We start from the raw sequence: 69611 nt of genomic DNA on the forward strand, positions 1-69611 counted from the left end.
GTTTGTTTGTTTGTTTTATTTTGAGACAGGATTTCACTAAGTTGCTCAGGGCCTTGCTAAGTTGCTGAGGCGGGCCTTGAACTTGTGATTCTCCTGTCTCAGCCTCCTGATCTGCTGGGATCACAGGTGTGCACATGGCACCAGGCTAGTGCCATTCAATTTATAGATATGTCCATGAGGTAGAGGCAGGAACTGACAGGAGAGGGACACAAGGGAACTTCCCATGTTAATGACATTTCATATCCTTTGGGGTTTGGGGCATGCACTTGTCAGAACTCAGCCAATGATACATTGAAGAGCTGTGCATTTCACAACATAAAAGTGTTAACTCCAGGAAGAAAAAAAAGGAACATAAGCCAATATTGAATTCTAAAGTGCTTGGAGTGAAATATACTGCTTGCAACTTTGAAAAGTTTAAAAAAATATTTTTAAAAAGTGGCATTAATGGCTGGGTAGAAGGATGGCTCAATGGGCGTATCTCTGATAGAGATAGCAAAAGACTAACAAGTGTGGATCAGCAGGTGGGTATAGGAGTGTTCAGTGTATAATTCTTTCAACTTTCTGTTTGAATTTTTCTTAATAAAATGCTGGGGAAAACAAACAGCATATCATTTGAAAAATAATATTGCACTTTTTAAATCCTGGGTGAGGCATGCTGTATCAGGTCTGGATGGACCCACACACTCTACCCTTCCCACGTGTGTGCCTAGATGTCACCATGCTCTCTCCTAGGTCCCTACCCTGCCCTGCAATCCTGCAGTTCTCACCCCTCTCTGCTCCCCTGTATGCAGAACATCAGGCAGGATGGGGCTGATCTCCCCCTGCCCCCTTAAATGCCTCAGTAGCACTAGCAGAACCATTTTATTGGCAATAGCTCCTGCAGCTAAGGCCACCCTCTGCCAAACTGAGGTCCAGTGGGGTGGGGGGGCTTTTCCAGGGGCCCATCACCCCTCCAGGACACAAGAGAGCAGCCAGGTTTCTGGTCTCTCAAACCCATGTGTATATATATAATTAGCTGGTGGGAAATAGATCAGGGAGCAAATCTCATCTCTGCCTAATTAGGGGCTAGGCAGCTGGGGCCAGGCTGGCCCAGGGGAGCTGCTGTGGAGGCCCGGGCAGCCCCAGAAGCGGGGGCAGCAGCTGCAGGCCCTCGCAGGGGGAAAAGCAGACTCGAGGCTCACACTCCAACTGGGGCTAGAACAATAGAGGGGCTGTTTCCGCAGATCCCAAAGCCCGCAGAGGGTGGGAGGGGAAGCCCCCAGCCTGCTCCCTCTGCAGATCCCTGAATGGCAGACCAGGGGCCCCAGAACCCTAAAGGAGGGGGAGCCCTCCCTGGACCAGGCAGCACCTGTTGGAGTAATCCAGGCTGCCTGACGCCGTTGCCCTTCCCCAATCCCTCCCTGCTCCCTTGCCAACAGATCGATGCCCTTCTCGGCTATCTCCTGGCCCACTTCCGGTGGGCAGTTCTGGTCTCAGGGTAGAAGACCCTGAGTACACTGACTTTATAGTACAGGATGCGCTGGCCACTCTGCAGTCTGTTCTCTTCCTCAGACCAGGGCAGGGACCATTGTCTGTTTCATCCGCTGCCAGGCACCCAGGAGGTGCTCAGTAATAACACGAGCACAAGGAAACCCCGCCGGGACGAGGCAGAGAGGGGCAGCGTGCCGGGGAGTCAGGGACCTAGGAGGCCACTATGACCGCGGCCTGACCCCAGGCCGTCCTGCAGGCCTGCTGTGTGACGGCCCACAAGTCACCACCCCTCCTGAGTTCAACCTCTTGCTCTAAGACGACACACACCTGACTCTCCAAGGTCACCCTGAGAATTCAGTGAGAGAATGAGCCCAGCACCTAAACACCGTCAGGAGCAAGGGGCCACCCAGTCCTAGCATCTGAGCCTCGAGTCCTTCATCTGCAAAATGCAGCGAGCCCACCCACCTTCTTCGTAGCAAGGGGCGATGTCTGAGAGCTCGCAGGGCTGCCCAGGTGGGCTAGCCTTCCACACCTCAAGGGGTACCGCTTTTGTAGGGCTGGCCCGGATTGTCTCCCTGGACCCATCTCTTTTTGCATGGGGACCCAGGAGGCCTAGTTCCTGCACTGTCCACTTTGTGGGCACCTGTGGCAGGTCACAGTCCTCCTCTTGCCTCAGTCCTTCTCTTCCCGATGACCCCTTCCTTCCCCCAACTGCACAGCACGACCTAGGTAATGGGGGCTGGTTGTGGCCATAGGCAGACAGACAGCTGGGCTGATCTGGAGATCTGTCAACAGCCCAACGGAAATCTCCTCTTTATGCTTAAAATAAAACCTACATCAAACCTGTCACCAGAGCCCCCATTAGTGCTTCCTGTTTCTGAGTGCTGCAGCGAGGCAGCTTGTGTGAGAGGAAACACTGCCCAGCCCGCTCCACTCCCACCCTGGGGGGCTGGCCAGGCCATCCCTGGCGTGGCTCTTTGTGTGCCTGGCCCTAGCCACTCCATCAGGCAAGGGTGGTTTCCTAGCAGGTAGCTAACCGGAAAGACCAGGAGGAGCCAGGACCTCACCGCCCAGTGCCAGCCCCCTCCTGCCCGGTGCCCAGGTACTAGGATATGGCATGAAGGGCCCAGAACATAACACAGTCCCAACTCAAGGAGGGCTGTCCCACCTGTTCTCCCTCTGAGCCCAGGAGGAGGACTGGCTTACCCAACATCACCCAGAGTTAGAGGCAAGGCCACCCATTCTGCTGTCCACCTCCAAGAACTCCCTCTTCCTATTCATGCTCTGTGGCCCCTGTGACCCTGAGTTCAGTGCTTGCCCTCCCTGGGATTCTTGCCCCCTTGGGAACCAGGTAGGATGGGGAAGGGGGAGCATTCAAGGCTGGGGAGAATGCAGGTGTGACTGCCAGACCTTCTACTGCCTGCCCGCTTCCTGGCACAGGGGAAGCCCATAGTCCTATCCCACTCTGTCCCCACTCACTGGCTGCATCTGTCCCCTACTCTGTGAAGGAGGCGTTCTGAGGACCCTCTCTGGGGCAAGTCTCAAGCCAGCCACTGACCTCCTCCACTCCAAGGCTTCCCTCCCCCCCACCCAACCCCCTGGGAACACAGAAGAGTCTGAAGGCCCAGCCTTGAGAAACAAGCATTTATTAACCAGAGGGAGCGAAGTCAGAGCAGTGCAGACTGCCAACCAGCCCCTGTGGTCCACCCACCTAGGCCAGCTGCTGCACAGCAGGAAGAGCAGCAGATAGGCCCCTTCCTCCCCACCCCATGCCCCAGGGTGCGTTCCCAGGAAGCTAGGGCCCACTGGGTAAGGAAGAGGAAGTCAACAGGGACAGAAGCCAAGGAAGGAAGGAGGAAACAGAGTCACTGGGTAGGCAGACTTGGCAGACCCCTTGGCCCCCCACTCCCAATGGGGAGGGCTAAATGGCCAGATGCCAGCCCCAGCAGAGAAACCAAGCAGGGGTTTGCCCATGTCAGAACCCTTGTATGAGGGGAGGAGGGGCCAGGGTCAAGAGCAACCCTCTCCAGGATCAGTCCTTGCCAGAGGATGTCATTCTAAGCAGAAGCTTCTGCCTCTACACCAAGTTCACACAAGAGCTGCCTCTGGTCTGCCCAGAGACCCAGGCAGTGCATGCAGAAGAGGTCAAGGGCCTCTCCAAGATATGTCCTGTGGTGAATTCCGAGTCCAGGAGAGGGCTAGCCCTCAGCTGCTGGGGTCTCCCGTGCCTGCCGCAACCCATACAGCCACTTGATCACGCGGGCATTGCGCTCCACCACGGACACGCCATAGGGGACCCGCTCCTGGGCCCACTCCTCCACAGTAGCAGAGCTGCGGTGGGAACAGCCCCCCTCAGAGCTGCCTGGCCCAGCACTGGGCCCCGCCAGGGACACGATGTCCGAGCTGGCCCGTGCCAGGTGGGCCACTCCCAACCCCCGTGCTTCCTCTGGATCCAGACCACAGAAGTTAAAAAAGCGCTCAAGGTCGGCGGCTGCCCTGGAGAAGCGTTCACTCAGGTCTGACTTGGAGCGCTGCAAACCCGGTGGCCGACCTGGGCTGGAGGTGGCGGCAGTGCCTGGTGATGGGCAAGGTCGGGCAGGTGAGGCAGGCAAGGGGAGAACGTCCACTCGTCGGACCGCAGCTGTGCTGGGTGACGGGCGTGGAGGAGTGGCTGGGGGGTGCTGGTAGGCTCCCTCTGCCCGTCCGGGGGTACGGTTGGCCTCGGCAGGCAACACAGGACTATCACACAAATTGATGAGGCTGCTAAGGATGTCCAGGTCCAGCTGAGGCCGGCGGCCGGGACCCGGCAGGACTCGGCGGCTAGGCGTGAGCACTGTGCGGCGAGTCCCCGGGCTGAAGAGAGGCTGTTTGGACAGCAGAGGCTGCACAGGTTCCTGGCGGGTGTTGGCTACATGCAGGCTCTTGACGTACTTGGCCTTGTCGGCCTCCAGGCGCTCCACAGCACTGGGTTTCCGTGCTCCACCCTCCGCTGGTCTCCGCAGGAGGTACCCGGGAACCTTGGTCCGCAGGCGAAAAGGTAAGGTTGGGGTGGCGGGGGCCCCGGGGCTCAGCGTGTCCACTGGCATGGCTACTACATCCCCGGAGGGCGCGCGTCTGAACAGATCAGAGAAATGAGGAGACAGAGTTCCCGGCACAAAGTTGGCAGCTGGACGCCGGCAACGGCTGCAGTGAAGGAAAGAAAAGGGGCAGAGCACGCTCAGACAAAGGCTCACCCCAGGCTGCGGGAGCACAAGACGCCGGCCTTATTATAAGCTGAAGGCCACGCCCCACCTCACCGGGAGCCAATCATCAGGCAGCAAGCTACAGCTGAAGGCCTGTTGTCCCGCCCATATCACCTCCCTCCCACCCCGGGCCCGGACCAGTCCAAGCAAAGAGAAAAAAGGCGTTAGAGAAGAAAAATAGGGCAAGGCACACTTTCAAGGGAGCAAAGCGGGCTCCAGCTCTGCGATGGGACCAGCCAGCTCAGCCTGGCGTCCTCTCAACAGCCCCATTCTGCGGATGGAGAAACTGAAGTTCAGGGACACAATTAACTTGCTTAAGCTAACCCAGGCTCTGCCCTTGCCTCCAAGCAGGGAGGTGCTGGAGACAGAGGAATTGGGATTAAGTGACCAAGAGAAAGGGCTCTAGTCCCTCACTGCACCTGGACTGCCCACAAGAGCCTGGTACTACCTCTTCCCCTCACCCTCCCGGGCAGGAAGCTGCTTTGTGCCATCCACCTGTCTAGACATGCCAGGCCCCAGGCGCAGGAGCTGAGCGTGTAGGGGAGGAGCAGAAAATCCCCACCCCTACCCCAGAGGAGTACAGACACCAGTCAGCCTCCAGTGTGGGACTCCGAGGCTGATATGATCCTGTCAACCCTGAGTTATGCTGCTCCGAGATCACACAGCCCTGCACGAGGTATCCAGCAGACCCCTGGATCTGCCAGCAGGCATTGGGTGGACACTCTCAGGCTAGAGGACCCACACCTGAGTGCACAAGCATCTACATGGCCATCCATACACACACCAGGGCCTGTACCCCAGGTATCAAGCCAACGCTGTCCCTGTTGCCAAGGAAGACCCAGGGCCACAAGGTTCACCATTCTCCTCTGCCCTTCAAGGGCCCTTGGAGATGGAGCAGAAGAAAACCCAAACACTAAGTCCCAAAACTTCTCATCTATAAGACGAAGGGGAGGTGTCTAAGTCTGCAAGAGGACTTGCAGTTCAGGCTACTAGACCCGTGCTGTCCAATTCAGTAGCCACTAGCCCCATGGGTCTATTCGACCTTAACTAAAAATTTTAATTAAATAAAAACTTAAAATTCATTTCAAGTTCTCAGCAGCTGCACGTGGCCAGTGGTCCCTGTGCCAGGCGGCACAAAAGAGACCCTGCTGTGTGTCAGACATTGGATACCACCCTCTCCTGTACGATTTCCAACAAGCCTGTGGCTGCCACCCTTTCTTGCAGTTGGAGGAACTGAAACAGAGAACTGATTGCCCTAGGTTCCAGTAGACGAAGGGACAGAGTCACAGGAAGCCTGCCCTGACTGCTACACTGCTGACTTCAACACTGCACCATTTGTCCCCAAAGCACTCCCAACACCCCCCCACACACAATTTATTTTCTCCTTCTTAAGTACCATATAATTCACTTTCTTATCCTATGATTGTTTTACTTTTTGTTGCCCCACCTCCTAAAACATCAGCTCCCTCCGGGCAGGGGGTTCTGTGTTTTGTTCACTGCATCTCACATTCGTGATACTGCTCGCAACACATGCAGGGACTTACTGAATCAAAACGTACACGGGAGGGGCCGGGGCTGCGGCTCAGTGGTCGCGCGCTCTCGTAGCATGTGTGAGGCACTGGGTTCCATCCTCAGCACCGCAGAAAATAAATAAATAAATAAAGATATCAAGTTCATCCGCAACTAAAAAACAATTTTTTTTAACTGTACATGGGAGCCAGGTGTGAGAAGGCAGATGGAGATGAACTAAAGAGGGCCACCCCAAGCTGCAGCAGGCAGCAAGTCCAAGGTGGTAACTAGTGTTCCAGGAGTCTGGCAATCCAGAAGTGCACACAAATTCTACTTTCTTAACTGTGCATATTCAGTAATAATACATTTTAAAATAGTGCTCATGCTCATTCTGGATACACAAAATGTGGCTGCAAACATCTGCTCCTGCTCAGCCCAGTCTCCAGCTCGGGACCTAAGCAGCAGTGCGGAGCTGAGACTACAACCTTAGCCTGCACTGCTCCAGAGGAGGGATGCAGAAGTGGGAAGGGGACAGAGCCCTAGGAGAGGGCAGGCAGGGTCTGACAGGAGGCCCTCCTACTTGTTGAGGTAGCCAGACTCTGCCCCACCCCCCAACCCCCATCCCAGCCGCCACCACCCAAACCAGTCAAACCCGTCGGTGGCAGGCGGTTCCCTCCCAGGCACCAGCGGGGGGACAGAGAAGGAGGTCGATGAGCAAGACCAGGTCAGAAGCCCTTCTGGAGCCGGGCTCTGACACCCACTCTCTCTGACAGAACCTGCTGACCCCAGGGTCCCCTCCAGCTGGGCTAGTCACCACGCCCAGCTAAGAGCACTGGTCCAGGGTCCCGGTTCACCCGCCCACCTACCCACCAAGCGCCTTGCGCAAGTCGCTGTTCCTCTTAACAGACCAGGTTTCCTTATCTGTGAAATGCAGGTAAAAATAGACCTCCCTGCGGTCAGGTCACCGTGAGCAGGGAGATCCGACAGGTCGAGAATTTGCAGCACCTGGGAAAGGGTGGCGCTCCGAACCAGGCTCGCTGTCCTATGTATTATGACTGAGGACCGGACACTGTCCCCTCAGAAGCCTGCTCCACAAGAGTGTCTAAGCACAACTGCGAATAGAGGAGGCACAGAACAGGGGCTAACCAGTGGGCAGACCTGCACAGTCCCATGTCACAGGGGGACAAATGCTCCACAGTGACCCCTGCGAGGGGAAGCCTGGGTCTCAGTCACCAGGTAGAACTCTACGTCCTCTCCGTGGCCTTCTCTCACCACCCAAGGCCCCACCCACGGATTTTTAAATGCTGCCCACAAATGTCCCCAAATGCGCTGGCCCCAGAGCCCTTCTTATCCTTGGGGCACTCAGTCCACCCGGCCAACTCTCCCCAACCCAGTCCCACGTCATCCTCTGAAGGTCGTAGAATGGGTGGGGGAATTGGGATTCCCAGTTTGGTTTCTGCCCCCGCCCCCACCCGGCCTCCTCCTCTGGGAAATCTTGAAGGTCTCTAGTGGAGACCATGCTGTGTGACACCCAAGGCCGGCTGCCCCTCTCTGAGCTGGGTTGACCTGTATATCAACGAGGGGGCTGAAGACCCAATTCCTACGACCCCGTTAAGTCTGAAAGGGGAGCACCTGCCCACCTGGTCCCCACCATCCAGGGGAGGGAGGAGCACTGGGTTGCCCCCACCCGGGCCAGAGGACCCTGGTCCCACCCCCGCCAGCTCCTACCTGGCTGCGCCAGCGCTGCTGCCTTGAGCTCCTCGCCCGGCCCACCTGAGGCTCAGGTTACCCGCCTTTGCGCAACTTCCGGCGGCTGCAGCCGGTGAACCCGCCAGCCCGGGTATTACCCAGAAAGGGGTAAGCTGGGCAGGGGCTGGAACCAAGCCCCAGAGCACTGACAGCTGGCTGGGTGCCCGACCCAGTACAGTCCGCTCCAGGCTCGCCCAGGGAACTCTTCCGGATCAGGGACAGCCCACAGCACACGGGCGGCAAAAAGCCCCCGTGACACTGTCAGGGAAGCGCACCCATCTTAGCCCTCTCCCGTGGTCTCGGCCACCGCCAGTTACCTGTCACTGTGCCAGGGCTGGGAAAGTGCCTTTCCTGGTATTAATTAACCCACTTTATGCTCCCAGGAACGCGATGAGCTCAGCTCTACTGTCATCCCCATTTGACGGATGGAAAGCTGAGGCTGGGACTGGCCGAATCACCCGCCCAAAGTCACCCAGGCACACCAACCTGGGCACCTTCCCTTTAGATCAACTCCTTTTCACCTGCATGCCTCTGGGCAGGTTTTGGCCCTCTACTCTATGAATGAGGAGACTCCGACATGGAGGGACAGACCAGTGTGAGCTCCAAGGGCCCCGGGATGCCCACAGAAGCTCTGTGGGCATTACTGTCAAAACAGTAAACGTGGGCAAGGGCCGCCATGACAGTGACCTCAGCTAGAACTCGGTGTCAGGCTCTGCAGCTACTCAGCCCTCTGGGCCTCCAGGAGGGAGGCCCTCTGTAACCACACTTCCAGAAGAGGCTGGAGCACTGCCAGCAGGACCCTGAGAGGGTGATGGCTGTCTCCTCTGCCAGCCTGATCCCACTGTGTCGCTCAGGTGGGCACACTGGACCTGAGGCCCAGGAAAAGAGGTGTCCACCAGGCCTCCGATGTGGGAAGGCCAAAGGGGGTCTGGTCCCATTTCTGTGCCTGGTGGAGGCTGAGCCAGAACTTGGTGGGGGCACGAGGAGGCAGAAAGTGACCCTGGTCAGCTTTGCTCCAGTTCCCAATGTCAGGGGACTGGGTACAAGACCATCACCCCCAACAATGGCCCACAGGCTCCCTGCTTGGTGCTCCACTGAGGATCAGTAGGTGACAGGGAGAGAAATCTCTTCAGGCACTAGTAGGAAATACAGAGCAGCAGACAATCCCCACAACACAGGGAAGAACTAATCTCTCCTCAACACTGGCTTTGCTCCAGGCACTGTTCTAGGCTCCTTATGCATGTTCATTATTTCATTCTCACGCTGACTCTATGAGGCAGGTACCACCATTGTGGCCCCTGTGCAGATGAGAAAACTGAGGCACAGAGAAGTGAGGCCACACAGCAGGCAAACAGCAGAGCCAGAATTTGAACCCAGGCTTGGACTGGGGGGCCAAGAGGAAGAAGAAGACAGAGTTTACAGGCTTGGGCTTTGGCCACTCATCGGATGTATCCCCCAGGGAACTCCTAAAGAAACTACAGCCTCTTTGTCTGGGTCCCAGAAGGATGACCACCTTCAGAAGTACACCCAGGCTATCTTTCTGGGCCTCAATTTCCTTAGCTGTAAAGTGGGGTAAAAAATGGCAATGTTTTCCCAACAAACCAGATCTCATTACTGCTGTGCTTAAACCTTTCTGTGGTTAAGGAGTGGAGCCCGCCGGCCCTCCAGGACCAAGACTTTGCTCAATGCTACCATCTTATCTCCAGCCTCTTTCCCACATGGGCCACAAAGTCCTTCCTGCTGGTCCTGAATGTGCCAAGGTCTTTCCTGCCTCAGGGCCTTTGCACCAGTTGCTGTCTGCCTCCAATCTCTTACTTCATCATCTTCAGATCTCACTTCAAATGCCCCCTCCTCTCTGAGGCCTCCATGACCACCTAAGAAGCTTCCACCAGTGCACTAACCCCTCTTCTTCCCTTCCCAGTATTCACCCCACCCTCTTTATGGATGTTCATTTATCTGTCACCCCCACTGGGCTCCACCATACCCTTCCATATTTTCTCCCTCTTGGGACCAAACACAAGAGGAAACATCATTGGCCAAGGGGCTGAGCTGGGAGCTGGGCCACCATTCAAGAACAGAACACTAAATGCACACAGCTTTTTTGTATGTCAGTTACACCTCAATTAGAAAACAAAGATAGGAACAAAGAAAAAGGCTAAACATATCTGTCAGGAACAACACAGAAGTTCTGTTGTGTCCTTAGTGGGGCCTGTCAGGAGCATTTGACAGCACTTTGTCCTCAGTGATAGCTGATTAATTGGGTAAGAAAATGCCTGACAAATTTTGCCTCTGCCCAGTTATGATTTTCCCTTTACAATTAATAATTACCTGTGGGAGGGAATAAAAAGACCAGGTCCCTGGGCACCAAGCCTCCCCTGCCCCCAACTTGCCGCCGGCCTTCCCAGACCTGCCCCTCCTCCTCTGGCCCCAAGTCTCCTCCACTGCAGCAGGACTCTGGGCCCTGCTCGTCAAGCCCCGTTCTTCCTTCAAAGACACCAACCTCATCCAGAACTCGGCTCAGGCTGGCTCTGCTGCCTGCAGGGCCACTCTATCCCAGTGTGGCACCACCACGCCCACCTCCTGTCGGAAGTAGCATGGACTCCAGACCAACCTGCTAGGGTTCAAGTCCCAGCTCCACCAGTAACTAACTGAGACCCTGGTAAGTTCCTCAACTTCCACACTGTGACAGCATCCATAGCAGCGCCTCCCACCCAGCAAGAGGCCTGCGTGGGGCAATCGTCACCAAAGTGTGAGCTGGGCTAACTGTTCAATCCCGCAGATCCCCAAGTGCTCAGAATTCTGGGCTGCTGGAGGCCTCACCCAGGAGCCTCACCCAGGAGCCTCACCCAGGAGCCTCTAGCAGCCCAGAATTCTGAGCACAGCTGTCCCAGGCCACAGATCAGAGTAGCACAGGTAACAGGTAAGAGCAGAGCGGTTTGACTGACATCTCTCCAAGGACATAAAAACAGTCAGTAGGTAAAAGACCAGATGCTCAAATCATTCATCATTAGGGAAGCACAAATCAAAAACATGAGGCACCCCCTCACAGCCATTATCAAAAATATACTAACAGAAAATAACCAGGGCTGACGAGGATGTGGAGACATTAGAACCTTGGGCACTGGTGCTGGGAATGTAAAATGGTACAGCTGCTGGGAAAACCAGTAATGGCAGTTCCTCGGAAAAAAAAAAAAAAAATTAAACAGCCATGCGCAGTGGTTGCACCCCTGTAATCCCAGAGGCTCAGGAGGCTGAGGCAGGAAGATCGAGTTCAAAGCCAGCCTCAGCAACTTACCGAGGCCCTAAGCAACTTAGTGAGACCCTGTCTCAAAATAAAATATAAAAAGGGCTGGGGACGTGGCTCAGTGGTTAAGCGCCCCTGGGTTCAATCCCTGGTACCAAAAAAAAATTAAACATAAAATTACCATAGGTATCATCCAGCAATTCTGCCTCTGAATGTATACCCAAAGAATCAAAAGCAGGGACGTAAAGGAACATCTTTACACACTTGCATGTAGTAGCATTATGCAATCACTGAAAGGTGGAAGAGACCCAAGCATCCATCAATGAATGAATGGAGAGGCAAAATGTGGTGAGATATCTCTCTCTCTCTCTCTCTCTATATATATATATATATACATATATATATATATAGTTTTTCACCCTCAAAAGTGGGGGAAATGGAAGTTAATGTTTATTGGGCATGGAATTTCTGGAGTGGATGGGATTGATTATTTCACCACATGAGTGTCACTGAATGGCACACTGAAAAGCAGTTAAGGTGGCCAATGTTATACACAAGCAAAGGGGAGAGCGAGAGCGTGGAATCTGGAGTTCCCAGACTTCCAAGGTTCGAATGCCACCTCTAGGTGACCTTATGCACATTTTAAACCCCTCTGCAAGTCAGAAATGGCATCAGCAGTAAATCCATGAAGAGCTGCGGGAACGGAATGAGCTCATACTTGCAGAGTCCCGGGCACCTAGTAAGCGCTCAGGAGGCATTAGTGATTTTCCGTCAGGGGCTGGGAGGTGTGGCTTCTGGTGTTTGTCATTTTTATGACATTCTACACCGTCTGCTCCCCCTTCCTTCCACCTGCTTCTCTCCTTCTGGCCCAGACGTGATGGAGACAGGGAGGCCTTTGCCTGCCCCAGAGGAGGATCAGGAAGGCTCCAGGCAGTAGACAGGGGCCAGCCAGTAGGGCAGCCCAGCTCGATTTCAGCCCAGCTGTCCAGGTCAGAGATACCCGCTGGGTATCCTCCAGGGCCATGCCAGGTCCCAGGCTATTTCTGGAGTCTTCCTGCAGCTCCTGTCCTGGCCTGCCCAGCAGTCGACTTGGCCCAGGGCAGCCTTGCACAAGCCTGGGGAAGGGAGAGATGAGCAGGCTGTGGGAGGAGGTGGGCGTGGAAGCCTGGGGCATTGAGCTCCTGCCTGGGCCACCCAGGTGCCCACCTCCACAACTCAATATCCTGGGCCTCGGTTTGTACCTGAGGCTGCAAAACGGGGAAAGGGGGCTTGAACAGGGTCTGAATGAGGGAGAAACCACATGCTAGACCTCAGGGAGGGACCTGGCACACAGGAGAGAGGGTGGGGGTGAGCCAAAGCCAGGGCCAAGCCCACTTCCTGTCCTAGATTGCCCTCTGCCTAGGCCTGACCTCACCATCATGGCGTTTATCTCAGCTCAGAGATGTGAAGAAACTTGCCAAAGTCACATAGCAAGTCAGTGATGGATCACAGACAGGGCAGTGATCTCATGATTTTATTTATACTTAATCACTAAATATAAATATTTAATGATTTTTTCAATGCACATGGCTCAAAATTCAAAAACTTTAAAGGGAATAAAGTTTAAAAAAAAAAACCTCCCTCGCACCTCTGTCTCCAGCCCTCCTCTTCACAGGTGCCTCAAGGACAGACCGTTGTGCACCCTTCCAGAGAAACGTGAGGCACACACGAGCAAGCAGGGACGTATACTCTTTCTCTTCTTCTAGACAGCATCACGCTGTGGGTATTGTTTTCACTTTGCTCTTTTACTCAATATATATGACGTTCTTGATGCCACATCAGTACATAAAGAGCGTCCAATTATTTCCCATCAGCCCCTCCTGAGGGCAGCTTAGCATCTGTCCTGTTCATCTATTGCAAACCACATGCACCTACAGCATTTTGTCCAGCAGTGAGGCAGTTGAATCAGGGGATGCACTTATAATTGTGACAGAGACGGGGGAAGGACTGCGCTCCATGGAAGCTGTCTGCATTGACCTCCCACCAGCTGAACACACAGCAAATGGTCAGCAGATGCTAGTTAATCGAGTTACCTTGATTACCAAGGCTCAGGGCTCCCTAGGTTTGTGCTGGGAGGGAGTCCCTAACTTGCTCCATCCTAGCCCCAGCCCTGCATCACATTCTAGTTGGGGAAGACAATAAACTGGCTAACAGAAAAAGTAAATAGGGCATAGGGTGGAGCAGATGTCACTGAGAAAAGCAAAACACGCAAGGAGGCTAGATCATATGAAGTCAATAAATATTTGCTGAAAGAATGAATGAATGGCTTGTTTTCTTTCTGAGTTCCTCCCCCCAAAGCCACGAGGAGGGTACAGCAGAGAAGCTAAGAAGTCCCTTCCGAAGAGATTCATTCAAGACACTCAGATCCTGTGTCTATGGGCCAATGCCTCTAAGATGAAAGCCAGACAGACTGGGAGCCAAGCCCTGCGTTGCCAAGTCTGTGACAGCCCCCACCTACAAAAGCAGACCCACAATAGCAACCTGTGGGTAGGGACATACCCAGGAGGCTGAGCAGGATCCAACCTACATTAAACACGCCACCGTGGGAGGATCCAAGCCTCATCCCCAACTCCAAAGTCTCTCGTGACCAGTGGCTTTGGTTACCAGGCTGTCCCTACTGGCCTTCCACCAACCTGGGACAGACATAAGGGTCTCAAATGAACGCCGAGTCCCGCCCCTGGGGAAGGGAAAACGGAGTTCAGAAGCGGAATCCCGAGGACCGTGCGGGTGGGGCGGGGCTCGGGCGCCGTGCCCCGCCCCCAGGGGCTGCGAAACCACCGCCAGCGGCGTGGGGTCTCTCAAGGCGACTCCAGATGGCCAAGGCCAGTGGCTGTGAGGTGAAGCGGAAGCCGTGGGGTCTGGGTCGACCCTCGGCGGCCCGTCCGTGAACCAGGACGCGGGCACGGCGCGCACGGCAGGCCGGTGAGCGGGACCCCGGACCCGGGCTCGCACCCCGCAGCCCCCGCGCGCTCACCTGGAGCCCGCGCTAGGCGTGTGCGGCTCCCCCGGCGCCGACTGGACGGGCTGACAGCTCGGACTCGCGCCGGAGCGGAGGCCCGGCCCCTGGTGGGAGCCGGGGGACTGCCCCGCCGGAGCCCTCCGCACCGAGCCGAGCAGGTGGCCCGGCCGTCCCGCGGCCCCGCCCGAGCGGAGGAAGGGGAAGTGAGCGCGCCCCCCGTCGCCGGAATGGTTCGCCCCGGACTTCCTGATTGGTTCCTCGCTTCCGTTCGAACGCCGCGCCGCCCCGGTTGCCAGGCAACCGCTTAGCTTCGGCCGCGTGAAGCCGGCGCCGCGACCCGGCAGCCCGCCCGGCTCCGCCCATCTGGCTCCAGCCTCTTCCCGCCGCGGCTTCTGCTGCAGCGCCGGGTTCTCTCCCTTTCTTCTCATTCCGCCCCTTCCAGCTGGTACTTCCTTTACGTCCCCAGCTGGAAGAGGTACTAGTCAGGGACCCGGGACTAGTTCCCAGTCCCAACTTTGCATCTAGCTTGCTAAGTGACCTCAAGCAAGCCCTTTCCCCTCTCCTTTTCTTTGCTGCACGTTGATAAGCAAGTTTTAAGGTGTGTGTCCAACTGTCCCGAAACTGCAAAGAAACGACCAAAGACATGACCAAAACTGAATATTGCCCAGCGTTGTTCGTCATACAAAATTATGGAAACAACTTCAGTGTCCACCAAAAGGGGATTGATTATATGTAAGTATGACCTGTGGAAGGGCTGAGTGAATTGAGCTTTTTACATGGACGATAGCTTTACGTGACTTAACTATTGTCACTGCTCGTGATATAACCCTCTGAGATAATACCTTTAATTATTCCCACTTTCCAATGAGGCACATTATGCAGCCATTAAAAATTATGTAGTTAAGCAACATTTAAAGATATGGTGAGATGGAAAGGAAGTATTACATTTTAATTTTTTTCAAAGCTCTGTGTACAGCATAAATACCTATTAAATACATAATGACAATATCCGTGAACATATGGAGAATCATCCATGATAGGAGGACTTCTTTAAGAAAAGAAATACAAAATTATAAGTGCGAATTTAAGTTAACATGAAGATTTGGTTAAAGAGAAAAGAAACTCCAACAAATGACAAATTTCAAGAACATCATAAAAACCTAGAAAAATAACATGTTTATTAGTTCTGTGTCTGACATACCCATGAAACACTTTCCATGGACCAGCTTCCAGCTCCATGCATACATTTCAAGCCTGGGACTAGGGCACTGTAAGATCATGCATATGCTCTGAGATTCGACCTCTGACCTTGCGCCTTTGTCCCAGAACCAGGTTGAATCAGCGCAGTGTGTTCGGTGCAGGTTTTCCTGAAGCCATCCCTATAACAAATCAGTTAGTAATAATGTGAATAGTCACAAAAATGACTGGCGAGGGCCTGCCCCAGAGCTGAGGCAGCCACAGAGGTCCTCTCACCCATTCTTGCCATCTTGCTAGAAAGATTTCAGATGTGTCACTGAGAGTAGCAGGCATAAGTTAATCAGAAGGGATGGGAATGCGAAGGCAAAGCCAGCTCAACCACCTAGCAAGGCTCTAGGCAGCTTAGCGAGACCCTGTCTAGAGATCAGATATAAAAAGTGCTGGGGATGTGGCTTAGGGGTTAAGCACCCCTGTGTTCAATCCCAGGTACCAAAAAAAAAAAAAAAAAAAATGGGACTCTCTCAAGGGAAGGAGTGGATCCTCTCAGAGAGAAGGACAGTGGGCCCTTCCTGTCCTCCAATTTTATTGGGGATCCCATGGAAGTTTCCTGAGAGTCCCACCCAGGTCCACTTTTTGACTTTTGATTGACAACAGGATGACATCAGATTTCAAGTTCCCAGTCTACATGGCAAAGATGCAGGACAACGCTAGGTCACTTTGGCCCATGCCGACTGGGTCTAATTGGAACTTATCTAACCAATTTTATGGCTAGGAGGAATCATCCTCATCTCCTGGAATCCTAGAACCTGGTCTGTGTAAGAGTCACAAAAGTCGCCCCTTCAGGGTAACTTGTATGTTTGCTTATTGGCATTGTAGTCTTGCATTACTCCAGCAGATAACAGGTGGTTTGCTGAGGAATGTGACATATCCTCTTGACTTAAGCCAGGCAGGGCTACAGGTAAATTGCCGTTTAAAAGAAAGCAAGTCGACCCAGTTTACAGAATTTTTCCCTTAACTTCACGTTCCCACCACTACATGCATCTATTCCCTGTCAGAAGCCTTACAACTCAACTGTCAAAATCCTCTAAACTAGCTGTCCCAAATGCTGACACCTACCTGGACATCATCTGATCTGAAGGACATTGGAGAGGAAGTAGGCGGTGTTTTAACAGAGTGAGGTCAAAACATCTTACTTCACCTGGTAAACACAGTGCTAGGGGCCGCGCAGATCTCCCTGTTGCTAAACGGGAATAGCAACAATGGTGTTGATCAGATTCTTCTCTGAGGAGGATAATTTAAATCAGGGCTGGGGAGATGGTTGAGATGTCTGGATAAAGGCCCTGCTGACACTTGCCCAAATGATGTCCCTTCCTGGGCAAACAACAAACAACACAAAACAACAACCCCAAGGTTCACCTCCAGATTAAGAAAGTGAGGCAGACAGAAGACAGAGGGACAGAGGATAGAGGACCCCAGAAGAGGTCACAGGAAGTGACATCCTTTGGGCAGGCTCTGATTCGAGAACTCTGGGCATCTTCGTGTGTGGATGGCATGTGAGAGATGTCCCCTCTCCGAGGCGTGTTACAAACACCTGCTGTCAATTCAGTCACTCAAGACATCCCCGTGGGAAAGAGAGTCCAGATAATAAGAAGGTGAACAAGCTGTCATTAAGTGAACCTGGATGAGAGAATGCTGGGCAGTCCTGGTGGCTTTATCCTGACCCAGCACATAAGCAGCAACAACTGTCGCTCTGTTGACAGACCTGTGGTTCAGGGTGTGGGTTCTGCCTCCTCCAGGACCTGACCCGTGTGCTGTTTACTCCATTCAGCTCGAAACCAAGATGAAATCAGCCTCAGATGTCCGCTCCCCACCTCCCGTGCATCCCGTGCACCTCATGGTTCTGTTCTGTTTCAATTTGTTTTTAATGGAAAGGGTGTAAGTGTTGACTTGCACCTGAATTTTTCCGGAAGGACCCAGCAGAAACTGATCCCAATGGTGGCAACTTGAGCTGATAGCGGGGAGGTATAAAAGCTTTTAAAACCTAAGTTTTATATCTTTGGGATTTTTGTGCCTTGAAAACAGAAAATGTATTTTTAAAAGCATAAGTCACATTTCAGATAATCTCTGAGAAAAGAAATAAGGCAGCTGAGTCAAAGAAAATTCATCCCAGACATGTCCCTCTGGATACTGTGGGTGGAAACGTGATGGAGATGTCCCTTCTGGAAGAGGTTAGTCGTATTTCCAAACAGGATGAAACAAATTTAAATGCTGTATCCAGAGATCGGGACTTTGATCCAGCAGCTCTGCTTTCAGAAATTGATCCGAAGCAATGAAAGGAGACTCAGAAAGATTTAACAAAAAAAAAAATATTTACTACACATTTCTGTTGAAAGGAAGAAGAAAAGGAGGAGGTGGCAGAGGAGAAAGAAGGAGAGATGGGAGGAGGGGGGATGTGGAGGAGGAGGGCAGGTGGGGAGGATAATCCCAAGCTAACCACTTGACCATGTGGTGGCACATGGGATTCTCCCAGGGGCTCCTGTGCAGTTTCATCTGAAGGCTGGGCAAGGGAGGTTCATGTGTGGCTGACCAGTGGGTGCAGACTCATCCCTGGGTGCGGGTGCAGCCAGGATGTGCAGACTCTGTGTGAGCGGTGGGGGCGGGGCCAGGGACTCCTCCCACTCTTCCCAACTCCACAGCCTGGTCCTCATGATCTCACCGAATCCTAATCACCTCCTAAAGGTTCCATCTCCAATCACCACCCCATTGGGGCGTAGCTTCAGTGTATGAATTGGTGGGGACACACGCTGAATCCCTAGCATAGGGCTATACAAAGCACCTGTGGGCTTCCTGCCCAGATCTTCTCCAGAGATCCCTCATGCTCACCTGCTGAGGCCAGCTGAGCACAGAATAATGGGGGGCTCCCAGCAAACAGTCTTCCTGGGGGAGGGGGGTTGGAGACAGGCCTGCAGCTGAGGGAGGAGCAGTCAGGCCTCAGCATCAGAGAGGAACTGGCCCAGTGGGGCCTCATCAGCTCTCCAAATCCTGGGACTTCCACCACCCAGGAGCAAGAATGAGGTTTGAATCGGAAATTCCCCCAATTTTTGATCCGGCGCTCCTCGAATGCTTAGAATCTGCAGTCTAAAGCCCTGGGACCCTGCACCTTGCGCTCTCAGAGTCAACAGAAAGCAGAATCCAGCGTGGCCCTTACGGTCATCCATCATCTGATGCTCACGCAGAAGGCAGAATGGAAGGAGACAGCTGAGATCAGATTCAGTGTTTCCAGAAGCAGAGGACGAAGACTCAGGTAAACCCTCTCCCAGAACTTTCTGGGAGGGTGGAAGACTTTGTATCTATCAACACAGTACCCCAAGCTTTGTGTGGCTCTTGAGACCTTGCAAGGTGGCTAGTACAGATGAAGAACTGAATTTACATCTTATTTCATTTTGTTGGCTTAACTGTAAGCAAGTCACACAAGGCTACTGCATAGGGGAGATTAGGACTTCAGAGTCTAGGTTTTCTCTTCTTCAATTCTCCCATATTTCAGGTTTCCTGAGAGAGAAGAGGTGGATCTGTGCTCCTCTGTGAGTTGCTCTCCTACACTGGCTAATTTTAATAAAGAGAGACGGCCTCAGATTTGGGGCTAAGCTGGAATTTTTATTTCTTTTTAAAATTGTGTCTTTTAAAAGTGACTTGTACCTGCAATAAAATTCTCTAATTTTTTAGCTACACTAGGGTAAACTGAGCACAGTGGCACATGCCTATAATCCCAGCAACTCAGGAGGCTGAGGCAGGAGGATGGCAAGTTCAAGGCCAGCCTCAGCAACTTGGGGAGGCCCTAAGCAATTTAGGGAGACCCTGTCTCCAAATAAAAAATAAAAAGGGCTGGGGAATGTGGCTCAGTGGTTAAAAACAAACAAACAAAAAAATACACTAGGGTGGTTTTTTGTTTTTGTTTTTGTTTTTTTTTTGGTACCAGGGATTAAACCCAGGGGCACTTAACCACTTAACCACATCCCCACTCCTTTTGATATTTTATTCAGAGACAGGGTCTCACTGAGTCGCTTAAGGCCTCGCTACATTGCTGAGGCTGGCTTTGAACTTGCAATCCTGTCTCAGCCTCCCCAGCCACTGGGATTACATGCCCGCACCGCTGGACTCGGCACTAGGGTGATTTTTGACTCATGTATAATCTCTAACCACTATTATAACAAAAACCAATTTCCGTGATCCCCAAAACTTCTCTTGCACCGCTCGACAGTTCCCTCTTTTCTACCCCAGAGGTCACTGATCTGTGTTCTTTCTCTAGAGTTTTGCATTTTCTAGACTCTCACATATGCGGACTCACACGGGCTGGACGCTTTTGTGTCTGACCCCTTTCAATCTGATGCTAGACTGGAATTTAATAAGGTTTCGTTTCCATTCCATTCTGTATTTTATTTGTGGCAGATGATACTGACTTTCCATTTACAGAGCTGGTATAAAACTTTTTTAATTACATTTTTTGAGGAAAGGAGAGTAAATTCACTTAAAGAACCTTAAGCCCCCAACAGAACAGGGTCACGACTGTGGCAACAATTACCTGCGTGGACAGAAGGCGCGCGCCTATGGGAAAGGCACATTTGATAGGTGGGAAAACCGGGGTTCAGAAAGGGGTGGGGGGCTGGGGTGGGGCTCAGTGCAGGCTCAGCCCTGGGCCACTGCCAGCACGGAAGGAAGGGAGGGAGGAAGGAAGGCGAGAGAGAGGAAAAGAAAAGAAAGAATGGGAGGAAAGGGGAGGGAAGGGGAGGCGGCCGCCGGGAGCAGGTGGCGGAGCAGGGCGGCAGATGGCCGCGAATGGCAGGAGAGGCCGGGGCCGCGCCGGGGTGGGCGGGGCTCTCCCCTCCCCCATTCTCCTTCCAGCCCTGCGAGAGAAGTCAAAGGTCAAAGGTCGGGCCTGGCAGATGGCATCTTGCGGAGGAAGGGGGTCTGGGCGTGGGGGCCTCGGATGAAAGAAAACGACCTGTCCGCACCGCCCCTCCCCAGCCCCAGATGGCAGGGCGGGCCCGAGGGGCATGGGGCGGCCCCGAGTCGGGTCACGGCCCGGGTCTCTGCCGAAGGGTGACACCCGCCGAGACCCTCACCCCATGGCGCTGGCGCAGCCCTCTCCGGCTGGCTTTCAACTTGAACCCTCGGTTCGCATGCAAATCAGATGCAAATGAGCCCGCCTGCGCGGAAAGGCCACCCTCGGGTCCACCCTAGTTCCCCGCCCAGGGCAGGGTGCGGGGACTGCCTGGCTCCTGGCCTGGCTCTGTGTGCTGGAGGCTGCAGCTCCGTCCCCCTGCGCCCTCCGCGGTGCAGTGACTCCCTGTCAATCCATCCGCCCTCTTCACTGGGAACTTTCCACGGGCCTCTGGGTCAGGACAGCCCTCGGGTCCTGTCCCCGCCCTGCCTCGGCCTGCCCACACCCCTGCCGGGTCAGCACGCTCGCTCCGTTACAGCAGGGTCCCAGTCACCCCATCTGTGTCCTGCTGTCTGGTGGCCTTCCACATCCCACAGTAAGCTCCGCAGGGCAGGAGCCTGGCCTGGCGCTCCCATACCTAGAAAACTGCCCGCACACAGTAGGTGCTCAAGGGAAGGAAGGAAGGAAGGAAGGAAGGAAGGAAGGAAGGAAGGAAGGAAGGAAGGAAGGAAGGAAGGAACCAAATGGAGGCGGGCCCACTGAATGGGCGTGCATAATTATTTGTTTGTTCAACAGATGTGCAGTGGTCCTACTATGTGCCGGGCACCAATGGGAGGAGGTAACACGTGGGCTGAGGCTGAAGAGTGGGCAGAAAGGACCCAGCCAGAGCAGAGGGGGTCGGAGGAGGTTTGGAGCTGGCGATGGGTGGAGGGGGACACAGGATCCTCAGGGCTCCCTTGGGAGTGGCATAGGTGGGTGGGGGGCCTTTCCTGGCATTGTCGTTTTCCCCTTTTACAGATAAAATCAGAGCGGGACAGGCACAGGTCCAGACCCTGCCGAAGCTCTTCCCAGGGCCTCCACGCGGTTTCCCCCAGCTCCCGTCCTCCCCCAGAGCCTTCAGGAGACCCGACCTGGAGAAAGCTACTCCTTTCTGCAGCCTTTTCAAACCCCAGGACATCAGCGAGAGAGCGTCCTTCTCTGCTGCTCCGCCTCACATGAGTCGCCCTGGCCCCATGTCCTTCATGACAAAGCAGGTCGGGCCTCTGCTCACAGCTTCTGGTCTGACCTGGGAGCTGAGTCGGCACAAACACTGTGTCCATTTCCAGGGCCACCTTCTATTTGTGACAGAGATACGCGCTCTTCCTTTAGAGTATCAAGTTTCCTGTTACACTAAATCCATTGTCAACCGAAAGACACATTTTAGGGGCAAGGGGAAATCAGTGGCCGACTAATTATCAGATATCAGAGAAGGGAGCTATTGGCATGTGAAACTGAGGTCCCATGTTATTCAAGGAAATGGCCTCATTTTTTATAGATAGTTTTGTGTCCCCTCTATCAGGGCCACCCGGGGTCCCCAGCTTGGGGGACAGGGTGGAGGCATCCCAACCTATTGCTCAATCCAAAACCTCTTTCACTCTCAACTCGTCCTTCCCCCTTGCCCTACATCCAGTCAGTTGCCCCTCCCGGATGTCATTCATTCAGCCAACAAACACTTACTGAGCCCCTTCTGTATGCTCCGCATGGACTACCAGGCCTCAGCTGTGAACAAAACAAACACAGTCCCTACAGTTGTGGAGCCAGCACGAATGGGCAGAGAGACCCCAAATAAGATTTATAAATGAACGTATAACAACAAGCACAACCCCAATGGCACAGGGCAGAGGTCCAGAGTGGCCTGAGCTGGGAAGGACTGAGGCATGAGGTGATTTTAATGAAGGAGTCACTCCTGGGAGAGAGACTGAGCAGAGCCTGAATAAAGTGAGGAAAGACCAGTGTGGTTGCCTAGGGAAGAAAGAAATAGCAAGTGCAAAGGCCCTGAGGCAGAGAACCAGTTTGCCACATGGAGGTTGAAGAGAAACAGCTGGGGGCCCTGGGGCAGGGGTTACTGAGCAGCTGGGGAGGGATCTGAGCACAGAAAGGTCAGGTTGACAGCATCTTTTTGACTGAGAATGGGATGAAGGGGAGAAGAACAGAAGTAAGATAGCAAATGGAGAGGCTCCAGCAGTAGTCCAGGCACACGTGGAAGAGGTGAACCCTTGATTCCCAGGACCGGGGCAGGAAGGCAGCACTCTGGGCCCCACAGGAATTTGATGCATAGTTATGGGGGATGACGTTCTCCTCTGTATCCTCAGTGTATGGAATTAGTTAATTTCAACAAATAATTATCGAAAGGAAAAGTTTTTAAAGAGGAGGATGCGCCTTCCCAGAACTTTTTTTCCCAAGCCCATCAGACAACGCCATCTTGTGGCGATTTCCTGGAACTGCAGGCCTTCTGGTTCAGGGCCTTGGCTGAGATCTTGGGCCGCAAAAAATCACAACTGCACCCTACCCTCACCCGCTGTGCCCACGAGCATAGGAAGGTCTGCCTGGGGTCGAGGTCTGGTCTCCATCTCCACACCACCGCCGCTGCTCCTCCAGACCTTTTGCTGCCTCCTCCACCGCTGCCTGAGGCTCCCCAACGCCATACCAGGTCTCCACACTCCAAACGCAGCAGACGACCTTGTGCCAGCCCCACTCTGCCCCCCGCAGATGATGGCGACATTTCCTGGGCTGGAATTTGAACCATCCTTCACTCCTGGATTCCAGCCGTAGGGCAGACAGCAGAGGATGCTCCGTCTGCAAGCATCCATTTGCCACACACACCTGGAATCTGCTCCTCTCCCCACCCACTTCCTCCAGCTTGGTTAAAGGACATGCTTCCCGACCTGGGATCTGTATCAAACCTGGCCACCCTCCCATGCTACAGGATGGCCTGTTTGCACAGGAAAGGAGGCCCGAGTTTGGTTAGAGCAGAGCAAAGGGGGCTGTCCCCTCCCTTAACCTGCAAGTAAGACCTTTATTTTATTTTATTTTATTTTTTACATTATTATTTTTTCACCACATAATTGCAGCTTTTATGTAAGACCTTCATTGATGCAATTCAAAATAACATTTTATATTTCTTTTGTTTCTTTTTCTCCATTGTTTTTCTTTTTTAAGTAATTTTTAATTTTAAGTTACACACCTAACAGGTGTACGGACTCCTAGATAATTTAAAATATCTCTGTTAAGGCTAATGTTCCTTTTGATCACTCTCTATTTCCCAATTCCTGTCCCCTATCCCAACACACACACACAAACACCCCTAAAAAATATGTAGTCTGCATTCGTGGGGATTGTTTTTTGCACAAATGGAATCGTACTGCACATATTTATCCTTAAATTTCGCCCACTCTGTTCTGGGCTCTCGCGCTCAAGTTTAAAACTTTTTCCCCTTTCAGTGAGGACTTGTTGAAATTAGCGCTGTTCAATGCTTGGATATGAAATCAGGTGGGCTTTGATGGGGGGCTGCGTGGCGCTGCAGCTCCCTACACCCGTCTTTCTCACCATCTTTTCCCGTACCCCCCCCCCCATTTCCCTATTTTTCACCTCCCTCCTTTCCCTGAACCTGGCTGAGGCCCCACACACCCGCTAGGGAAAGGCTCTGATCCCCGAGTCCTCTTTAGGTTCCTCCTGGGGCCGGGGAGCAGCTTGCGTTCGGGGCTCTAGCGCCCCCTGGTGGCTGCCCTGAGCAACGCCGGGGCGCCGTCCGCGGAACTCTGCTCCAGCTTCCATCCCCGGGCAACGTGCAGGCCATCGGGATCTGCCGGGAGGACAGCGCGGCACCCACGGGGTGGGATGCACACGTGGGGCGGCGCCAGGAGCGGCCCCTCGGGAGCGCAACCGCGGATCTCACTGCAGTTCATCGCTGGCTGCTGATTCCGCGGTGTTCTGCGCACGGGCAAAGGACAGACCGGCAGAACGCGTATCGCAGTATTGTTCGGGCTGGCAAAGGGTAGGCGCCCAGCAAGGGGAGTGGCTAGATTCATCCCGGTGCATCTGGACCATCAAACACCCCTGGGCTGTAGGAACGAGTCCCGCCGGCCACCAGGCCACTTCTGACCAGCTGCGGGCCTCCCAGAGCCAGCACCAGAGACAGCCTCCTGCTCCTGGTTCTCCTGACCCCTGCCAGAGACTTTCTGTCCCTCACGGTGGCTGTTCTGACTCCCCCACTAAGTAATTAACTTGCTTTGTGTTTCGTGTTCATCTCCTTCCCTAGGGCTGACTTTTAACCCGTGTTTGTTGAATGACTTCCAATGAATGAATGGAGGCAATGAAGGAAGGTCTCAATGTGCGGGACTTAGAGAGATCTCTGGGACACTAGGTGGAAAAAGCGAGATTCAGAACGACCTGTAGGTAGTGCTGCCCCAACCCGATGTAGATAAGGTGGGTGGGAGGTTTCTCTGTTAACTTAAAAATTACTCCAAGGGGGTAGCACCGAGCATGCCGGTAATCCCAGAGACTGGGGAGGCTGAGGTAGAAGGATCCCAAGTTTGAGGCCAGTCAAAAAAATTTTAAAAGGGCTGGGTATGAAGCCTAATGGTAAAGCGCCTCTGGGTTCAGTCCCCAGTACCACACAAAACCGAAATAAACCTCCTCCAAGGGTGGAGGGGTAGCTCAATGGTAGAGCACTTACTTGCAGGCACCAGGTCCTGGTCTAATCCCCAGCACCTCAGGGGGCAGGAGAGCTGGGTGGGCTGGGGAGGCGTTCAGCTGGCAGAGCGCTGGCCTCACATGCACTAAGTTCTGGGTTCAACCCCCAGCATCAAATATAATTAAATAAATGGGTTTAAAATGATAAAAAAGAAACTTCTCCAAAAATAGTCTAGCTGGGCACGGTGACACACCCCTGTAATCTCAGCGACTCCTGAGGCTGAGGCAGGAGGATCAAGAGTTCAAAGTCAGCCTCAGCGAGGCACTGAGCAACTGAGACCCTGTCCCTAAATAAAATACAAAATAGGGCTGGGGAGGTGGCTCAGTGGTCCGGTGCCCCTGAGTTCAATCCCTGGTACCCAAAAGTCTATTAAATAAACAACAAAAGTTACAAAATTTCTGGAGAGTACAGGAAGGGGGAGAATATGTTGATTGGGATTCTTTCATGTATGCAACACCTATTAAGCTGCCAAGGTATACTGGGTATTAGAGATGGTAGAAAAGATTTCTTTGGGGGATGTGGCATATGAGACTGGCTTTGAAATTTGGATCAGATCCTGCTAGAAAGAGATGAGGCAGAAAGGACATTTTAGTAGAAGAATAAGCAGAAGATCTGGTGACTGCAAGGCACCATGAATACTCAGACGACGGTAAGGGACTCTGAACGTGAGTAGCAAAGGTGATGTATGAGGAAGAGTGACACAGTCATCAAGGTTTATTGGTCCTGGTTGAGAAAGGACTTAAATGTGAGGTTTCAGCATTTTTCTTAATTTGGTGAGCAACAGGGAGTGTTTGAAGGTGATGATAAGGATGTATTTTTTTAAATTTATTTTTATTGTAAACAAATGGGATACATGTTTCTGTTTTGTACATGGAGTAACGGCATACCATTTGTGTAATCATACATTTACATAGCGTAATGGTGTTTGATTCATTCTGTTATTTTCTCCTTCCCCCCACCCCTCCCACCCCTCTTTTCCCTCTATACAGTTCCTCCTTCCTCCATTCTTGCCCCCCACCCACCCCCCATTATGTGTCATCATCCGCTTATCAGTGAGATCATTTGTCCTTTGGTTTTTTGAGATTGGCTTATCTCACTTAGCATGATATTCTCCAATTTCATCCATTTGCCTGCAAATGCCATAATTTTATTATTCTTTATGGCTGAGTAATATTCCATTATATATATATATATATATATATATATATATATATATACCACAGTTTCTTTATCCATTCATCAATTGAAGGACATCTAGGTTGGTTCCACAATCAAGGATGTATTTTTAATTAAAAAATGAAAATAACATGAGAGGCGCCTGGGAGAAGATGGCTGGAGGTGAGACTGAAGCAACAGGGATGTGGGTCAGATCTAAGGAAAACTTCCTTTCGAATTGGGAGGGGAGCATCAACTAGGAAGGGGGACTGGGGCAGGAGTAGCCTCACTCCAGGAGGCTGGTGGAGAGCAAGCATTCCTGGCTCCCCTAGGGAGCAAGCCTTGTGTTCCTTAACTTCTCTGAGCCTCGGTTTCCCCTTCTGTAAAGCAGAGATTCAAAAGAGTACCTGCTGCCTAGGATTGCAGAAAGACTTACTCAGATATTACCTACTAGGGTGGCCAGGGTAGCTCCGTGAGCATCTCCACCCAGGACTCTTGACTTCTGTGGGCCTCGGTTTCCGCATCTGTAAAACGGGACCAGTGGTAGTGCGTCCCCAGGAGGAAGGAGCGCGGGAGCGCACGCCGCGCCCAGGCCGCTCAGCACACTGGCTGCTATGCCGCCCTCCGCCTGAGGGGCGCTCTTGCCACCCCGACAGTCCAGGCGGCGCGTAAGGTCCAGCGGTCGACCGTCCTGCTCCCGGGACCTGGTTCCTGCGCGAAGGGAGTGTGGCAGCCGCAGGGTGGGGCCGGAGCCGCTGCAGGGGCGAGTCCCTTGCTCGCTGGGGATGGACCGCCGTAAACTCCAGCTGCAGGAAGCGCTCGATCCAGCGAGTCCCTTTCTGAGCTCCCGCGGCCGCCGGGCTCCTCCTGGGCGCCGCGGGCCCCGCCCTCCGCCCGCCCTGCCCGGCGGGGCGGGGACAGGTGCTTATACCCGGGCTCGCCGCCCGCGCGTCAGAGCCGCCGGGAGCCGGACCAGCGGTGAGTGGCAGAGCCGGGCCCGGGTACGGCCGCCGGGGGCGCGGGGCACGGGGCGGGGGTCGCCGTCCGAGCGCAGCCGCCGGCCGTGACCTTTGCCCCAGTTCCGGCCCCCGGGTCGGGGAAGCGGCAGCCTGGGCGGGAAGGAGCGCTCGCTCCCGACCGGCGGGGCGGGTTGTGTCGCGACAGGCACGCGCCGAGCCGGCCGGCCAGGTGCCGCCCAGACCCCGGTGCCCCCGCCCAGCCACCGCCCGGCGCCGTCGGGCGACCCTGCGGCCGCTCCTGCCAGGTGGGGGCTGGAGCCTCACCAGCCTGGCAGGGGACTGGGGTTGGGATGGGCACGCAGGGGACGGGAATCGCCTGGGGGCGGCTCCTGCACCAAGGTCAGCCTCGGGGGAGGCCCGAAACCCTTCCTGGCCTTGGAGGGAGGGAAAGGCGGAAGGGAACTCCCAGTCCCGCAGGGAGCCCGCGTTTCCCTCCTCTCCTCCCTTGCTGGCAGCCTAACCTGGCAAGCCCTGACATTCCCAGACCCTTTCACAGAAAGAGGCCCTGAGGCCCAGAGAGGGTGAGCAGCTGGCCTGAGGTCACACAGCCAGTGAAAACAGTCCTGGATGACGGCCACCACCTGGGGTCAGGGTGGGCAGGGTGCAGGGTAAGCACTGGCTGCTCCTGGGGCCTTGGTTTCCGCGCTTTTTGCAAGGGGACACTGAGTTGGAATGAATTTGGGGGAACTCTCATGCGAGGCAGCACAGGTGGAGACCTCGCCATGCGCATGGTGTGAGCCCCACACTCAGGCCACGCCCCCCACCCCCCCGCAGGTGCTGCTGCGCCTCTGCCTCCTCCCCTCTGCCCCTCTGTCTGTCTGTCTGCCCCTTTCGGTTCCTAGCTCTTTGTTCTTCTCGGTCTCTCCCGCTAGGTCTTCTGAGTTTGACCCTCCCGGCTCCCGTCCTGTCTGCTCAAAGCCAATCTGGCCCCACTTAGCCTCTTTCAGGGGCCAAGGCCAGGCCCCAGCAGAGGCCTGCAGCCCGCCCGAGTCCTCCAGGAGCCTGGCACCCAGGACAGCGCTGCCTCAGATGCTTGTCCAAGAGCTGGACGGGTCCAGCACCCAGGACCAGCGAGTACTGCCCAGGCCCCCCAGCAAAAGCATCCCAAGGCTGAGGCAGACTCCAGTGGTGCCCAGCTTCCCCATGTAGAATGGGAACCCAGCTGTGGCACTGGGACTTGGCGACCCACTCATTGTCCAGCCAGGGGCCACCTGAGCCCTGGGGGAGAGGACAGCACCCCCTTCACGTGGAGATTGTGCGTCCTTGGGAGACCCCCACCTCCCGTCCCTGAGCTCCCGTCTGGTAATGCCAGGAAAGGCAAATCAGAGGACAGTGGCCAGGGGAAGTGGTCTGGGCTCCCTCGCCCAAGGTCGGGGGAAGGAGATGGTGCAGCCCACACGAGGGTGCGTGGGCCCTGGGCAGAGCCCAGCCCCTTCTCCCCCCTTTCTCAAGCCTGGGACTCTCAAGTTCAAGGGCACAGAAGACAGGCTGAGGCGGTGGCTCAGAGGCGGGATGTCGCTGAGCACGCGCCCAGCCCTGGGTTCACCCCCTAACACCAGGGAAAGAAGGAGCAAAAGCCCCCGTTTGCTTGGAGCTGACCTGGAGTCATAGTTTCATTCAAAGCCTGGATCTCTGTCCTTCCTCGCAGCGTGGCTCAGGATCCTGGGGACGCGGTGACGTCTTAGGGCTCTCTCAAACTCTCCAGGGCCTGTCCTCATTTGTCCCCTCTTTGGCCCAAGTGCTGAGGAGGCTGCAGAGAGTAGAAAGATCTCCCCCTAACTCTAACCCGAGCCCTCTCAGGCTGGTGACCAGGCTGCGGGCTATACATCCTCAGGGAAATCCTCTCCCTTTCTGAGCCTGAGCTTCGTCCTCCGTGGGCTGCCGCTCGGACCGCTGAGAGGCATGGCACCTAAGCTGGTGAAGAGCCAACACGGCCACACCTGCCAGCCTGTGCTTCGATCGTCTCTTTTGCCTGGATGACTTCAGCCGCTTTCTGACAGGGCGCTGGGCTTTGCTCCTGCCCTGCTCCTGGTGCCTTGCTACTATCCTGACCACAGCCAGCATGTTAAACATTAAATGACAGCTGGTCCCTTCTCTGCCCAGGAATCGGGCTTTGGGCTCCGGAGAAAGCACTGAAGCTCTCAGCCCAGGCCCTGGGTGACTGCTGCCCCCTGCCCTGTGGCTGCAGCCGCACTGGCCACCCAGCTGATCTTTAAATACCCACATCTGTTTCTGGGTCACGGCAGGTGAGGCTCCACCCCAGGGCCTTTGCACCTGCCGTGTCCACCCTGGACCCTCACCTGCACCTCACCGCACTTGCCCCGCTGAACTGCTGTTTGTTTTTTTGCTTAATGACTGGCTCTCGGGTATTCCTGAGAGCATGGGGGTTGCCCAGCACACAGTACACACCAACAAATCATCTGTTAAGTAAGTCTACAAGAATGTCAAGGCCATTGAAAATAGAAAATACAGATTTTTTTTTTTTTTTTCTTTTTGGTGCTGGGAATGGAAGTGCGCTGGGCAGGTGCTCCACCACCAAGCCACACCCCGGCCCAGGCTCCGCTTTCAGTGTCCTCCATTCTGAGCCTGCCTCAGTTCTCTGCGACAGCTGCCACGTGGCACAGGGACCCCTTCCCAGGACATTCCCTCGCTCTCAGTGGTGGCGGCTCCTCACTGTGTTCCCCAGGCCCAGGGGCACTTAGCACCTTGGAGGAGCAGGAGGTAGTTTGGAGTGTCCAGGGCAGAGAAGAGGCCTGCCAGACTAGGGAGTCCCCGGAGGACATCTCCAGAAGGAGCCGGCGATCCCCTCAGATTCCACTGCTGTGGCCACACCAGGTCAGACCCCAGATGTCGGGCGTGGGGCTATAGGCCTTGGGGGACCCTGTGCATCGAGGTGACGTCCAGACCCCTCCCCACCCGCTGCGCAGGAGAGCTCCCAGGGTGTCCCTGTGACTGGCGCCTTGCTGAGCTCGTTACCTGAACAGCCTTTCGGATGACGAGGGCCACCCCCCCTGCCAGCCCGCCTCCTCCCTTGGATTTCTTTCTGACCCTAACGCTGATCGGGTGTATCATTTGTTACCCCTCTGCTCCCTTCTGCTGTCACCGCCTGGAGCGGCCGTCAACCCCGCCACCCTCCTCTGCCTGGATCTGCCCCTCCTGGCACGTCGAGGTCACTTTGAGAAGTGCTCTTCAGAAGACCTGAACCCCTTTCCACACCTGGAGGAACCATGGTCTTTGTCAACATGAAGTGACGCTGGGTCCCAGCTCCACTTCTGCCACCAATTCCACCCCAGAGCTCCTTGTTCCTCCTCCAGCCTCCCCCCTCCCTCCTCTCTATTTACGCATTTCTCCGTCCCCAAGTTCCAAGTTTACTTGTACCTTTTAGTGTCTTTTCAAGGTGTGTCTAAACTATGACTTTGGTTAGGTTTTGCTGTTTGGTCACATTCAGGTTGGGAGAGGACCCAAGCTTCTGAATCAGGATGTGGGTGACCCAAAAGGGGTCAACGGATTTATCAGCTCTGGGTTACTAAAATCAGTGGATGTCCGTCCTTGGACATTGTCTCTGTACACTTGGCCACTGTTTTGCTGTATGTAAAATCAGTGATGGACAAGATAGGTCAAGAGCTTAAACTGCATCAAACAAGCAAACAAAATAGTTCAGCAAAGGCAGAACAGGGCTGTTACAGATGTTCTCTACTATAAAAATCCCAAGGGATTCTAGTCTCCGTCTAGTCCCCCACCCCATCCTTCATAGGACAGAATGGCTGCTAGAGTTCTGGTCGTCACATCTGAGTTCCAGGCAGCAAAATGGAGGAAGAGAAGGAGAGTGTAGGTTTGAACAGGGATTGCAGTTCCTCTGGAGGTCAGTGGGGACCTAAGGTAAAAAGGGATTATTACTGCCACGTGGGCATGAAGACCTGTGTAGCCAGGTCTTCCAGAACATCCCTGAGAAACCAGAAGCCCTGAATCTGGAATGCCGTCTCCTGTAGATGACAGTAGAGAATCGCTGGAAACACGGCAAACCAAAGTCACATGTCCACTGCCTGGCGTGGCCAGCGAGTTACCAATTTACACATCCTGAGCTCAGTCATGGAGAAAGGCCCTTCAGCCTTCCGTGTGCCAGGCTGCGAGACAGCCCCTTGCCCTCAAGGGCTTCTGACTCCAGGCATCTGTACGTGTCCACTCAAGCAAAACCTTGAACAGAGCCACTGCAGGGCCCAGGTGAGGATCCTGGAGAGGCTGGACAGCCAGAGATGCTTTTCTGGGGCGGGATCTTGGCGGAAGCTGGGATTGCAGAGGGGAGCCCAGGCTGGGAAGGCAGTGGATGGGCAGGCAGCCGAGTGGCCTGGGAGCCTCCCTCTCCCCTGGGTCCTCTCAGCAGGCAGGTGCCAGGTGGGGCCTGTGCTGGCTTCCTGGGTGGGAGAACAGGGCTTAGTGACCTGCAGAGACCCCCGAGGCCCCCAGAGGGAGCAGGGCTGGGAGCAGCTCTGACGTGTCTGCTCCAGCTTCCAGGTCACCAGCTTCCAGGTCACTGGGAACCAGGAGAGTGGCCGCCAGAGCCTCGGAGATTCCTGGGCAAGGTGTGGCCCCGGCACGTCTCTGCTGGTCTTAGAAGAAGCAGAGATTAAGGCTGATCCTGCCCCGATCCCCTGTCGTGACTCAGAGCCCCTTTGTCCCTCTGCCTCCCACCTACACGGAGGAGCGGGCCAGCCGCACGCCTGCTCACGATGGTGCGCACGCCACGGTGAGCTCGGTGGGCTGCTCCTGGCGGAACGTGTCCCGTTTTAATTTAACAATCGTAAACTACTTTTCATGTGAATTTGAAGGAAATAACTCTTGTCACCAAACCTGGAATTTCTGTACAATAACAGCTACCGTTAGCACATCCAGAGTGTGCCAGGCACAGCTCACGGGAGTCTGCATCTCACCGGGAACCACAAGGGGACTGAGGAACAGAGAGGCGGAGTCACCTACCCAAGGTCACTCAGCCAGGAAGTAACAGAGCCAAGGTCAAGTCCAGGCAGCTGGCTGAAGAACCCCATTCCTGGCCTCGCTGATATTCTGGCTTAGACTAAGGTCAGATTGAAGAGTAAGAGTCCCTGGGTGGTGCTGGTGACCGGGCAGGTGGTGCTCTGCTGGCAGTACATTGGTGCCAGGGGCTGGCAGAGGTGATCCACAAAACCCTGTCCAACTGGAGAGCTATAATTTCAGGAGAGAAAAAAAAGGCATATTAAAATTTTATTTCCGGTAACTGAATTTTTTTTTTAATTAGGTAATATGTTTTCCTCGCTCACAAGTTAAAACTGTATAAAAATAGCCAGGTGTGGTGGAGCATGCCTGTAACCCCAGCGGCTCTGGAGGCTGAGGCAGGAGGATCCCGAGTTCAAAGCCAGCCTCAGCAACTTAGAGAGACCCTAAGCAACTCAGTGAGACCCTGTCTCTAAATAAAATATAAAAAGGGCTGGGGATGTGGCTCAGTAGTTAAGCATCCCTGGGTTTAATGCCTGTGCCAAACAACAAAAAACGACATAAAAAAGACCTGTTCTGAGGGACCCTGGCGTCCAGGCTGCTTTACGCAAATGCGGGCGGAGACCGTGCCCTCCCTCCTCCCCACCCGCGGCTTGGCTCCTGGACTCGTGCACTTGGAGGCCTCTCTATCAGCCGGGAGATCGTCCCTTTCCTCATTCCTCCGCCTGCCCAGGTGCATCCTTCAGCAGGTAGCCCAGCCCTCGCACTCGCCCCGCTTCCGCTGACCGGCTATGGGGTCGCCCCCCCACATTTTGCTATCACGGCGCCACGGTGAATAATAATCTGTGGCTGTGGGACAATCTCACAGTGAGAAGTGGCCCCTTGGTTTCGTCTTCCCTTGTGCAGGAAAGTGGTCACCTTTTCAGATGTCTTAGACTTCTGGATACTTCTTCCTCTAAACTTTTAGATCCTCCCCTTGGGCTCACTTCTGTCTTAGGTCTTTTGTTCTTGATTATAAAATCTCTTTACGTATTAGAAACATAAGCCTAGGTGTATGATGTTGCAAATATTTGTTCTGGGTCCTTGTTTGGCTGGGGAGAAGTGTTGATTTTTTATTTTATATATATATATTTATTTTTTTTGTTTGTTTGTTTTGTTTTTGTTTTTTTGAGAGAGGGCATCTTGCTAAGTTGCTGAGGCTGGCCTTGAACTTGAGATCCTCCTGCCTCAGCCTCCGGGGTCACTGGGATTACAAGCCTGCGGCCACCGTTGAAACTTTCTGCAGGTGTCTTCTGTGCCTGTTTGTTTTGCGTGCTTTAACATCGACTCATGTGAATGTCTCAAACTTTTCTTTTGTGGCCCGAGATGTCCAAGTTCTGCTTAGGAAAACCTTACTCGAAGGCCACTTATAAATGCATTTGTTTTCTGCTAATAAAAAGTAACTTATCCCCTGGGAGGGAAATAGCGGGTGGGGGACCTGAACCCTGGAGCACAGTCTCTTGGTTGGTGATGAGGTTGTTTGCGCTCTCTCACCTGCTACCCTCCTCTGTTCACCGCCACAGACTGACCAGGACAGACAGCGGCCTCTGGCCCCAGGACAGACCCCCATGGCCCTCCTCACACACCTGCTGGTCTGTGTCTTCGGCATGGGCTCCTGGGTGGCCATCAACGGACTCTGGGTGGAGCTGCCCCTGTTGGTGACGGAGCTGCCCGAGGGCTGGTACCTGCCCTCCTACCTCACTGTGGTCATCCAGCTGGCCAACGTCGGCCCCCTGCTGGTCACCCTGCTGCACCACTTCCGGCCTGGCTGCCTCTCTGAAGTGCCCGTGGTCTTCGCCGTGCTGGTCGTAGGCACCGTCGCCTGTGTCCTCTTCGCCTTCCTCTGGAACATGACCTCCTGGGTGCTGGGTGGCCAGCACAGCATTGCCTTCATCGTCCTCACCTTCCTCCTGGCCCTGGTGGACTGCACCTCCTCCGTCACCTTCCTGCCCTTCATGAGCCGGCTGCCCACCCACTACCTCACCACCTTCTTCGTGGGGGAAGGGTTCAGCGGCCTCCTGCCTGCACTGGTGGCTCTCGCCCAGGGCTCCGGTGTCACCACCTGCGTCAACGTCACGGAGACATCCAACACGACCTCAAGTCCTGTGACTTCCAGGGAGACCCACGTCACTCAGGTACCCGGCGGGCCCCAGAGCACTGCAGCCCTACGCTTGGCCACGAGCGTTCGGGAAGGACAGACTGCTACCTTGTAGGCTCACTGACAGGAGTGAAGATGATACGCGTCTGATTGACAGCAGAACCGTCATTTTAATGGCGCACGCGTGCTCAGGAGGGTCACAGAAACACGAGACTTACAGAAGGGCAGATGGCTGGGGCTTAGGTAGCAGCCTGAGCCACAGAAGGGAGGGAGTTGAGCGGTGGGGGAGGAGTGTGTGGGAGAAACGGTTGTCCTGTGTTCCCCTCACCTCAGGTGATGACAGCTGTCATCTACCTCTGCCTGGTACAGTTACCTTTGCAAATGAAAATGGCCTTGTTAGGTGTGAATTTCCTCCACAAACAAGCATCTTTTGGGAACTACTCCTTGGTCTACAGTGTCTCGAGATGCCCAGCTCAAAGCAGTCAGGCCTCAGAGCTCCACTTTCGGGTCATGTGTGAGTTAGCTTTCCGTCACTGTAACAAAATGCCCCAGAAGAACACTTTAAAAGAGGAAAAAGTGCTTTGGGCTCACAGTTTCAGAGGACTCAGTCCGTGGTCGGCTGGATTCATTGCTCTGGGCCTGCAGGGAGGCAGAAGGTCGTGGTGGGAGGCGGCGGTGAGGAGTGCTCTCAGCCTGGGGCAGCCAAGAAGCAGAGAGACAAAGAGAGGAAGGGGCTGGGGACAAATTATTGTCCCCAAGGGCACAGCCCCAAAGACACTTCCTTTAACTAGGTCCCACCTCCTGTGGTTTGCACCACCTCCCAAAAGTCCATTCAGGAAGCTGGCAGGGGACGGGTCAGGGCCAACGCGATACAGTCATTTCCTAAGAGCCCCAACAGGGGACATGGGTACTGGGGACCAAGCCTGCCACACCCGAGCCTTTGGGGCACATTCCAGATCCAAACCCTGAGAGGTGGCACATCCCGATCTCCAGAGTCCGACTCGGGGTGTGACCTGGGCCCCGGCACGAGTAAGATCATGGTCCTCGGGTCAGACTCCGTGGACGGGGCTGATCTGAAGTCCCTAGGGCCAGGTTTGGTTTGGGGTCCGCCGTTTATCAATGACTCGCGAGCCACAGTTCACGGTGTGCGCTCTCTGGTCTGGGATGCTTGGGGTCACCTGCACTGATGCCCCAGGACGTGGCTGACCACTCTGTCCTTCCCCAGGAAACTGGCAGCACCGTGGCCTGGGCCCCCGCCGGGCAGGCAGGCTCCGTGACCCGGCTGGAGAGCCGCTCCCTCCCGGCCCGCTTCCCGCCGCTGGTCTTCTTCCTCCTGCTGTCCTTCATGATGGCCTGCTGCCTCCTGGCCTTCCTCCTCCTGCAGCAACGGGCCCGGCGCCCGCAGGGCTCCGTGGAGGACCTCCTGGACTCCCAGGTCACCCTGCACTCCATTCAGCCACGAGGAGAGAAGGACGAGGGCCCCCCGGGCCCCGTGGACGGCGGCAGGGCCCAGGCCTGCCGGGAGGAGAAGCCGGCCGCCACCCCCCCGGCCCAGCTGGCCTTCATCTACACGCTGGTGGCCTTCGTCAACGCGCTCACCAACGGCGTCCTGCCCTCCGTGCAGACCTACTCCTGCCTGCCCTACGGGCCTGTGGCCTACCACCTGTCGGCCACCCTCAGCTCCGTGGCCAGCCCTCTCGCCTGCTTCCTCTCCATATTCCTGCCCAACAGGTACTGCCATGGGGCCCCGGGGATTGGGAGACACTTCAGTCCTGAACCCCAAATTCCCAGCCCCCCCCCCGGCGCTGTATGGAAACTGCAGCTTCTGGAACCCTCCACGCTCACTGAGTAGGGCGGGGCGGGCTCCCTTCTCTGTGCCTGACCTGGAAAAAGGGGTACTGATAGTTCTATCTCCTGCAAGTGCGGAGAGTGTGAGATGAGGGGTCAGCCAAGCCCCTGAGCAGTGCCCAGCACTCAGCAGGGCCAGCGTGAGTGTCCACCAGGAGGGCAGGTGGTCACCGGGGTCCATGAACCTCCTGCCGGCAGCCCACAGCTGGCGCCCTGGGGACCACAGTTCCAGAAGAATGGCCAACAGATGGAGCCAGCCTGCTTTGACCTGGGGTTTTTTTCTTTTTGTGTTGCTGAGGACCGAAGCCCGGGGTGCTCTCCCCCCAGCTATATCCCTGCCCTTTTAATTTTTTTTATTTTGACACACTGTTTTAGTCAACCTTTTTTTTTTTTTTTTTTTTTTTTTGCTTCTGTGACAAAGAAAAAAAACTAGCAAGAATAATTATAAAGGAGGAAAAGTTCATTTGGGGGCTCACGGTTTCAGAGGTCTCAGTCCTTAGACGGTCAACTCCATTGCTCTGGGCCCAAGGTGAGGCAGAACATCGTGGCGGAAGGGTGTGGTGGAGGAAAGCAGCTCAGGACATGGCACCAGGAAGCAGAGAGAGAGAGCTCTCCTCACCACAGACACCCTATATACCCCAAAGGCACCGCCCCTAAAGACCCACCTCCTCTGGCCACACCATACCTACCTACAGTTACCACCCAATTAATCCAGTCCATCAAAGTGACTTAATGCTCTGATTAGGTCAGGACTCTCATAACCCAGTTGGTTCACTGTTGAAATTTCTTGCATCATCTCACATATGAGCTTTTGGGGAACACCTCATGTCTAAACCATAGCAGACATGGTCTCACTAAGTCGCCCACTTGCAATCCTCCTGCCTCAGCCTCTCCAGGAGCTGGGATTACAGGCATGCACCACTGTGCCCAGGAGCTTTGATTTTTAACCCCCCAAGTGGTTTAGACTAAGGGGCTTCAGATCCCCATAGGACAAACACCAGCCTCAGGACCTTGACATCTTAGGTCTCCCCCGTAGTCTCCTGGCCGCCCCTCTGCCCTGCCTGCCTCTGCTGGCCTCTCAGACCTGTTCCCAAATGCCTCAGCCAGCCCAGAGGCAGAATGAGGACAGGAGAATTAGAAAATGTCAGGAAGCTGGACTTTTCTCCACTGCAACTTTAAAACCGAGGAGGAAGCATAGAAGTTCGCAAGGGAAGCAGAACCAAAGGTCATGGGCCCAAATGCTAGGTGTATGATGTCTGAGCATCTTGGATCAAAAAGAGTCATGAGAGACAGGGGCAGATCAGTCTTGGTGTTCTGGAGACTGGATTGTGTTACCCCAGGCACAGGGACCTCGGAGAAAGGACGTTGTCCCTGGTTGTCAGGTCGAGGGTCTGATGGGAGGGCCACCTGAAGACCAAGGCAGCCTTGCTCTGGAGATGGTGCAGACCTCTTGTTTCCAGGAGCAGCTGAGACCAGCCAGGGAGGGTCATGCATGGTCACTCAGCACACCCTGCTGGGCCCTGCGGAGATCAAAGCCACTCTCTCATCAGCCTGGCTTCCTGGCGGAGGTTAGGATTGTCACAGGAGGAAATGGCAGCAGATAAATTAAATTCCAGGCAAAGCCAGGGACGGGAGCCAGGCCCTGCACGTTCTGCTCCTGTAGGTCACCGTGGCCCTGGCTCCCATTTTGCAGGTGAGGAAACTGAGGCTCAGGGGCCATTTAAATGGTGAAACTGGGCTTTCCACGAGGTCCACCTGGCACTGGAGGCCGTGGTGCTTCTCCTGCGGGGAGGCTGGGCCCTGCCAGTGAGGCCTGAGGTGTTCAGGCCCCCCCGGAGCTTCTCTGTCCCACCTGAGCTGGGTAGCCTGGAATTTCCCACCCGGGGCCCACCTTTAACCCCAGAGGTGCTGGCCACTCCACATGGTCCCGGGGCGGAGGGAGCAAAGGTCAGGCTCTCGGCCCCTCGCTCACCTCCCTCACTCCCCAGGTCTCTGCCCTTCCTGGGGGTCCTCACGGTGCTCGGGACCGGCTTCGGGGCCTACAACATGGCCATGGCTGCCATGAGTCCCTGCCCGCTCCTGCAGGGCCACTGGGGTGGGGAAGTCCTCATCGTAAGTATCTCACCGTGCCCACTGCCCTCACCTCTTAGCCAGGCCCAGGGAGTCCCCTGGGACAGCCCCTGGTCCTCTCCAGAAGCCCCAGGTGGGAGGGTGCCCTTCTCATTGGAAAGTGGGGTGCGAGCTGGGCGGGGGCAGCTACCCTCTTCTGACCATGTGTAACCATCAGTGGCCTTGGCTCTGATGTGGAGGGGGGAGCCACTGGGTTCTCCTTTGCTCTCAAGCCGTCACCTCCTGGCCCCCCCCCCACCTGCTGGGTCACCCCCATAGGGGTGTCCTTGAACTCAGAATGCATTCAATGGGTTTCCCTTAGCTCTGTGAGGTCACCCTGTGAGCACTCCTGGACACCAGGGCTTACCCCTCGGCCCCTTCCCTGCAGGTGACCTCGTGGGTGCTGTACGCGGCGAGTCTCAGCTACATCAAGGTGATGCTGGGTGTGATCCTGCGCGACCAGAGCCGCAGCGCCCTCTTGTGGTGCGGGGCGGCGGTGCAGCTGGGCTCACTGCTGGGGGCGCTGCTCATGTTCCCGCTGGTCAACGTGTTGAGACTCTTTTCCTCCGCTGACTTCTGCAGCCTGGACTGCTCTGCCTAGGCCATCTGGGGTGGCAGGGACCATCACAGGGTGCCAACCATGACCCATCTCCGACATCTGCAAACTGGGACTCAGAGAGCCAAAGGGAGTGTCCAGGGTCACCAAACCAGGAGTGGGGAACGGAGAGGCAGAGTCTGAGTGTTTGAACCATGAACACAGAGGCTCGCCAGGGAATGCCACAGGTCTCTCCTGAGACCAGGAGGTGCAAGGCATAGCTCTGCCTCCACCTCTAGTCCAATGCCTGGGATCCACCAGTTCCAAACTTCTTTCCTTTGAGTTTTAAGAGATCCAATTTGCAGCATCCAGCTGGAGACAGACCTAAGGATGTTAGAGGGGAAACAGCCCTTGCAAGCTGTATGATCTGCTCTTTCAAGCTGTGTGATCTTGGGGAAGTCACTTGACTTCTCTGTGCCTCCGTTTCCTCATCCATAAAAGGGTCAAGAGCTCTTACCTGGCATGCTTGGCACAGGGACAAAAGACAGACATGCCCAGCATGTAGCAAGCCCTCCTGAGATACTTCATGATCTGAAACTTCCCAGTGATGGCAAGATGGCAGTTGATACCACCTGGAAGTGGCCCCTGCCCCACCATCTTCATCGAGCAGCTTCTTCAAAACCTATGGGTAGGGACAGAATCCGGAGCAGCCTGGCTTCGCCTTGCCCAGTGCACCACCCACACACCCTTCCTGTCCCCCTTCCTGGATGGTGAAGCCCCGCCCCTTGGAGGGTAAGCACCCTCCTGGGAATCAGAGAGATGATTTGGAGGGACCCCCTCCCCCAGCCTCTGAAAGTGAACCCCACCTGGCCGCAGACTGGACAGTGAGGAGCTTTAGAAGGAGTGGCAGCTCAAGGGGGACAGGTGATGTTATTGTTTTACTTGTTTCCTTTTTTAATAAAGACATTCCTTGCTTTTGCACTCAAATCAGCCATCGAAGGAGAGAAATCCCGTGTAAACTCTCCCCCTAAAAAAAGTGGTCTCAATATAAACAGTTTTAAGGCTGCATTCAGAAATGAACAGAATCAGGTGCAGGAAAAGGGTCTGGTCTTGGGATTTCTTCTCTGTACTGGTTTGATCCGTCTGCTTGCCAACACCAGCACACACTTCCTCCAGATTTATTGTGAATAATGTTGCTACATGTTTCCAAAGTCAGAAAACAAACAGGCTGCAGTGGTGCACGCCTGAAATCCCAGCACCCATTTGGGAGGCTGAGGCAGGAGGATGGCAAGTTCAAGGCCAGCCTCAGCAACTGAGTGAGACCTGGTCTCAAAATTAAAAATTAAAAGGACTGGGGATATAGCTCCGTGGTAGAGTGTCCCTGGGTTCAATCCCCAGTACCACACCACTGGAAAATATGAAATGGTGACAAAGAAAAGGCTCTGTCCCTTCCCATCCTCTGCTCACTACCTGTTACACACACACACAGGCATGCACACACATGTGCAATTGCACACACAAGCACTTTTTATTAGTTCCCTGTTCCCCCTTCCCAAGATTATGCAAATGTAAGCAAATACAAAGTCTTTCTTCTTGGACCTCATTTTATAGAAAGAGCAGTAAACTACAGCAAACCTTGTACTTTCCAGTCAATGCAAATGGAGAGGAAGTGCCAGTCTGTCTTGGTGGCCGTGTAGTGTGATGTGAGAAGGAAGACAGGTTGAGAGTCAGCGCTCCTCCTAATCCAGAAAACCTCTACCGAAGCAGAAGAGAAAGAAAGCAGTTCTTTTTTTGAATGAGCATCAAACCAGGCTGCAGTGTGTCCCAGCAAGCCCACATGGAGGGTCACAAAGCAGAACTATCCCCCTTCATATGGCCAGGCAGGTTTGACTGTCACACACACGCTCTCCAACAAGAACTAGTCCTCAAGCAAGATGGCTGGACAGCGGCTTTGGTCACATGGCTCACTCTGAACTCTCGTGGTGAATGGAACGGCCCCCTTGTCAGCTCATTCTCTCTATCCAGAGGAAAGAGCTCATATCTTTATGATGGGTGTTTTGCAACCTGTAGGTTGGACTCTTGCCTCCCGGGGAGGCTGGGCGACTGAGTTGCTATCTTTCGTGATGTGTGTGCTCCAGAGATGGCACCAGGTCCTTGAGAAGAGTGTTTCCAGGCTGTAAAACTGGGAAAAGCCTCAGTCAGCTTGTAAAAGGAGTCATATACATCTTAAAGGGACATGGGAAGAATTTACGAGTTTTCTACCGTAAATACTCCAAGAAAACAAAAAGGAAGTATCTTCCTTTCTCACACTGGGAGAGTTCAGTTTTAGGAGCGTTTTAATGGTTTCCAATGGTCTCTCCCAGACAGAATGTTGAGCAGGTGATGACGGAGAGCACAGGGTCTCTGTGCAGGTGCAGGAAGGTGTTTCAGGGTGAATTACACACACACACACACACACACACACACACGCTCATGCACACGCACCAACACATGCAAAGCAGGTGCAGGACTGTCCAAGGAGTGCGCTCCAACCACACTTTATCTGCAGTCAGGCTGGGAGGAGGCTGTGCTGGCATCCGGAAGAGGCATCTCCATGCGACACCGCTCTTGGCCTTGCCTTCACCTCCTGTCCTCGGGAGCCTCAGCCTGGCGGCTGACACGTCAGCACTCCTCAGCCTCCACCTCGGCTGCGGGAAGATAAACTCGCCTCCCTCCTGGGATCCGTGGGAAATCATTAGACCGATAGGAGCAAAGTGCTTAGCACTGCACCTGCAAACAGTAGGTGCTTAATACATGCCACCGTGGGAGGAGAGCCTCCACAGACCCTTGACACCCACCCTCCTCTCTCAACTGAAGTCCAGCTCAGGGGCTGGCGTAAGACAGAGTCCCCGACCCACCCAGACAGTGCCCCAACCGTGAGGTCGCCAGGCCCATACTGCCTGCTGCTCAGGAGGCTGAGGCAGGAGGATTCCTTGAACCCAGGAGTTTGAGGCCAGGCTGGACAACAAAGCAAGACCCCATCTCATTTATTAATGAGACCCCATTTATTTATTAATAAATCAGACGAGAATGAGATCAGGACTCGGGGCTCAGCCCGGGGCTGGCAGGGAGCCGGCTTCCCTGAAGATGCCCCCAACCTGGCATGTGCAGCCAGGAGGAGGAAAGGGGGTGTGGTAACGCAGGAGGGACCCTCCGCGTGGAAGGCACAGGGGCAGGAACCTGGGCACAGGGCGGCAGGTGTGGTCAGGCCCTGGAAAGAAGGCGGGCGGGAAACCTGAGGCAGCCCCGGCCCCGAGCTGGGAGGCCTGGCTTCTGAGGAAGTGGGGGTTGTGTGGGCCTGCGTGGATTTGGGGGGTGACATTAAAAGGGGCCACTGCAGCATCCTGGGAAGGACCGGTGGAGCCAAGAGACTCTGCAGGAAAAGGACAAAGTGGTCTCCCTCCACCCCAGGCCCACCCAGAATCTGAGAGAAGGTGAGCATGGAGAGGTGGGTGGGGGCCCCGGTCCTGCCCCCAGAGACATGGCGAGAGTGGCTATTCTGACTTAAAACTGGCACTACAGCGTCCTGGTGGGGGGTCCCTGGGAGAGAGTCCCTCCTGCCGTTTTGCTGGGGTGGCAGACTGGGGGAGACTTTCAGAACTGCCTGGAAACCAGACCAGACAAGGGCCCGCCCATCCCGGCACCCTGGGAAGCTTGACCCGGTCAGCCCCGTCATAGACTTGGGCCAGTCCAGCCCCTGCCCAGGAATCCTGGACCCACGCCCAGGTTCCGCCCGGCCCTGTCCTTCCTTGCCTGGGGAGAACCCTGTGCTTTGGGGCAAACCGCTCCCGGGGTGTGGCTTGGTAATCTATTAGAGGCATTAGCCAAATGGCCTGGGGCCTGCCTGTGGGTCCCAGGTCCTCTCCTGGGTGCTAGCACAGTGAACGCCCTGGCTCTTCCAGCCTCTGGGCTCCGCAGGGAGGGACCAAGTCTGAACTGTTCACTCTCTCCCCGTCCTCGGGGCTCAGCACAGTCACCCTGAGCAGGTTCAACCAGGAAACGCTGGTCCTGGTTCCTGGAACCTGTGAGTATACGACATTACATGGCAAAAGGGACTTTGTGAATGGAATGAAGGTTACAGACTTTAAAATCGGGAGATTATTTCTGATTAGCCAAGTGGGCCCCGCCTAACCACGTGTGCCCCTAAAGGAGAGAATCATGAGAGATTCAGCCAGGAGGTGGGCAGAGGGAACAGCAGCAGTCAGGGAGATAGGGGGGTGACGCTTGGCACGGCCACCTTCAAGGAGTCAGGGGACAAGACTGAGCCCCAGGGAGCCCCAGGAGCTGGGCCGCAGGGAAATGAGAATCTGGTCCTACAGCTGTTGCAACTGGATCCCCGCAACAGTCTGAGTGAGTGTGGGAGCAGATGGGTCCCCAGAGTCTCCAGGGAGGGGACACAGCCCTGCAAACACCCTGAGCTCAGCCTTTGAGGCCCGGACCTGACTTCTAACCTGCAGAACTATGAAACAGCACATTGCATTTGTTTATTTATTCATTTCCCCTAAAGGAAAGGGCGACAGTAAATACCATGTTCCTGAATGCCTCCTTTCCGTTCCCAAAAACCCAGCCAAGTGGCGGGGTGGGGGACAAGCAGAGCAGGCCCAGGCCAGGACATCGAGACAGGCTTTATCCTGAAGGATGCTGACTTTCCGGCAAGCCCCCTGGGAACTGGGGCAGGTTCGTGGTACGTGTAGAAAACTACTTTCCTGCACGCGGGCCAGGACTGTCGCCCCTGAGGACCCTGCAAGCCCATAAGCACGTTAGCGCTGATGACGACACCGTCCCTGCAGCCTAGCACAGGAAGCCCCTCTCTCTAGGCAGGGAAGGTGGGGAAACTGAGGACGCTGTCACCGCCCAGTCTGCCACCACTGGACAGAACGCTGGAGGGACAGAAGGCACAATCTGGCATGGCAAGGTGAGGGACCCAGGTGCTACCTGTCAGCCTGTGGCCACGGGACTTCTTGCAGCAGTCTCTGGGCTCGCGTGAGCTTTCCCCAGAAGCCACCCGGCTGCCAGGCTGTCTCCTCTTTGACTTGCATACAGCCTACCCCCGCCCTGGCACGACGGGGCTGTGGACAGAGACAGGGCCGCGCTGTGTTGCCCAGGCTGCTCCCAGACTCCTGGTCTCCAGATTTCCTCCTTCCTCAGCATCCTGAGTAGCGAGACTAACTGGGCCACTGGGCCTGGTTTAAAGTGCATTGTTTCACGCTGCAGCTTGGGGTCCTCCCGGCTGTAGCAACGGGAAACTCCCAAGTTCTCTCAGCCCCCGGGGTTGGGGAAGGGTGTCCGTGTGCTTTGTGACAGTCCCAGAGTCCAGTGTCACACTGCAGAAATGGAAAGAGAGATCCAGATGGGGGTGGGGGGAGGTCCAGCCAGAGTCACCCCGAAGACGGGCTCCTGAATTGGGGCCCAGTGCCGCTCAGGCTGGCTCTGACCTGGTTCTTGCCAATGAGCTGCTGCGGTAAAGGCGGGGGCACTGCGCTTCAGGTTCCTCTCGGGAAAGGTGGCCCCAGCAAGGTGCAAGCACAGAGTCCAGCCAGAATCGCTTTGAGGACACATCCGCAAAGTCATCTGAAAGGGAAGGAGTGGGTGCCACGCGTCCTTGGGCTTGGTCAGCACTGGAGTGGCCAGGCGTTAGCCCACCCCACTCAGGTCCACTTGGCGACCATCAGCTTCCTGCCTTTACGCCGGGCACAGTGGTGCAGGTAATCTGGAGGCTGGGGAAGGAGGATCCCTGAACTCAGGAGTTCAAGACCAGCTGGTGCAGAAGAGCAAGGCCCCATCAGAAACAAAAGCCAAACGAAAGCCCAACAGTCCATGGCTTCCGAGGACCTTCCTGCTGCCACCCTTCCTGGTCGGCCCCAAGCCAAGCCACCAGGCCCTCCCAGCAGCCCTGGGCCCAGGGTCTTCCCACCCCCGGTCTCCTCCGAGGCTCTCCAGATTCTTACAGAAGCCCTGTGACGTGCTTCCTGTCATTCTCTGGGCTACCTTTCAAATAAAGAAACCGAGGCACGAGAGGTTAAGGACCTTGCCTAAGGTCACACAGTGAGTGGCAGAAAAAACCCAGACCCAAGTCACAGGTCCATAGGACAGGGTGTTTCTGAGTCAGCGACAGGCGTCTCAGAGCGTTTGACATGGTCAAGAAAACCTTGGTCCATGGGGACCCCCGGGTGGGGACACTGAGTCACAGGAAGAGGAAAGCTCCTCCCCTGGCTTCTGATCTCCTGGCTTGACCTTGAAAAGTTGAAGTTCAGCCCCGAGGCCTCTCCTCCCCTCTTCCCCCTCCACAAACTCCTTTGGAAAGACGGGGAGAGGAATTAGGTGCTGTGCTAGGTGAGGAGGTGGGCGGGGTTCCCCTTGAAGGTGTCCCTCAAGGGCAGCAGAGGGCCTGGGCCCTGCCTGAGAAGGTGTCACACCTCCTCACGCACTCGATCTCGCAGTCCCGGTTTGGATCCTTCCCGTGATGTTTACAGGGTTCAGATCTGGGAAGGCGGCCTTGCGCTGGTGTGGCCGAGACCGCTTTGCACTGGAGAGCTGCTGGTTGAGCCCCGGGCTCTGGGCACGTCCCGGAAAGAAGGACTGCTCCCCTGGGACCTGCAGTTTGACCCTGGCCAGTGTCTTCTCTAGGGATTAATGGTCAGAATGAAAGACAGAATTCTCACTCTTGACAGAAAAAGATAGTCGCATTGAGAGAAAGAAGTTAAGCAACAAACAGCACTGCTGGTCACTCCCGGGTCCTTCCCTGGTCCTGTCGAAAACTCTCCCTGACTTTCCACTGGGCACGTGGCGACCCAGAATAACCATATTTCCCTGGTTTCCTTGTGGCTAGAAATGGTCACGTGACTGCATTTGGACAAATGGGACGTGATGGAGAACAAAGTGCGCAACTTCTGGGTATTTCCACCTCCCCTTTCCATTTCCCTCTTTCTTCGGGCAAAACTACAGATGTAATGGCTGGATCTGAAGCAGCCATTTTAGACCATGAGGAGGACATCACAGATTGAGAATAACTTATATACCCTTATACTTACACACACTCACAGTCACCCAGAACGTGAACTGGAAAGATATGTACCAAAATGCTACCTTCATTCATTCTGGGGGAGGGGAGATATTTCAAGTGATTTTTCTTCTTCTTCTTCTTGACAATTTGCTGTACTCTGAATTTTTCTTCAAGTGTGTGTTATTTCAAACTTCAGCAAAAATAAAGTCTAAAGAAAGGAAAGTTTTATAAATAGATCCTATTGTTTAATTCACCTACACTTGCTGCCGGCAAGTATCCAGAGGTCACACACATGCATTTGACTTAGGTATTTTTGAAAGATTTGGCTGTGTTTCCTGTGGGTTTGGGAACTTTTTTGTTTTTTCAAATGTTCTTTTTATTAAACAGTAAGTCTTGGTGATGGATCCATGTCCTGTGCACAGGGTGACCTCATTTCTTGTAACCAACACAAAGAGCTCCCTGGCTGGGTGTGCTGGGATTTACTGAGTGGCCCCTGTTGAGGAAATCTGCACTGTTCTGATTCTGATTTTAAGTTACCGAACACAAGAAAGAGATGAACATGGTCACTGTTGCCTCTCTGTGCACCCGGGTGAGGCTCTGAAGTCTCACAAACATGGGTTTAATCTGGCTCATTTACTGCAATAACCCTCACCAACGTACTGTGCCCCTGAGTCTCTGTTTCTTCACAGAGAAAACAGATGTTTATGCCTGTAATCCTAGTGACTTGGCAGGCTGAGGTAGGAGGATCACAAGTTCAAGGACAGCCTCAGAAACTTAAGAGAGACCCTGTCTCAAAATGGAATAAAAAGGGCTGGGGATGGAGCTCAGTGGCAGAGCGCCTACCTAGCATGTGCAAGGTCCTGGGTTCCATCCACAGCTCCTCAAAAGCTGGGGGCGGGGGAGATAATTAAGTTTGGTCCATAAAATTATCATGAGAATGCTAATAACCAAACTTCATCATGTGCTTACAGCACGCCAGACACTTTTCTTATTGCTCCCTGTGAATTAGTGAATTTAATCCACGTAACAAGGTGGCATGTGGTAATGCTTAGATAGTTGCCTTGAAAGTTTTCTAGAAGCTTCTGGCTTTCAAATAAGCAGCAGCATGAAATCCTCTACCTTTTCCTATGGAAGGCTTCCACTGGCTTCTGCGAGGTGGCAGGCTCAAGGACGTTGTGATGAGCAGACATTCTCTGCGGTGATGATGGCCACACATCTGCTCCCGGTCGTCATCATGGCTCCTTTGCGTGTGACTCTGCTGTTCCTCCGTGCACGGCAGACTGTTTTTCCACTAATGTGAATCGAAGTGAGTGATGTGACTTGGTCTGACCAGTAACAGCGTGTGGCCCGGGCGACACCACGTGGCTTCCAAAGCTTAGGATTCAAGCAGCCTTGGAGCTTCAGTGGTGGACCGGGGACCCCATATAAGAAAGCCTGTCTGAACCCATGACGAGTCAGTGACAGATGGAGGAGATTGCGGGCGCGCCCGCTGACGTCCAGCACTACTTTCAGACCTGCGGGGGAGCCGGGTGGGACTTTCCAGCATCCCTGGCCCTCCTCTTGAATTTTCTGGAGGAGTTTGAGGCTGAGTCTTGGTGCTTCAGGAGTTTTTGGTTGCACCCATGGGTAGTCATCTGTCTTGGGTTGGTCTTCAGCAGGAAGCTTTTGACTTAATTTCCTTACCGATTCAAGGTCTGTTCAGATTTTCTCTTCATAATTCGATGTTCACGATTGTATTTCTGGGAATTTGTCCACTTTGTCTAGGCTACCCGGTTTTCTGGTATTCAATTTGTTCTTAGTATTCTCTTCTCAGTCATCATGATTTTTGTTCCTTAGTCAATCTAGCTAAAGGCTTCTCAAGTTTGAACTTTCAAACAATCAATTCTTTGTTTTGATGCTTTTCTCTACCGTTCATCTATACTCAGTTTCATTAATCTCTAATCTTTATTATTTTCTCCTAGCTTTGGCTGTAGTTTTGTTCTCTTGTTTTGGTTTGTTTTTGTTGGTCCCAAGGGTGCGGAGTTAGACTATTGATTTGGAATCTTTCTTCTTGGTCGATGCAGGTGTTTACAGCTATGAATTTGCCTGGAGTGCTGCTTTGGTTGCCTCCTGCAAGTTGGGTTCACTGTGGTTTCATTGTCATTCTCTCAACATGGTTTCTAAGTTCCCTTGTGATTTCTTCATTTGACTGAGGAGTCAAAGTTTATGACTGTGTTTTTAATTTCCATGTTTGGATTTTCTCAGTATTCTGTTGATTTCTAGTTCCATTCTGCTATGGTTGAAGACACTTTTATGATTCCAATCTTTTAAAATTTATTGAGACTTGTTTTGTGGCATAGTATGCGGTCTGTTTGGAGAAGGTTCCATGTGCTCTTTTTTTTTTTTTTTTTTTTTTGTGGTGCTGGGGTTTGAACCCAGGGCCTTGTGCTTGCAAGGCAAGCACTCTACCAACTGAACTATGTCCCCATTCCTCCATATGCTCTTGAGAAGAATCTGCACTCTACCATTGTTAGTGGGATGTCCTTTCGATGTCTTTTAGGCCCACTGGGTTTATATGTTGTTCATCTTCCATTCCTTGCTGATTCTCTCCTTTGTTGTTCTAACCTTATTGAAAGTAAGGTATAGACATTTCTGAAGACTATTGTAGAAATGTCTATTTCTCCCTTCATTTCTGTAAATTTTTGATTTATACATTTTAGGACTCTATGACTATGTCTACCTCATGGATTGACACTTTTACCATTATAAAGTGTCCCTCTCTACATTTTGTAACTATTTTATTGCTTTTTTCCCATAGCTTTACTGAGGTAAAACTGAAGTACAGTGAAATGCACATATTTAAAGTATGCAATTTGATGATTTTAAAGTCTATTAATTTTTCTGAAATTAATCAGACTTTCTTGCTGTTTGCATATCTTTCTCAATCTTTTAACTCCCAGCCTTTTTGTACCTTTGAATTTACAGTATTTTCTGTAGACAGTACATAGGTAGAACTCAGTTTTTTATCCAATCAGAAAATCTGTGCCTTAAGACCACCCACGTTCACCATTATTAGTGACTGATACCTTTCATATCTTTCTTTTTCCTTTTCTCTTTTACTTATTTATTTTTTAATTTTAATTTTTTGGTACCAGGGATTGAACTCAGAGGCACTTAAAACTGAGCCACATCCCCAACCCTTTTTTTTTTTTTTTTTTTTTTTTTTTGCATTTTATTTAGAGACAGGGTCTCACTAATTTGGTTAGGGCCTTGCTAAATTGCAGAGGCTGGCTTTGAACTTCTGATCCTCCTGCTTCAGCCTTCAAAGTTGCTAGAATTATAGGCATATGCCCTTATGTCCAACTCTTTTTTATTCCTGTATTCTTCCTTTATAGCTTTTACACTAAATAAATATTTTTCATCCAGTTTTGGTGGCATGTACCTATAACCCCAGAGACTCAGGAGCCCGAAGCAGGAGAATCACTAGTGCAAGGCCAGCCTAACAACCTCGCAAAACCCTGTCTCAAAATTTAGAATTTTTAAAAATGGGGGTGGGGATGTGGTTCAGTGATTAAGCACCCTGGGTTCAGTCCCCAGTACCAAAAAAAAAGAAGAAAAAAGGAAAGAAAGAATATTTTCCAGTGTAACATTTTAATTCTTTATTATATTTTATGTTGTTATATTATTTATTTTATTTTAAAAAATAACTTCTGGGCTGAAGTTGTAGCTCAGTGGTAGAGCACTTGCCTAGCATGTGTGAGGCACTGGGTTTGATTCTCAACACCACATATAAATAAGTAAAATATAAAGATCCATCAACAACTAAAATAATAATAACAACAAAAATAACTTCTCTAGACTTACCATAAACATCTTAATTTATCAAAATCAAGTTTGAATTTAAACTTACCTAATTCCAGTGAGGTGTATCTGTGCTACTTCTGTGTATCCCGTGCCTTCTTTTCCCTTATTGTACTATTCTTAATACATTGTGCATCTACACATGTTACAGACTCAGCAACACATCATTACAAATGTCGCTTGATATACTTTTGTATCTTTTAACGATGCTGAGAGAGGAAAGGAGACCGTGTGCCTGTAAGCAGTTTGTCTTTCTTTTTCAGCCCTTGGGTTCCTCTCATCCCCCTGGGCTCTGGTGCCATCTGGTCCCACTTCCTGTTGCAGCTCCTGTCCTTCCTGCTACATTGTCCATTCCATTTCTGTGTGTCCACTCTCCTGCTGGGGCTTGTATGTGAGGTGTGCCCCCAAATTCATGTGTAGAAACGTTCAGAGGTGAGATGATTATACTACGAGAGCTGTAACCTCATCAGTGGGTGGATGGATCCATGATTAGGAAGGACTGCCATACTGGACGGTGACCATAGGCAGGTGGGGTGTGGCTGGAGAAGGAGGTCACTGGGGACTTGCCCTTGGGGGGTTTATTTTGGGGCATCTCTTTCTCTCAGCCTCCCTGCTTCCTGGAACCATGCCCTCTGACCATGAAGTTCTGCCTCCCTCTGACCCAGAGCAGTGAAGTTGGCCAGCCATGGATTGAACTTCTGAAACTGTGAGTCCCAAAATAGAATTTTCTTCCTCTAATTTGTTCTTGTCAGGTATTTTGGTCATGGCAATAAAAAGCTGACTAACACATCTACAAATGCAATTATATTGGTTTTAAAAATCAATTAAGAAAAAAAGAAATATGCATTTATATGACCTTCCAGAATCATCTAATTGCCTTTTCTAGATCTATTTGGTTTTGTGCACATGGAGTAAAGTCACTGAAGAACTTCCTTCAGTATTTCTTACAAGATAAATTTGCTAGCAACAAATTCTCAGGCTTTGTTTGTTTGGTTTTGTTTTTCCTTTCAAGAGACAGGGTCTCACTATGTTGCCCAGGTTGGCCTTGAACTCCTGGACTCTAACAAGCCTCTTATCTCAGCCTCCAAGTAGCTGGACTATGGGTGTATGCCCATGCCTGGCTGACAAATTCTCAAGTTTTATTTTCCCCAGGAATGTCTTTATTTTTCTTTCACTTTTGTTGCTGTTTTGGATTTGGTGTGATTTTTGGTATTTTGGTTTTTGTTTTGGGGGAATTTTTGCATGTGTAGTTTTTTGTTCTTTATTGGGGGGTGTTGTTTTTGGGTTTTGTTTGATTTGAGATGGGGTCTGACTGTGTTGCCCAGGCTGGCCCCAAGTCCCTGGGCTCAGGCAATCCTTCCCTCTCAACCTCCCCAGAACCACTTTTACTTTCGAAAGATAATATGGCTGGATAGTTGATCCTTGGTTGAGAGCTGCTGTTGAACTTGTGGTCCCACTGCCCTCTGGCCTCCATCATTTTCAATGAGAAGTCAGCTGTCAATCTTACTGTTGCTCCCTGACAATTGATAAGCTCTGTTTGTTGCTTTCAAGATTTTCTCTATCTGTGAACTTCAACATTTTTCTTTGATGTGTCTTTTATGGGTCATTTTACATTTATCCTACTTGGAGTTCATCAAGTTTCTTATATATGTAGATCAGTTTTTTCCTCAAGTTTGCAAAAGTTTCAGGCATTATTTTTTCAATGTTTCTGTTCCTTTCTCTCCTCTCTTTCTCCTCCCTGTTCCTTTCTCTCCTCTCTTTCTGGTACTCCCATTATGCAACTTAAGTGGGCTTAACTGTGTTCCACATTTGGGGGGGGGGTCTGTTCACTTATCTTCTTGTTTTTCTATTTTTCAGACTGCACAGTCTCTAGTGGTCTACCATCAAATTTTCTGAATCTTCCTTCTACCAGTTCAAATCTACTGTTGAACCCCTCTAGGGAAATTTTTTAGTTCAGTTTTTCCATTTTTCAACTCCAGAATTTCCATTATTTTCTGGCTAAGAAATTGTCTGCATTTTGCCCATGTCCTGAGACTTTCTGTGAGACTGAATTCAACAGTGATGGACTTCTTAATCTGGCAGAAGAAATTTCTAGGCAGCATAGCATTCAGGCTGTGGCATGAGTATCGCTGGTGGCTTTTGATTATTGTGATAATCAGGACCAGAAAGCAGAGCAGGAAAATTTGAAAAACTTGCAGTTTGGCCAGAAAACTGTGAGTAAAACTGGGGCTAAGGAAGTTGCAGTTGTTAAGGACATTACCACGGCTAAAGAAACTAAAGACTTTGTCCAGGGACAATAAGAAAGAAGGCTTGAGGGCATCTCAGGAATTGGCAAGACCACACCCATCTCTAGGTAGTGTTTTAGTTAGCTTTTTTCACTGCTGTGACTGAAAGATCTGACCAGAACAACTGTAGAGGAGTTTATTTAGGGACTCCAGTTTCAGATGTCACAGTCCCTAGCTGGCGCCATTCACATGATGATAGAAAGCGGAGAGAGAGACTCCTCTCACAGATACAAAGATACAAAGTATGTACCCCATAGCCACGCCCACAATGAACCACCTGCCTCCAGTTACCACTCAGTTAATCCCATCAGGGATTAATTCACTGATTAGGTTAAAGCAAGGACCCGATTGTTTCTCCTCCAAACCTTCTTGCATTGTCTTGCATGTGAGCTTTTGGGGACCCTCACATCCAAACCATAACAGGCAGGTACAGTGTGACTAGAGGAGGTGGGTCCCTGGGGGCATGCCTTTGGGGTTATATTTTGTCCTTATCAAGCAGAGAGCTCTCTCTCTCTCTCTCTCTCTCTCTCTCTCTCTCTCTCTCTCTCTCTCTCTCTCTCTCTTCACCCCCCCCCCCTTTCTGATCATGGTCTAAGCTGCTCTTTTTATACCACACACTTCTGCCATAATGTCCTGCTTCATCTCAGGCCCCAAGCAATGGAGCTGGTTGTCTATGGAATGAGACCTCTGAAACTGTGAGCCCCCAGATAAACTTTTTATCCTCCAGTCGTTCTTGGCCAGGTCTTTTGGTCACAGTAGCAAAGAAAGCTGACTAAACAGTGTCCTGGGGAAATCACTGCCATTTGTTTTTGCAAGGAAGTTCCGCGGGTTCCTCTCGCCGTTCTGGAATCCTGCACACCTTTTTATGAGCCAACCCCTCAACTCATGGAGGGTCAGCGCAGCCCTGTCCTCCTGCAGGCCACCAGGACAGATCAGCACTCGCCTCAGGATGGGAGCAAGATCAGACCTTACAGTCAGTTTTAAAAACTGCACAAACCATACACCAAGCTGCTCTCTCTGTGCTTTAGGTGAATTAACTCAACCGATCCCCACACCCCAGGAACTAAGTGTTATCATCCCCACTGATTATAAGGCACAGGGAGGCCCAGAGGAATGAGAGTCACACCTTCCCAGGTAACAACTGAATACAAACTCCAGCCGTCCATGGCCCCTCTTCGCTTGCACCCACGATTCTGCCTGCCTCTCATCTTGCTTAGGTAGACAGGCAGGGGAAACATTTGGGCAGCTGAAGCAAAGGCCCTGGGGTAAGTGTGAGCTTGGCATCCTCAAGGGCCTACAAGAGGCCCAAGCGCCTGCATGTGAGGGGAACAGACAAGATGGAGAGGGAGCAAATTTAGCTCCTGTGGGGCTGGGATAGATGTGAACTTGGGAGGGACTTAGTTCTGAATCTAAAACCTGAGGAAATCATTCCAGGGTGCAGATGAGCCAGGAGTGATGAGCTCTGCTTTGTTCTGAAAAGATTCCCTGTACTGCTGTGGCGGGGTGAGGGGAGGATGGGGGCATGGGGGGCCGCTCTTCCCAAGGTCTTTCAGGCTTCAGTGTCAGGCACCTCCTGGAGTGAGTCAGCCCAGGGCCACCTGAGCCCAAGGAGGGTGAGATCCCCGGTTGCAGAAATCCAACACATAGGGTGTGTGCGCGTGCGTGTGTGTGTGCGTGTGTGTGTGCACATGCAAGTGTGTGCATGTGCATGCGTGTGTGCACATGTGTGTGCGGTATTGCCATCTTGCCGGTCAAAACTCAGTGCCTGTGGAGATGGGGATGGCTTTTCTCCTAGAAGCTTCTGGATTGCCTTTGGTGCACGTGGCCTGGGAGTCTCACTGGTTCCTTCCTGCTCCTCCAGTGGTTCTCGGGGAGCCACACGTGCACGTCAGCTCTCCATGGTCCTGGTCATCGTCCCTGATGAGAACGACTTCGAGAAGGAAAGACTTACTTTGGCTCACGGTTTCAGAGGTTTCAGTTCATTCGGACGCCTTGCTCTCTGGGCCTGAGGTGAGGCAGGACATGGTGGCAGAAGAGCATGGAGGGGAAAGTAGCTCAGGTCGTGGTGGCCAGGAAGCAGAGAGGGGGCTTGAGAGGAGCCAGGGGCAGGATGGAGTCCGCATGGCCTGCCGTCTGAGTGACCTGCCTTCGGCTCCACCTCCTCCTGGTCCTCCACTTAAATTATTAATCCAGCAAAAGGATAAAACCACCCACGAGGTTAGTACCTTCCCGATTCGAGCTGTTTCCAAACAACCCGCCTCAGGACACGGCTGTGGTTTGGATCGGGGACTCGTGGTTTGGATCTGAGGTGCTCCCGACCCCCAAAGCTCCTGTTAACACAGGGCTGATCACAGGTGGAATGTTGGGATGGCGAGAGCCCCTCCCGAGGTTGGAGGGACTGACGGGGTGAACGCAGGCAGGTGGGCCGTGGCCGGGGAGGTGGTCCCTGGGGCCCCTCTTTGTCTGTCCGTCTGTCTGCTGCCCCTGACCCCATCCTGAGCTCGGCAGCTCTCCTCCACTGGGCCTTTCCCCGGGATGCGCTTTCTTACCCTGGACGCAGAGCAGCGGAGTTGCCCCCTTGTGAACCGAGACCTCTGGATCTAGGAGCCCCAGATGGACTTCTCCTCCTCCAAGCTGGTCCCCGTGATGCAAAAGTTGACTAAAATTAGGACCGAGACGTCAACACATGAACTTGGGGAACATTCCAGATCTAAACTGCAATGCCAAGGCTTCAGGCGGGATGCCAGTGAGCAGGGCCAGGCGGGAGGGCTGGCGACTGCCTGGCAGGGGGACCCCAAGGCTCCCAAGCCCCCAGCACACCTGCTCTAGGGACTGACAGGGAATCCCCACCTGCTGTAGGAATGTGTACCAGCAGGAAGAGAGGTGGGGGGCCGGGGGGCCCTGGCTAGATGGCCTCCTTCCCCAAGTCCATTCCAGCTTCCAGAGCTCACAGCATCTCCCCTCTGAAGTGCTGGAGAAGGCCACTTGCCCCCCAGGACCTGTGAGGCCACAACCCAGGCTGGCTCACCACAACCTGGCGCTCAGGATGCCCCCCCCGGGGGGGGGGGGCCCAGGCCTGTGCTTACATGGTCCCCTGGTTGAAGTTTCTCTTGAACACTCAAGTCCCTTCCCAGCAGCCCCTGATCCAGGGTGGGGAAACAAAGTCTTCCCCAGTCCGAGGCTCATTTGAAATGTTAATGTAGAACATTTATCAAGTGAATACTTACCTGGGTAATCACACCGAATCCCTAAAGAAATAGGGAATTGTTTTAGAGATGAGAGCTCAGAGAGGTTAAGTAACTGAATGAGGTCACACAGCTGGGAAGTGATAGAGCTGGAGTTGGAACCCAGGTGGTCTGACTCAGAGCCGGCGGCATCATACTCCGCTGTGCTGTCTCTTCAGAAACGGTCATTAGAGGATCCACCGTCCCAGCAGTGGGAAATGTTTGACATCGTAGAAAGGAGAACCCGTTTTGAGCATTTGTGAATACTCTTTCCGCTGCTGACTTCGAGCTACAAACAGGAAGTTACTGAACACAGAGCTGGAAAAGAACACATCAGCTCCCCCGAGCTGGTGCAGATCACCAAACTGAGTCGACTGAAAACCCAAGGAGGGGCGAACAGGAGGTGGGCAAGGGAGGATTTTGCATCTTTAAGGCGCGCCTTCCCACAGATGAGCTCCTTGGGCCGCCAGCCATCTGAAGTGCGGATTGGCTCCTGGCTCAGCGAGCCTTCTGCATTCTTCCAACAGTTAACTGAGCATATACTCACGGTCAGGCTCCGGACGGAGAGACCAGAACTGGGGAGGCAAAGACAACCCAGACCAGGTCCCAGGGAGCCTCCATTCAGAGGAGCAGCACAGTTAAGAGAAGAGCGATCAGTCCTGGGCTCCCTGGCTTTGAATCCAGGCTCTGCCACTCAATGCTATGTGACCTGGAGCTAGTTACTTAACCTCTCAGTACCTTTTTCCACAGTTAAAAGGAAGAGACATAATAATACTTATCTCATGAATTAACACAAGCAAAGGGCTCAGAACAGTGCCTGATACGTAACAAGATCAATAAATGGGAACCATTTTATTTAAATATCTTTTAGTTGTTGATGGACCTTTATTTTATTCATTTATATTTATATGCAGTGCTGAGAATCCACTCATGCTATACAAGTGCTCTACCACTGAGCCCCAACCCCAGCCCCAACTGTTTTCTTATGTAACTTCCAGAAATGCAGCTCTGTGCCAGAGGGGGGGGGGGGTAACGTGCGGGCTGTGGGGGACAGCCTGGACAGGAGCCCAGCGGGAGCAGGACGGCGGGTGTGGACCCCCTGTTCAGAATCCCACACGTCTCTGGGTGAGAGGAGAATCTAAAATTACAGTGAGCAAAGGTGTGAAGTCGCTGCGTAACTGCCCTGCCTGCTTCAAGTGCAGTGCATTTAGTGCTGCATAAGACTATATTCAGAAAACTGCCCGCACTGTATTTTAAGGTGTCAAAGAGGTTTTAAGATTTTTTTTAATTAAATGTGTTGAGTTTTGTAATTTTATCCTCACATTAGAACTGCTCTCCCAGGGGAACATGATGGCACATGCCTACAACCCCAGCGACTCAGGAGGCTGAGGCAGGAGGATCACAAGTTCGAGAACGGCCTCAGCAACTTGGGGACATCCTGTCTCAAAAAATAAAAAGGGCTGGGGATGCGGCTTGATGGTAAAGCAACCCTGGTTCAATCCCTGGCGCCAAAACAAACAAACTGCTTTCCCACAATAACTATATTTCAAAATAAGTGGAAGAATAATTGGGGGAGGGGGTTCCAGAATGTTCCAAAGGTGGTTCCGCGCATGACAGAGGAGCAGGGCGGGGTGACTCGGGGTCCAGTGCTCTTTCTTCTGCAGTCTGGACCCTGGGAGGAGGACAAAGTTGACTTTCTCCCAAGGTTGCTCCTCTTCAGCTCCGCAGGAGCGGAGTGGAGGGTCCCTTGGTGGGGATTTGGAACATGATCCCCGCCCCAGGTGTTTGGAGTGGAGGTGAGAGAGGAGCGCGGGTGCTAGCCCAGCTTCACAGTGGCTCTGTGTGACCTCCGTGACCTCGGCCTCAGTCTGCATAAAACAGAGGTGGCGATGCCCATCTTGGCGGGTGTGCACGCGGAGCCCTGTGCACAGCAGAGCCCAGCGCGGGCCCCTCTGCTCCCCCTGCGCGGGCGGGCCCGGCTCTCCGTGCGATTTGGCTTAGGGCCAGCAGGTGGCGCTGTAGCCCAAGAAGCAAGAAAACTCGGGGGGTGGGGGAACGCGGCGAGCCCGGAGGGGTGACCAGCCAGGGTCCTGCGGGCGGGGAGGGACGCACTCGGAGCGCAGGTCGGCCTCCCTATGCCCACCTGCAGACGCCCGGAGGCTCACATGTGCCCGCACCCGAGGACCAGCCTTGCTGCCGCACGTCTTTCCTATACGCTCTCCTTGGAGCCGGACAGCTCTATGGGTAGCGCCACCGAGGTCCCATCTTACAGGTGAGAAGGCTGGGCCCAGAGAGAGTCGCGCTGCAAGTGCACGGCAGAGCTGGCTTCTGAGCGCTGCCCGTGATCACATCCCCAGGCAGCCCTGGCCACTCCTGCGGCGCCCACACTGTCCTAGGCGCCCTGCACCCAAGGACTCAGCCTCAGGACAGTTTTCAGTCTCATGTCACAGAGGAGGAAATGGAGGCACCAGGAGCTGGAGCCCTGGCTGTGGGCAGCAGGCTACCGACAGACGGGCACCCACATGCCCCTCAGCCTCGGGCCAGCCTCCACTATGCACAGCGCCACAAACACACCCTCTCACCCAGCGTGACACCGCCCTCCCTGGCCACCTAAGGAGCCACTCTTGGTGGCCGGGGAGTCCTCCCTGCAGCTCCCAGGGGCCATGGAGTCACCTCTCCCATTGCCACCCACCGTGCAGCCAGGGAGGGCAGGCTGGAGACGCAGCAGGAGAGCAAGAAGACCAGCGAAAGACCACGCAAGGACCCAGGTGAGTGACGCCGGTGGTGGCAGAGCCAGGTGGCCACTCCGGAGGTGGGAGGGAGAACTTGCGCTCTGGCTGTGCACTTAGCAGGGTTTGGTTGATTGGATGCCTGGGCTTGAAAGAAACTGTAATCGTCCATGATCAAACACGGCACATACCACCCTGTCCTGAGGTACTAGTTAGCAAATGTTGTACAACTAACAACCCAAACCTCCGTGTGGCAAACCCTGCCACCAACCAGGAATTCAGGACAGGCTCCGGGAAGTTCCGGCTCCGAGTTCCTCATGAGGCTGTGTCATCTGAAGGCAGCTGGGGCTTTGCTCCCAAGGCCACTCAGGCACATGGTGGGTCGTTGCCAAAGACCCTCAGTTCCTCTGCCGTGGGCGTCCCTTCCCCCAGAGCCAGTGACCAAGAGAGGGGACAGGATGCAAGAGGCCGTGCCTTTCCTGACCTAACCTCGGAAGTCGCCTTCTATCATTTTTCCTGTCGCGTGGGTCTCCTAGGCAGCCCTCATGAGTGCGGGAGGGAGCCATGCCAGCTGGGGCCAGGTGCAGCTCTCTGGGGCCACCTGGGAGAAAGCTGCCACCCTCCCTCCCTCCTCCCTCCCTTGCTCCTGTGCCTCTGCAGATTTGACCACTCTAGGTGCCTCATGTCAGTGGAATTGTGCGGTATCGTGACGGTTTGTTTCACTTAGCATGATGCCTCAGCTCATCCATGGGGTAACCTGTGTCCGAATTGCCTTCCTTTTTAATTTTTTTTATTTGTTCCTTCTATTATACCTGACAGTGGAGTGTATTTTGACATATACCTACATGGAGGATGACTTCCCATTCTTGCCGTTGGACACGATGTGGGGTTACACTGGTGCCTTCCTTTTTGAAGGCTGAATGATATTCCATGGTCTAGGCACAGCACATTTTGCTTATCCATTCATTGGGTTGCTTCCACTTTTGGGCTGCTGTGAATGTGTTTGTTCCTCTGTTCAAGTTCCTGGTCTTGATACTTTGTGCCATGTACCCAGAAATGGAATTGTTGGATTATTTGGCAATTCTGGTTAATTCTATGTTTAAATTTTTTTTTTTGGGGGGGGGTACTGGGGATTTTACTGGGCATTTTACTGATTCACATCCTCAGTCCATTTTTGTTTTTTCATTTGGAGCCAGGTTCTCACTAAATTGCTTAAAGCCTCGCTTAGTTGCTGAGGCTGGCCTCAAACTTGCAATCCTCCTGCCTCAGCCTCTGTTTTGCTGGAATTACAGGTGTGCACCACTCCGCTCAGCCACTACAGTCAGTGTAGGTTTAACTTTTGGAGGACCCACCATATCACATCCCACAGCATCTACATCATTCCATGTTCCCACCAGCAGTTCACGAATGGTCCAATTTCTCCACGATATTTCTAATACTAGTTCTTTTCTGTTTTCTGTTCCCTGGGGTGGGGGGCAGTTTTACTAGTTATCCTAGTTAGTGAGAAGTGGCCTCTGGTTGCTTCAACTTGCCATCTGCTCTTCCCCGGTGGTGAGGGAGGCTGCGCACCTTTGCATGTGCTACATGGCCATTTGTGCATCTTCTTTGCAAAAACGCCCATTTGATTCCTTAGCTCATTTTTCTGTAGGGGTGTTTATTTTGTTGTCGTTGCCATTTATCCTTTCTTTGTGATCAAATATCCAGGAAGCCGAGGCACACCATTCGTTTCTGGCTCTGCCTTCTTCTGGAGGCCCTGGGTCCGGGCCAGAGGCCTCCCTGAAGGGCAGAGAAGCTGTAGGGAGCACGACCCAGCGCCCAGCCCTCGCTCTCCACCAGGCCCCTGGACAGTCAGGGGAGTCGGGAGGGGACGGAGCAGCCACATCACGGCAACCTCAGGCCCCTCTAGCCCTTGGGCCTGGCAGGTTAGTCCCTCATGGCATGTTCTGGAAGTCCAGCGCTCCCAGCATGTATAAATGTTGGGAGAGCTAATGTTGAAATCTAGACGCATCATCTCTTGGAAAACCAAGACCTCCCACCACTTAGGGCCACCTCCCCACTGGCAGGCAACACCTGGAATAGGCGCCATTCCACAGGCCTGAAGAGGTGCCTGCTGCTGGCTCGGGCTCGGGGCTGAGGACTCCAATCCTCCCGGGAGCCCTGTGGTCACTACGACTCCAGAGACCGGGCAGGGTGGGGTGCAGCGGCCACCTCCCTGCTCAGCCCCAACATGACTCCAGGGTCCCTGCAGCTGCCAGAGCCGCGTCCCTCGCTCCCCAGATCCCAAGATCCCTGCCAGGAAGACTACCCGCAGGCAAGTCTCGTGCCAGGGTCCATCTCCCAGGGACCCGACCTTCCTGTAGGTAGGTGCCCGGCATCTCCCGCGACCTCCGCCTGACCCTCGTGCCACCTGAGTCCTCCACCCCCCGTTGTTTACGTTCTGGAGTCCCCACAGTAACAGCAAAGGGAGAAGCCAACATGCCAAGGCAGGGGCAACAGGCCAGGCACCGCAAGGTGACATCCCAGGAAACCCGCTGCTCATGGAAGCTATCCCAAGTCGCGTGGGTCTGCACTACGCTGAGGTCAAAACTCCACAGGTCGGACAGGCCTGAGGGCGCATGCCTGTGATCCCAGGCTGGAGGAGGGGACCGCAAGTTCAAGGCCAGACTCGGCAACTGAACGAGATCCGGACTCAAAATAAGCAACAAAGGAATAGATGGGGATGTTGCTCCGTGGTAGAGCACCCTTGAGTTCAGTCCTCAGTAACACACACACACACACAAACACACACACATTGTGTGTATGGGTATATATATCCATTTACTCTTCACAGTAACCCTATGATCGGTGCCTACTTATTAAAATGCCTTTTTTAAAACAGACAATGCTAAGTATTTTGTCTGGAGAGAATGCAAAATAGCACAGTTACATTGGAAAGTGGTTTGTCAGTCTGACTTATAAATGCACTTACATGAGTGACTCTCCTCCTAGGTACCTACTCTAGAGAAAAGACAGCTGATACCCACACAAAGACACGTATTCATAGCAGCATTATATGTGATTCCCCAAAACTGGAAGTGATCCAAATGCCTTTCAACTAGTGTTGGATGGGTACAGAGCTGTATCTCTACCATGGAATACTACTCAGCCATAAAAAGGAATGGAGTTACCTGCAAGAACAGAGATGAGTCTCAAATGTGTTATGCTGAATGACAGAAACCAGATTCAAAGAAGTTACATTGTCACTCTGGGATTCCACCATCATAACATGCTTGCAGAGGCCAAAGGAGACAGGCAGAAGCTGAACGTGGCTGCCGGGTGTGTTGATTGGCAGGACCACTGCAAACGAGTATCACGTTCTGAGCTGCTTAGAACCACGAAACCCCTTCTCTTACAGCTCTGAAGCCACAGGCTGGAATCACAGTGTCGGCGGGGCCACCCCCTCCCAGGGCTGAGTCCCTCCCTGCCTCTCCCAGGCTCGCATGGTTCCTGGGGTGCCCAAGTCCCAGGAGCTCCCCGTGGGAGAGGTGATCACCTCTCTTCTATGGGGACACTTAGGGTCCCCCTGGGTGGTCCTCATCCCAAGATCCTTAACTTACTTACATCTGCGAAGATCCTTTTCCCCAAGGAGGTCAAGTTACAGAATTCGGAAGGCCAAGATTCCCCACTACCAGGGACAGGGAGGACGTGGGCTGTAGAGGGGTCTGAGGGAAACCTCTGGGCCCTGGAGTGCTCTACCTGGTAATCACGGTGGCGGCTGCGGGACTCACACACCTGTCAAAACCGCAACACCGTGCATTCTCCCCCCAGTGACCTGTCCTAGGCGGAGGGGTGGGGGTGAGGAGGGAGGCTGGGACCAGCCTCTGCTTCTGAGGTCGGGGACGTACGATTGGTTATTCTGGGGGTGGGGGACCCTGCGGGCATTTCTGGGTTCCAGTGCTAATGATGAGGCAAAGGAGTCCGAAGGCGGGGGAGGAGATGAGCCCCCCAGGGGTGGCATTTGGTGACTCTGCACTTCTCGGGCTCTCCGAATTCCTGCTGGGAATTCTCGCGGGCTGGGGACCGCGCCCTGTGTGGAAGCAGGAGGGCGGCCGGCGTTGGTGCTCTGACTGGCGGAGGAGAGGATGACAGGGGAGGATGGAAATAATGGCAGGGGTTCTTCTGACCCCTCTCCCCACAGAGCCCTCACACCCTGTCCCCGGGGACAAGGCCTCTGTCCCCTCCATTCACTCATCCCAGCTGATGCCACATGCCCCCACCAGGGGCCTCCCCACCGCCGCTCATTGTCTGAAGGGCTCAGATGGACGCGCAGCCCATTAACCCCTTCCCGGCCTGGCGGCTGCACTCCGCAGCTGTCACACCCGGCCTGGGCCGCGCAGGGCGAGGACCTGGTCGTTAATCACAATTAGAGCGCAGCCTGTCAGCTGGGAGGCCGGCCTCCCGCATCGGCCGCCAGCCGGCCCGCCCATGCGAGGGGCGACACACCGCCGCGGCAGCTCAGAGACCCGCCGAGGCAGACAGGTCCCTTCCAGATTCGGGGACCCTCCGCCGCCAGAGCTGTATCCAGTGACTTTCACGCCCACCGAGCACCCAGCACCTCTGCCTGATCCTGACATGGCCTGCTCCTCCTCCTGTAGGTCCCCAAGAAGAGGCCGCCACTACCAAGAGGCCTCCCTCCCTGACGCAGCTTCGCTGGGACTCTGTCGCCTGCCCTGTGGCCGGGTGTGCTCACATTTCGACGCTCAGAATCACCTAGGCGCTAACTGGGGTCGCGAGGTCCGAGAGTCTCAGCACTATGGTAGGAAGGAGCACAAACCAGGTGCCTGGAGGTTCGCACATGTCTGGAGGCCAAAGCCACCATCAAGGTGTCAGCAGGGCCCTGCTGTCTCTGAAGACCCCAGAGGAGGACGCGCCCCTGCCTCCTCCTGGCTTTTGAGGATTTCCGGCAAGCCCTGGCCACACTGCCTGACCAAGGCGCCTGGCTTCAAATCTGCCTCCATAGTCACGTGGTGTCTGGGGGGGGGGGTCTGCATCCAAAATTCCCTCGTCCAAGGACATCAGTCACTGGATGAGGGTCCCCCTGACTCCAGGCTGACCTTGTCTTTACTTGATTGGAGGACACAGTCATCAGTCACCTCAGTTCGCTTTCTCTACACGCGCTCAGAGAGCAGGATCCCCCCTGCTTCTCAGGGGACATGGCCATCACTTGCTTTAAAAAGAACACATTTTTTAAAATACTTTTTAGTTGTCAATGAATCTTTTATTTTACTTATTTATTTATACACAGTGCTGAGGATGGAACCCAGGGCCTCACCCGTGCCAGGCAAGTGCTCTGCCACGGAGCCACGACCCCAGCCTGTAAAAGAACACATTTGATCAAGGCTTCTGACGCGGGGAAGAGCTGAGCCCAGAAGAGGGGCAGGATCTGGAGGGGAACAGACCCTAAACCCCGAGGTCCAGCTCACAGCAAGGGCCAAGAAACGTGTCAACCCGACAAGTGATAAAGAGCGTCCACCAGGTCCACAGGGACCACCTCAGCCTGGGGACTGGCAGAACGTCCTCTGGGAACTCAGCATTGAAAGGAAGAGACCCCCTGGGGGACAGCCTGCCCTGTGCAGGCAGGAGCCAGTGCTGAGCGGTCTGCAGGTTGGTGGCAAGTGGCTGCAGAGAGCTGCCTGGGCGGTGACAGCTCAGAATGGAGACTCTGTCCAGATCGCCACCAAGAGCCACGGGGCAGGGGCGGTAGAGGAGGGAGGATGGGGTGATGTCAAATCGGCACCTAAGTGACCTTTTCATTTTAATTTGTTTTTGATTAAGCAGCACAGCCACTTGGTTAAAGATTCAACAAATGTAACCGAATATGGAACAAGTTTCCCTCTTCCTGGTCCCAGGTCCCTCCTACAGGCACCTGCTGGTTCCAGCCTCTTGGAGGCTGACTGGATGCAGATACAAGCGAATTTCCTTCCTTGTTAAATACACCAGGTCACACAGTGACCCCACACACACGGGTCCCCACCTTCCTTTTTTTTTTTTAATATCGAGGTCTCATTTGCATACAGCGAAACTAACCTGCACAGGTGACACTCTCATTATGATTCCCAACATTTGTAGCGCCCCAAGAAATCCTTCCGTGTCCCACCCCAGAGGCAGCCCCTGCTATTTTTTAGTGCCATAGATTGACTGGTGTTTCCTGTTCCGGAATTTCACATCGAGGGCACCATGACAAGGTGTCATTTTCAGGTCTGGCTTGCTTTCACTTGGCATGTTCTGAGCATCAGTTCGCTGACTGGGACAGTAGTGACCCTGACCGTGCAGAGGTACCATCCTCCTTCACCCGGCTGACGGACTCGAGCTGTCTCCAGCTGGTGTCTACTGTGTATGAGTCCTTGGAGGAACACGGGTTCTTATTTCTTTGGAGCCAAAACTTAAGAGCAAAATTGGTGTCACTGGGGTGTGTGTTCAACTTTAGAAGAACCTGCCAAACTGTTTTCCAAGGTGTGGTCTCTTCAATGCCACTTCGTGTCAGTGGGGTTGACAGTGTCAACCCACTGTGCTGCCGTTCCAGCTTTGGCGGTCACAGAGATGATGCAGTGAATGACAAAGTAGAAATATCACAGGGGTGGACTCACCTGTAGGACCTACTCCTGGAACTGGTACGCCTGAGGGTGACAGAGATTAACAGTTGTCCCCCAGTACTCAGGCATTGCTTCTTTCTTTGAAATAGAGTCTGACTTTTCATTTGGATGCACAGTGCCAGGAACACAGACCATCTTTTTTAGCCTCTCTGTGTGGCCACGTGATTAAGATCTAGCCAATAAAATAGAAGCAAAAGGATCATATGTGACTTCCAGAAGGGGTCTTTAAGAGGAACTTCCTCCCTTCTTGGTTCCTTTCCCCTTTCTAATGACTAGAAAGCTTTCCATCCAGGGATGCAGATGTGATGGCTGGCGGCTAAGCAGCCATTTGGGGCCATGAAATAGAAGCCATGTACTGAGAGTGGTGGTGTAATAACACAGGAGTCCAGGTGCTGGAACTGTGGAACACCGTGCTGGCCCTGGATCACCCATCTCTGGATTTTATTTACATGGAAGAGAAATGCCTCTACCTTGTTTAAACTACCATTAGCTGAGCTGACAGTTGCCTCCCCACCCCACACTGTCCTATGGACTTGTGCCATCTGACCCTGGCCCACTCTCCACCCTTTGCACAGTAAGTCCATGCCCTCCTCCAACGAGCTGGTCTCTCTAGAGTGCACTTGGAGTCCTCCTGGTCCGCTTCCCCCTGCCTCCACCCTTCCCGGGTCTTATCTCAGATTCGGCCTCCTCTAGGGGGCCCTCCGAGACTTCCACCCCTCCATCTGGGCCTCCAGGTCCTTTGCGGACCTTCCTCTAGTGTTTGCCGACTGCACTGTGATGGGCATTTTGTGAGTCGTCCTCGGCGCCAGGCTGAGAGCCCTTCCCGGGTGGGGCTGGGAACCGGGAGAAGCCCAGGTCCGACGGGGCGTTTGGGACGCGGTCCGCTTGCGAGCTCTCACAACTTTCTTTAGCCCGATGGCTGCCACGCTTGCAGCGGCGACCCTGCAGACGGCTGCGGGGGTGAACCAGCGAAGGACACGGGAGCCGCCAGGGGGCGATGGCGCGGTGCCACCCAGCCGGCCGGCGCCTTCCGCAGCCCCTCCCCGGCGGGTCTCGCCCCCGCCCCCGCCCCCGCCCCCCGAGGGACCCGCGGCCCCGCCCCGCTCAGATAATTAACTCCGACCAATAAAACGCTGATTGCGGCGCCTTTGTACGCGCCGCCCGGCATTGTCATGGAAAGCGGGGTCCCCTCCCCGCCCCGCCCGCCGCCCCTCCTCGGCCCCCGCAGCTGGCCCAAGTCGGCCCGAGCCACCTGGACGGGACCGGGGGACCCCGAGCCGGCCGGCGCCCGGTCCATCTGCTCCCCGCCCCGCCCCCGCCGTCAGCTGCGGACCCGGCGCGGCGCCCAGGGGGGCGAGGGCGGCTCCAGCCGCGCGACCACCGGCGCGAGCGCGCGTCTGCCCGGGAGGCGGCGGGACCGGGACCGGGACCCGAGGGGCGTCCCGGGCAGACCGGGCGGTAACTGATGGGGGCAGAGGGGAGCGGTGGGAACGGCCGCCCTCCACCCCGGGCCGAGGCGACCTTCCAGAAATGGTCCCGCAGCGTGCGTGCGCTTCGGAGGCCGCGCCCACCCGGGGAACGAGTTAGACGTAACAGCTAATCGACGACGGCCTTGGGCTTTTTTTTTAATACAAGATTTTTTTCATCCTCACCCCTGACTGTCGGTCTGGGGGCTGTTTGTCCCGAGAGCCGCCTTCCGCGCACCCTCCTGATCCCACGTGCGCTGACCTGCGTGGCACCCCGCGCAGTTATCCACGGTGATTTCATTTCCCTGGACGAGGGATCTAAGAGACAGCTTTTCACCGCTTGGTTACTGACGAAACAAGACTGCCCTTGGTCCCCTCTGTGGCTGCCAAAATGTGAGCTCCTGCCCCCAAACCCTCCTCCAGCCCGGCGCGACCGGCTGTCTGGCCTGTGTGCGTGTCCAGCACCCGCCCTCGATCGTAGGTTCGGGCTCGACCCTGCTGTCCCTGGGTGCACGGCGGTGGGGAGGGGTGGGGTCCGTGGATCCTGCGCTCCCGGGACGTCTGCGAGCTGCCTTTCATCGGAAAGAAGTGGAATTATCCTAACAGCTGGAAAGCAAAAGACACGAGAGCGTTTGTGTGCCCTTTCAGTGTCATGTCTGATGAGCCTGCCTGGGTCCCCTGATCCTCCCTGGTCACCTGCTAACTGGTAAAAGATGCAGGCGTTGCAAATGATCTCTATCCTAGAGTGAAAATAACAATAAAGCTTCCGGATTCGTGGCCCTGGAAGACATTCACGAGTCTTCTTCCCAACTGTGACATCTTTTCCTCTTTGATCCACCTTTGCCTTCCCGCCAGGCCCCTCATTAACGGGCAGATACAACTTGGACACGTGCTCATTCTATATTTGTGCAAGATGCGCTTTTTCAACATTCTGAACATAATCCTCTGGCTCTGTCACTGGCTGTCAGATCTCAAGTAATACTGTTAAGCACCTACTGCAACCGAGTGCCCACTGCCCTTGTCCTTCTGCTCAAGGCTGTGCGGCCAGAGCTCTGCTCTGAGCTACCGGCGGACCAGTCCCCTCCTGGGTCTGTACTCCCCTCATTTATGAAAAGGTCTCAGGAAGCACAACTGCACTTACATGAATGTTGAGAAGCAAACTAGATAGTGAGAAAAATCAGAAGTGTTTTCTGGGGCGTGGTTAGTCTGCTGAGTGGCTGGAAATGTTTTGCACCTTGGTAGACAGGTGTATCCCTGTGGGAAAACTCAGTGAACTGCACCTTAAGACGTGTACTCCAGGTGCTTTACTGCATAGAGTGTGTACTGGAAGGAAGGAGGGAGGGAGCGAGGGAGAAGGAAAGGCAGGGCAGACACAGTGCTCCTTGCCAAGCTGGTATCCAGGACAAGGTGAGGAGGCCGGTACCCAGGTCCCCCTGCAGATGGTGGGCAGAGGGGCACCCCAGTCTACCCTCAACGGCAGAGATAGGGGCTGCATCTGGCACTCCTGCCTTCTCTGTCCCATTCCCAGCCATCTCCCAACCATGCATGCCCTCAGTGGTGGGGCAGGTAGTGCCATCTGATGGAGGACTGAGAGTGGGCTTGACACTACCTAATCTCAGCCGCTCGGGAGGCTGAGGCAGAAGGATCGTGAGTTCAAAGCCAGCCTCAGTAACTTAGCAAGGCCCTCAGCAGCTCAGTGAGACCCTGTCTCTAAATAAAATACAAAGTAGGGCTGGGCAGGTTGCTCAGTGGTTAGCACCCCTGGGTTCAATCCCTGGTACAAAAAAGAAAAAGTGGGCTTGGTGTCAACCCTATTGACTGTGTGACCTTAGCTACTTTGGTTGCCTTCTCTGGGCCTCAGACTCCTCACCTGGAAATTGGGGACGATACTCTCAAAGGACTGTGGAGGGGATGGAGACACCTGCTGGGTTGTCACTTCTTTCATTCGCCCAGCCTGGGGAAATAGCCTAGGTTCTTTCCTTGGCCGGTTTGCCCCTCTACAGTGGGGGGTGATACAGTCCCCACCACGCAGGCTTGCTAGGAAGATGAAAAGAATCTGCACTTAAAATAGCGCCTGACGTGGAGCAAGGATCAGCACTGGCTGGGGCCCTGCTGGGGCTCATCTTGATGGACTCCTGCTGGGCCCTGGCTGCAGCTTGGCGGCTGCAGTGCTTCCCTGTATGCAGGGTCATGCGGTGGATGACGAGGAAGCCCCAGAGCACCCTGCCTTCTGAGGCCACCCTGGATGAGCCAGCTGCACAGCTCTGCCAAACGAGGTGCCAAGAGAGGCTGTCGCCCGGTGGCACAAAGACAGCTCTGCAGGCTCCTCATGGGCGGGGCTGAGGGAAGAGCTCTAGCCACCTGGCTGAGCAAATGTCGCAAATGTCCATGGGCAGCCTGGCCCCTGCCTCGGCTCCCCTCTCTCTGTGCACAAGAGGAGGGTCCTGCCAGGAAGGGCAGGGGAGGGACACTGGCCGAGATGGCTGGCAGAGGTAAGAGCCCAATTCTTGGAGAGGAGGAGGAAGACAGACTGAGCAGACAGCAAAGGGGAAAAGAGGTGAAGGAGGAAGGTTGGTGGAGAGTGGGCAAGGCGCCACCGCGCCAGGGCCAGCCTGCCAGGCCAGGGGCAGCACCAGCTCCACAGTTACAGATCAGGAAGCCAAAGCACAGAGAGATGCAGCAACTTACCCAAGACTACACAGCCAGCATGTGGCAGAGCTGGAAGCCTGGCTGGCCGACCCACAATCCTAAACCTGAAGGCGAAGAGGAGGGAAGAGAGCCCTGAGAAGAAAGACTGGAGAAAAGGAGGAAGGAGAGAGCAGAGAGAGGAAAGAGAGAGAAGGAAAAAGAGAATATATGAGAAACAGAAAGAGATGACAAAGGAGGAAGAAGCAGAAGAAGAGAGTTACGGAGGCAGGGAGGCCGGTCCTTAGAGGCCTAGTGGGCAGAGGCTGCCCCCTGCTGCCCACCCACCACTTCCCACCTGCACCTGGATGCACTCTAGGCTTGGAACAGCCCGACTGCCACACCAGGGAGGGTGACCCGGGTCACAGGGACGTCCACGAGAGGGACTGGTGGCCCAGCAGCTGCTAGAACCAGGAAGGAAGGTTGAGGTGAAAGACAGGAGGGCTGCTGAGCGAGGAGCTGGGACACTGCCCTGCTGGGGCTCCAGGGTGTCCTTGTCACCTCCAGCCCAGTGTTGAAGGGAGGTGAAGGCAGTGCCCTGGGTCCCGGGCTGCTGGGCTGGGACTGCTGGGCTCAGGCCCACAGCCTGGCTCCAGGCACCGCTTCCCCAACCACCATATTCTCCAGCCTCTAGAGGCAGAGGCATCAGCCAAGAATCCACGTCAGCAACCCATAGACCAGGCTGGGAAAGCCACCAGCACACATGGGCTCTGCCCCTGCTCCGCTTAAAGCTGAACCTCTCCAGAGCCTCGACACCTGCTGGTCTCCTCTGCAGGGACAGCCTGCCCAGAGCACAGAGAAGAGGAAGAGAAAGGAGTCAAGGCCACGTGCACCCAGCCCTGGCCAAGTCCAGGACC

General features: G+C 54.0%; 2 protein-coding genes across 8 annotated transcripts; one reads left to right on the top strand and one right to left on the bottom strand.

The window, feature by feature from the left end:
* Positions 1-3099: 3099 nt before the first annotated feature.
* FAM110A (family with sequence similarity 110 member A) lies at positions 3100-14413 on the bottom strand. 2 transcript variants are annotated; one of them, XM_079128354.1, is made up of 2 exons: positions 14228-14413; positions 3100-4653 (listed from the first exon to the last, which is right to left on the bottom strand). In XM_079128354.1, the coding sequence occupies exon 2, from the start codon at positions 4554-4556 to the stop codon at positions 3669-3671; it is 888 nt and encodes a 295-aa protein (XP_078984480.1). In that variant the 5' UTR covers positions 4557-4653; positions 14228-14413; the 3' UTR covers positions 3100-3668. The 2 variants fall into 2 exon arrangements, with proteins under 2 accessions (XP_078984480.1, XP_078984479.1); XM_079128353.1 differs by lacking the exon at positions 14228-14413 and adding an exon at positions 7950-8058.
* A 384-nt stretch (positions 14414-14797) lies between these two features.
* On the top strand, positions 14798-39832 carry SLC52A3 (solute carrier family 52 member 3). Of its 6 annotated transcripts, none has more exons than XM_079128255.1 (6): positions 14798-14944; positions 18538-18713; positions 33785-34396; positions 35585-36090; positions 38196-38319; positions 38705-39832. In XM_079128255.1, the coding sequence occupies exons 3-6, from the start codon at positions 33830-33832 to the stop codon at positions 38915-38917; spliced, it is 1410 nt and encodes a 469-aa protein (XP_078984381.1). In that variant the 5' UTR covers positions 14798-14944; positions 18538-18713; positions 33785-33829; the 3' UTR covers positions 38918-39832. The 6 variants fall into 6 exon arrangements, with proteins under 6 accessions (XP_078984381.1, XP_078984382.1, XP_078984380.1 ...); XM_079128256.1 differs by lacking the exon at positions 14798-14944 and adding an exon at positions 17542-17637; XM_079128254.1 differs by lacking the exons at positions 14798-14944; positions 18538-18713 and adding an exon at positions 26868-27213.
* Positions 39833-69611: the final 29779 nt, after the last annotated feature.

This window comes from Sciurus vulgaris (genome assembly GCF_902686455.1).
Source record: "Sciurus vulgaris genome assembly, chromosome: 2".
Classification (NCBI taxonomy): domain Eukaryota; kingdom Metazoa; phylum Chordata; class Mammalia; order Rodentia; family Sciuridae; genus Sciurus; species Sciurus vulgaris.

Coding starts and splice junctions, on each gene's coding strand:
- FAM110A (XM_079128354.1), bottom strand. CDS start 4,556: ATGCCAGTGGACACGCTGAGCCCCGGGGCCCCCGCCACCCCAACCTTA.
- SLC52A3 (XM_079128252.1), top strand. CDS start 31,287: ATGTCCACTGCCTGGCGTGGCCAGCGAGTTACCAATTTACACATCCTG. Junction 31,476..33,784: donor AGAGCCACTGCAGGGCCCAG/GTGAGGATCCTG, acceptor TCACCGCCACAG/ACTGACCAGGACAGACAGCG. Junction 36,091..38,195: donor TCCATATTCCTGCCCAACAG/GTACTGCCATGG, acceptor CTCACTCCCCAG/GTCTCTGCCCTTCCTGGGGG.